The following is a 72089-nucleotide window of genomic DNA, read 5'->3' as shown; positions in this document are numbered from 1 at the left end:
TTATCATCACCGTACCTACTCTACTTTTATCGTCATGTACCTACTCTACTCTTATCGTCACCGTACCTGCTATACTCTTATCATCACCGTACCTACTCTACTTTTATCGTCATGTACCTACTCTACTCTTATCGTCACCGTACCTACTCTACTCTTATCGTCATTGTACCTACTCTACTCTTATCATCACCGCACCTACTCTACTCTTATCGTCACCGTACCTACTCTACTCTTATCATCACCGTACCTACTCTACCCTTATCGTCACCGTATCTACTCTGCTCTTATCATCACCGTACCTACTCTACTCTTATCGTCTCCGTACCTACTCTGCTCTTAACATCACCGTGCCTACTCTTGTCTTATCGTCACCGTACCTACTCTACTCTTATCGTCACCGTACCTACTCTACTCTTATCATCACCGCACCTACTCTACCCTTATCGTCACCGTAGCAACTCTGCTCTTATCATCACCGTACCTACTCTACTCTTATCGTCACCGTACCTACTCTACTCTTATCATCACCGTACCTACTCAACTCTTATCATCACCGTACCTACTCTACTCTTATCATCACCGTACCTACTCTACTCTTATCTTCACCGTATCTACTCTACTCTTATCGTCACCGTACCCACTCTACTTTTATCGTCACCGTACCTACTCTACTCTTATCATCACCGTATCTACTCTACTCTTATCGTCACCGTACCCACTCTACTTTTATCGTCACCGTACCCACTCTACTCTTATCTTTACCGTATCTACTCTACTCTTATGGTGACCGTACTTAATCTACTCTTATCGTCACCGTACCTACTCTACTCTTATCATCACCGTACCTACTCTACTCTTATCATCACCGTACCTACTCTACTCTTATCATCACCGTACTTACTCTACTCTTATCGTCACCGTACTTACTCTACTCTTATCGGCACCGTACCTACTCTACTCTCATCGTCACTATACCTACTCTACTCTTATCATCACCGTACCTACTCTACTCTTATCATCACCGTACCTACTCTACTCTTATAATCACCGTACCTACTCTACTCTTATCGTCACCGTACCTGCTCTGCTCATATCATCACCGTAACGACTCTACTCTTATCGTCACTGTACCTGCTCTACTCTTATCATCACCGTACCTAATCTACTCTTATTGTCATCGCACCTACTCTACTCTTATCGTCACCGTATCTACTCTACTCTTATCGTCAACGTACCTACTCTACTCTTATTATCACCGTACCCACTCTACTTTTATCATCACCGTACCTACTCTACTCTTATCGTTACCATGCCTACTCTACTCTTATCTTCACCGTATCTACTCTACTTTTACCGTCGCCGTACCTACTCTACTCTTATCGTTGCCGTTCCTACTCCACTCTTATCGTCACCGTACCTACCCTACTCTTATCTTTACCGTGTCTACTCTACTTTTATCGTCACCGTACCTACTCTACTCTTATCGTCACCGTACCAACTCTACTCTTATCATCACCATACCTACTCTACTCTTATCGTCACCGTACCTATACTACTCTTGTTATGCTCATTCCCTCACCTGCCTTCAGTAAAGCCAGCCTCTGGAGGTTAGGGACATTTACGGCACTCCAGATGTGAGCCTCGATTTGTGTTAGGTTCATATTGAGGATTTATGGAGGTAGATATTAACTGGGGCGCCGGCTGGTGGGCACACTTGGCAGAGCTAGTGGGCACACGTGTTGTCAGGAAGGATCATACATGCAGTAATATGTGTTGTCAGGAAGGATCATACATGCAGTAACATGTGTTGTCAGGAAGGATCATACATGCAGTAACATGTGTTGTCAGGAAGGATCATACATGCAGTAACATCTATTGTCAGGAAGGATCATACATGCAGTAACGTGTGTTGTCAGGATCATACATGCAGTAACATGTGTTGTCAGGAAATGTCATACATGCAGTAACATGTTGTCAGGAAGGGTCATACATGCAGTAACATCTATTGTCAGGAAGGATCATACATGCAGTAACATGTGTTGTCAGGAAGGATCATACATGCAGTAACATGTGTTGTCAGGAAGGATCATACATGCAGTAACATCTATTGTCAGGAAGGATCATACATGCAGTAACGTGTGTTGTCAGGATCATACATGCAGTAACATGTGTTGTCAGGAAATGTCATACATGCAGCAACATGTTGTCAGGAAGGGTCATACATGCAGTAACATCTATTGTCAGGAAGGATCATACATGCAGTAACATGTGTTGTCAGAAAGGGTCATACATGCAGTAACATGTTGTCAGGAAGGGTCATACATGCAGTAACATCTATTGTCAGGAAGGATCATACATGGAGTAACATGTGTCAGGATCATACATGCAGTAACATGTGTTGTCAGAAAGGGTCATACATGCAGTAACATGTTGTCAGGAAGGGTCATACATGCAGTAACATCTATTGTCAGGAAGGATCATACATGCAGTAACATGTGTCGTTAGGAAGGATCATACATGCAGTAACATGTGTTGTCAGGAAGGGTCATACATGCAGTAACATCTATTGTCAGGAAGGATCATACATGCAGTAACATGTGTTGTCAGGAAGGATCATACATGCAGTAACATCTATTGTCAGGAAGGATCATACATGCAGTAACATGTGTTGTCAGGAAGGATCATACATGCAGTAACATGTGTTGTCAGGAAGGATCATACATGCAGTAACATGTGTAGTCAGGAAGGGTCATACATGCAGTAACATGTTGTCAGGAGGGGTCATACATGCAGTAATATCTATTTTCAGGAAGGATCACACATGCAGTAACATGTTTTGTCAGGAAGGATCATACATGCAGTAACATGTGTTGTCAGAAAGGGTCATACATGCAGTAACATGTGTTGTCAGGAAGGATCATACATGCAGTAACATGTGTTGTCAGGAAGGATCATACATGCAGTAACATGTGTAGTCAGGAAGGGTCATACATGCAGTAACATGTTGTCAGGAAGGGTCATACATGCAGTCACATCTATTGTCAGGAAGGATCACACATGCAGTAACATGTTTTGTCAGGAAGGATCATACATGCAGTAACATGTGTTGTCAGAAAGGGTCATACATGCAGTAACATGTTGTCAGGAGGGGTCATACATGCAGTAATATCTATTTTCAGGAAGGATCATACATGAAGTAACATGTGTTGTCAGGATCATACATGCAGTAACATGTGTTGTCAGGAAAGGTCATACATACAGTAACTTGTTGTCAAGAAGGGTCATACATGCAGTAACATCTATTGTCAGGAAGGATCATACATGCAGTAACATGTGTCGTCAGGAAGGATCATACATGCAGTAACATGTGTTGTCAGGAAGGGTCATACATGCAGTAACATGTTGTTAGGAAGGGTCATACATACAGTAACATGTGTTATCAGGAAGGGTCATAAACGCAGTAACATGTGTTGTCAGGAAGGGTCATACATGCAGTAACATGTTGTCAGGAAGGGTCATACATACAGTAACATGTATTATCAAGAAGGGTCATACACGCAGTAACATGTGTTGTCAGGAAGGGTCATACATGCAGTAACGTGTGTTGTCAGGAAGGATCATACATGCAGTAACATGTGTTGTCAGGAAGGATCATACATGCAGTAACATTTGTTGTCAGGAAGGGTCATACATGCAGTAACATGTTGTCAGGAAGGATCATACATGCAGTAATATGTGTTGTCAGGAAGGATCATACATGCAGTAACATGTGTTGTCAGGAAGGGTCATACATGCAGTAACATGTGTTGTCAGGAAGGATCATACATGCAGTAACATGTGTTGTCAGGAAGGGTCATACATGCAGTAACATGTGTTGTCAGGAAGGATCATACATGCAGTAACATGTGTTGTCAGGAAGGATCATACATGCAATAACATGTGTTGTCAGGAAGGGTCATACATGCAGTAACATGTGTTGTCAGGAAGGATCATACATGCAGTAACATGTGTTGTCAGGAAGGATCATACATGCAGTAACATGTGTTGTCAGGAAGGATCATACATGCAGTAACATGTGTTGTCAGGAAGGATCATACATGCAGTAACATGTGTTGTCAGGAAGGATCATACATGCAGTAACAAGTGTTGTCAGGAAGGGTCATACATGCAGTAACAGTGTTGTCAGGATCATACATGCAGTAACATGTGTTGTCAGGAAGGATCATAATGCAGAACATGTTTGTCAGGATCATACATGATAACATGTGTTGTCAGGAAGGATCATACATGCAGTAACATTGTTTCAGGAAGGTCATACATGCAGTAACATGTGTTGTCAGGAAGGATCATACATGCAGTAAATGTGTTGTCAGGAAGGATCATACATGCAGTAACTAGTGTTGTCAGGAAGGATCATACATGCAGTAACATGTGTTGTCAGGAAGGATCATACATGCAGTAACATGTGTTGTCAGGAAGGATCATACATGCAGTAACATGTGTTGTCAGGAAGGATCATACATGCAGTAACATGTGTTGTCAGGAAGGATCATACATGCAGTAACATGTGTTGTCAGGAAGGACCATACATGCTGTAACATATGTTATCAGGAAGGATCATACATGCAGTAACATGTGTTGTCAGGAAGGATCATACATGCAGTAACATGTGTTGTCAGGACGGATAATACATGCAATAACAAGTGTTGTCAGGAAGGATCATACATGCAGTAACATGTGTTGTCAGGAAGGATCATACATGCAATAATATGTGTTGTCAGGGAGGATCATACATGCAGTAACATGTGTTGTCAGGAAGGATTATACATGCAGTAACATGTGTTTTCAGAAAGTGTCATACATGCAGTAACATGTGTTGTCAGGAAGAATCATACATGCAGTAACATGTGTTGTCAGGAAGGATCATACATGCAGTAACATGTGTTGTCAGGAAGGATCATACATGCAGTGACATGTGTTGTCTGAAAGGATCAAACATGCAGTAATATGTGTTGTCAGGAAGGATCATACATGCAGTAACATGTGTTGTCAGGAAGGATTATACATGCAGTAACATGTGTTGTCAGGAAGGATCATACATGCAGTAACATGTGTTGTCAGGAAGGATCATACATGCAGTAACATGTGTTGTCAGGAAGGATCATACATGCAGTAACATGTGTTGTCAGGAAGGATCATACATGCAGTAACATGTGTTGTCAGGAAGGATCATACATGCAGTAACATGTGTTGTCAGGAAGGATCATACATGCAGTAACATGTGTTGTCAGGAAGGATCATACATGCAGTAACATGTGTTTTCGGGAAGGATCATACATGCAGTAACATGTGTTGTCAGAAAGGATCATACATTCTATAATATGTGTTGTCAAGAAGGATCATACATGCAGTAACAAGTGTTGTCAGGAAGGATTATACATACAGTAACATATGTTGTCAGGAAGGATCATACATGCAGTAACATATGTTGTCAGGAAGGATCATACACGCAGTAACATGTGTTGTCAGGAAGGATCATATATGTAGTAACATGTGTTGTCAGGAAGAACTATACATGCAGTAACATCTGTTATCAGGAAGAATCATACATGCAGTAACATGTGTTTTCAGGAAGGATCATACATGCAGTAACATGTGTTGTCAGGAAGGATCATACATGCAGTAACATGTGTTATCAGGAAGGGTCAAACATGCAGTAACATGTGTTGTCAGGATCATACATGCAGTAACATGCGTTGTCAGGACGGATCATACATGCAATAACATGTGTTGTCAGGAAGGATCATACATGCAGTAACATGTGTTGTCAGGAAGGATCGTACATGCAATAATATGTGTTGTCAGGAAGGATCATACATGCAGTAACATGTGTTGTCAGGAAGGATTATACATGCAGTAACATGTGTTTTCAGAAAGTATCATACATGCAGTAACATGTGTTGTCAGGAAGAATCATACATGCAGTAACATATGTTGTCAGGAAGGATCATACATGCAGTAACATGTGTTGTCAGGAAGGATCATACATGCAGTAACATGTGTTGCCTGAAAGGTCAAACATGCAATAATGTGTTGTCAGGAAGGATCGTACATGCAGTAACATGTGTTGTCAGGAAGGATTATACATGCAGTAACATGTGTTGTGAGGAAGGATCATACATGCAGTAACATGTGTTGTCAGGAAAGGTCATACATGCAGTAACATGTTGTCAAGTAAGGGTCATACATGCAGTAACATCTATTGTCAGGAAGGATCATACATGCAGTAACATGTGATGTCAGGGAAGGATCATATATGCAGTAACATATGTTGTCAGGAAGGATCATACATGCAGTATCATGTGTTGTCAGGAAGAATCATACATGCAGTAACATCTGTTGTCAGGAAGGCTCATACATGCAGTAACATGTGTTGTCAGAAAGGATCATACATGCTATATGTGTTGTCAGGAAGGATCATACATGCAGTAACATGTGTTGTCAGTAAGGATTATACATACAGTAACATGTGTTGTCAGGAAGGATCATACATGCTATATGTGTTGTCAGGAAGGATTATACATGCAGTAACATGTGTTGTCAGGAAGAATCGTACATGCAGTAACATGTGTTGTCAGGAAGGATCATACATGCAGTAACATGTGTTGTCAGGAAGGATCATACATGCAGTAACATGTGTTTTCAGGAAGGATCATACATGCAGTAACATGTGTTGTCAGGAAGGATCATACATGCAGTAACATGTGTTGTCAGGAAGGATCATACATGCAGTAACATGTGTTGTCAGGAAGGATCATACATGCAGTAACATGTGTTGTCAGCAAGGATCATACATGCAGTAACATGTGTTGTCAGGAAGGATCATACATGCAGTAACATGTGTTGTCAGCAAGGATCATACATGCAGTAACATGTGTTGTCAGGAAGGATCATACATGCAGTAACATGTGTTGTCAGGAAGGATCATACATGCAGTAACATGCGTTGTCAGGAAGGATCATACATGCAGTAACATTTGTTGTCAGGAAGGATCATACATGCAGTAACATGTGTTGTCAGGAAGGATCATACATGCAGTAACATGTGTTGTCAGGAAGGATCATACATGCAGTAACATGTGTTGTCAGGAAGGATCATACATGCAGTAACATGTGTTGTCAGGAAGGATCATACATGCAGTAACATGTGTTGTCAGGAAGGATCATACATGTAGTAACATGCGTTGTCAGGAGGATCATACATGCAGTAATATGCGTTGTCAGGAAGGATCATACATGCAGTAACATGCGTTGTCAGGAAGGATCATACATGCAGTAACATGTGTTGTCAGGAAGGATCATACATGCAGTAACATGTGTTGTCGGGAGTGATCATACATGCAGTAACATGTGTTGTCAGCAAGGATCATACATGCAGTAACATGTGTCGTCAGGAAGGATCATACATGCAGTAACATGTGTTGTCAGGAAGGATCATACATGCAGTAACATGTGTTGTCAGGAAGGATCATACATGCAGTAACATGTGTTGTCAGGAAGGATCATACATGCAGTATCATGTGTTGTCAGGAAGGATCATACATGCAGTAACATGTGTTGTCAGGAAGGATCATACATGCAGTAACATGTGTTGTCAGGAAGGATCATACATGCAGTAACATGTGTTGTCAGGAAGGATCATACATGCAGTAACATGCGTTGTCAGGAAGGATCATACATGCAGTATCATGTGTTGTCAGCAAGGATCATACATGCAGTAACATGTGTTGTCAGCAAGGATCATACATGCAGTAACATGTGTTGTCAGGAAGGATCATACATGCAGTAACATGTGTTGTCAGGAAGGATCATACATGCAGTAACATGCGTTGTCAGGAAGGATCATACATGCAGTAACATGTGTTGTCAGGAAGGATCATACATGCAGTAACATGTGTTGTCAGGAAGGATCATACATGCAGTAACATGCGTTGTCAGGAAGGATCATACATGCAGTAACATGTGTTGTCAGGAAGGATCATACATGCAGTAACATGTGTTGTCAGGACGGATCATACATGCAGTAACATGCGTTGTCAGGAAGGATCATACATGCAGTAACATGTGTTGTCAGGAAGGATCATACATGCAGTAACATGTGTTGCCTCATGCTGAGGGCAAGGTGTGTTGACGGTCCACATCTGGCTAGGGGATCTGATCTTGTGTTACTGAAAGTAACTCGGTTGTTGGTGAGGGAAGCATTAGTCTTGGTGCTGGTGGTGGAGAGACACCGCTGGTGTTGGTAGTGGAACAATAGTGGTGTTAGTGATGGGATAGTGGGACACTGGTGGTGTTGGTAGGGCACTAGTGGTGGTGTTAGTGGTGGGATAGTGGGACACTGGTGGTGTTGGTAGGGCACTAGTGGTGGTGTTAGTGGTGGGATAGTGGGACACTGGTGGTGTTGGTAGGGCACTAGTGGTGGTGTTAGTGGTGGGATAGTGGGACACTGGTGGTGTTGGTAGGGCACTAGTGGTGGTGTTAGTGGTGGGATAGTGGGACACTGGTGGTGTGAGTGGGGCACTAGTGGTGGTGTTAGTGGTGGGATAGTGGGACACTGGTGGTGTTGGTAGGGCACTAGTGGTGGTGTTAGTGGTGGGATAGTGGGACACTGGTGGTGTTGGTAGGGCACTAGTGGTGGTGTTAGTGATGGGATAGTGGGACACTGGTGGTGTTGGTAGGGCACTAGTGGTGGTGTTAGTGGTGGGATAGTGGGACACTGGTGGTGTTGGTAGGGCACTAGTGGTGGTGTTAGTGGTGGGATAGTGGGACACTGGTGGTGTTGGTAGGGCACTAGTGGTGGTGTTAGTGGTGGGATAGTGGGACACTGGTGGTGTGAGTGGGGCACTAGTGGTGGTGTTAGTGGTGGGATAGTGGGACACTGGTGGTGTTGGTAGGGCACTAGTGGTGGTGTTAGTGGTGGGATAGTGGGACACTGGTGGTGTTGGTAGGGCACTAGTGGTGGTGTTAGTGGTGGGATAGTGGGACACTGGTGGTGTTGGTAGGGCACTAGTGGTGGTGTTAGTGATGGGATAGTGGGACACTGGTGGTGTTGGTAGGGCACTAGTGGTGGTGTTAGTGGTGGGATAGTGGGACACTGGTGGTGTTGGTAGGGCACTAGTGGTGGTGTTAGTGGTGGGATAGTGGGACACTGGTGGTGTTGGTAGGGCACTAGTGGTGGTGTTAGTGGTGGGATAGTGGGACACTGGTGGTGTTGGTAGGGCACTAGTGGTGGTGTTAGTGGTGGGATAGTGGGACACTGGTGGTGTGAGTGGGGCACTAGTGGTGTGTGTAGTGGTGGGATAGTGGGACACTGGTGGTGTTGGTAGGGCACTAGTGGTGGTGTTAGTGGTGGGATAGTGGGACACTGGTGGTGTTGGTAGGGCACTAGTGGTGGTGTTAGTGGTGGGATAGTGGGACACTGGTGGTGTTGGTAGGGCACTAGTGGTGGTGTTAGTGATGGGATAGTGGGACACTGGTGGTGTTGGTAGGGCACTAGTGGTGGTGTTAGTGGTGGGATAGTGGGACACTGGTGGTGTTGGTAGGGCACTAGTGGTGGTGTTAGTGGTGGGATAGTGGGACACTGGTGGTGTTGGTAGGGCACTAGTGGTGGTGTTAGTGGTGGGATAGTGGGACACTGGTGGTGTGAGTGGGGCACTTGTGGTGTCTCATCCTCAGCCACGTCCGTGTTGCTCAGCACAGTGGTGTTTGTGGCCATCAGTAGTCCCACGTCCGTGTTTCTAAGCACAACAGCTGTGTTTGGCCACAAGATGCCCACGTCCGTTTGCTGAAGCAGAGCCGTAGCCTGAGTCCTCATATATCTCCCTCCGCTCTGCCTTATTATTAAAGCTGGGCTGTTGAAACACCAGTGATCAACTGCTGAGGCAAGAACGAGGGAGGCCACACTCCTTCCTGACGCATGAAGAAAAGAACAAGGAGGTAAGGCTTGGGGGCTCTGTCTACTCCTGGGATAAGCAGGTAGGGCTTCGGGGCTCTGTCCACTCTTGGGATGAACGGGAAAGGTTTCTGGGCTCTGTCTACTCTTGGTATGAACGGGTAAGGTTTCGGGGCTCTGTCTACTCTTGGGATAAGCAAGTAAGGCTTCAAGGCTCTGGCTGCTCGTGGCAGAAGCAGATGAAGTCTCAGGGCCCTGGCCACTCATGGGGGATGCAGATAAAACTCCGGGGCTCTTGTCACTCAGGATAACAGGCTACTATGTTATGGTTATTCAAAGGAGAAGCATAAGAGGCTTCGGAACTCTGGTATTCAGGAGAGAAGCAGATTGGGCTTTGGGGCTCTTGATACCCAGGAGAGAAGCAGGTGATGCTCTGGCTACTCTGGAAAGAAGCAGGAGAGGATCCGGGGTTGTGGCTACTGAGGAAGAAGCAGATGAAGCTTCGGGGCTCTGGCTACTCAGAGGAGGAACACGTAAGGTTTAGGGGCCCTGGACACTCAGAAGACAAACTGGCGTGACGCTTCAGAAGAGAAGTAGATGATGCCCTAGGATAGTGGTTAATCAGGGCATAAACAGGTGAGACTTCAGGGTTCTGACTAGAGAAAAACAGTTGAAAATTTGGGGCTCTGGCTACTCAGGAGAGAAGCAGGTGAGGTTTTGGGGTTCTGGCTACACAAGAGGGAGGCAGGAGAAGCTTCTAGGCTCTGGATACTCAGGAGAGAAGCAGGTGAGGATTCGGGGTTCTGGCTACTCAGGAGAGAAGCAGGTGAGGTTTCGGGGCTCTGGCTCCTCAGAAAAGAACCAACTGGGGCTTCTGAGCTCAGGCTACTCAGGAGGGAAGCAGAATAAGCTTCGAGGCTTTGGCTATTTCAGGAAAGAAGCGGGATAGGCATCGGGGATCTGGCTACTCGGGAGAGAAGGAAGCGAGTCTTTGGGGCACTGGCTAATCAGAAGAGGAGCAGATGGGGCTTCGGGGCTCTGGCCATTGAGGAGAGAAGCAAGCGAGGCTATGGAGTTCTGGCTAACCAGGAGAGAAACAAGTGAGGCTTCTGGGCTCAAGCTACTCAGGAGAGAATTAGGCGAGGCTTCAGGGCTCTGGCTACTCAGGAGAGAAGTAGAAGAGGCTTCAGGGCTCTAGCTACCTAGGAGAGAAGTAAGTGAGGCTTCAGGGCTCTGGCCACTCAGGAGAGAAGCAGGTGAGGCTTCGGGGCTCTGGTTACACAAGAGAGAAGCAAGTGAAGCTTCGGGGCTCTAGCTACTCAGGAGAGAAGCATAGGAGGCTTCTGGGTTCTGCTACTCAGGAGAAGCAGGAGGGGCTTCAGGGCTCTAGCTACTCAGGTGAGAAGCAAGTGAGGCTTCAGGGCTCCGGCTACTCAGAAGAGAAGCAAGTGAAACTTCGGAGCTCTGGCTACTCAGGAGAGAAGCAGATGAGGCTTCAGGGTTCTGCTTCTTATGAGGGAAGCAGGAGAGGCTTCGGGGCTCTGGCTACTCAGGAAAGAATTAGGTAAGGCATCTGGGGCCTGGCTAATCAAGAGAGAACCAAGTGAGGTTTCGAAGCTCTGGCTACTCAGGAGAGAAGCAGGATAGACTTCGGGGCTTTGGCTATTCAGGAGAAGCATGTGAAGCTTCAGGGCTCATGTTATTCAAGAGAGAAGCAGGTGATACTTCGGGGCTCTGGCTACTCAGGAGAGAAGCAGATGAAGTTTCGGGGCTGTGGCTACTCAGTAGAAAAGCAGATAAGGCTTTAGGGTTCTGCTACTTAAGAGGGAAGCAGGAGAGGCTTCGGGGCTCTGGCTACTCAGGAGAGAATTAGGTGAGGCTTTTAGGGCCAGGTTAATCAGGAGAGAATCAAGTGAGGCTTCGAGGCTCTGGCTACTAAGGAGAGAAGCAGGATAGGCTTCGGGGAAATGGCTACTCAGAAGAGAAGTATGTGAGGCTTCAGGGCTCATGTTACTCAAGAGAGAAAGCGATGCTTCGGGGTTCTGGCTACTCAGGAGAAAAGCAAGTGAGGCTTCTGAGCTCAGGCTACTCAGGAGGGAAGCAGGATAGGTTTCGGAGCTCTGGCTACTCAAAAGAGAAGCAAGTGAGGCTTCGAGGCTATGGCTATCTCAGGAAAGAAGCAGATGAGGCTTCAGGGTTCTGGTTAAACTGAAGAGAAGAAAACGAGGCTTTGGGGCTCTGGCTACTAAGGAGAGAAGCAGGTGAGGCTTCTGGGCTCAGGCTACTCAGGAGGGAAACAGGATAGGTTTCGGGGCTCTGGCTACTCAGAAGAGAAACAAGTGAGGCTTCGGGGCTGTAGCTACTTAGGAGAGAAGCATGTGAGGCTTCGGAGCTCTAGTTCTTGAGGAGAGAAGCAAGTGAAGGTTCGTGGCTCGGGCTACTCAGGAGAGAATTAGGCGAGGTTTCGAGGCTCTGGCTACTCAGGAGAAGAGGAAGATGGGCTTCTGGGATCAGGCCACTCGGAAGAGAAGGAAGAGAGTCTTTGGGACTCTGGCTAATCAGAAGAGGGGTAGATGGGGCTTCGGGGCTCTGGCTATTTAGGAGAGAAGCAAGCGAGGCTTTGGAGCTCTGGCTACCCAGGAGAGAAACAAGTGAGGCTTCTCGGATCAGGCTACTCAGGAGAGAAGCAAGTGGGGCTTCGGGGCCCTGGCTACTCAGGAGAATTAGGTGAGGCTTCAGGGCTCTGGCTACTCAGGAGAGAAGGTGGAGAGGCTTCAGCGCTCTAGCTACCCAGGAGAGGAGCAAGTGAGGCTTCAGGGCTCTGGCTACTCAGGAGAGAAGCAAGTGAGGCTTCAGGGCTCTGGCTGCTCAGGAGAGAAGCAGGAGAGGATGCTTCAGCGCTCTAGCTACTCAGGAGAGAAGCAAGTGAGGCTTCAGGGCTCTGGCTACTCAGGAGAGAAGCAGGTGAGGGCTCGGGGCTCTGGCTACACAGAAGAGAAGCAAGTGAGGCTTCGGGGCTCTGGCTACACAGAAGAGAAGCAAGTGAGGCTTCGGGGCTCTGGCTACTCATGAGGGAAGCAGATGATTTTCTGAGTGCCGCTACTCATAAGAGAAGCAGGAAAAGCTTCAGGGCTCTAGTTACTCAGGTGAGAAGCAAGTGAGGCTTCAGGGCTCTGGCTACTCAGGAGAGAAGCAAATGAAACTTCGGGGCTTTGACTACTCAGGAGAGAAGCAGATGAAGCTTCAGGGTTCTGCTACTCAGGAATGAAGCAGGTGAGGCTTCGCGGGGCTCTGGCTACTCAGGAGATAAGCAAGTGAGGTTCCTGGGTTCAGACTACTCAGGAGAGAATCAGGAGAAGCTTTTGGGCTCATGCTATTCAGGAGAGAAGCAGGTAAGGCTTTGGAGCTCTGACTACTCTGGAGATAAGCAAGAGAGGCTTCTGAGTTCAGGCTACTCAGGAGAGAACCAGGATAGGCTTGGGGCTTTAGCTACTCGGGAGAGAAGCAGGAGAGGCTTTAGGTCTCTGGCTACTCAGAGGAGATGCAGGTGAGGCTTCGGGGCACTGGTTACTGAAGGGAGAAGCAGGTGTTGCTTCGGGGTGTTGGCTACTCAGGAGAGAAGTTCGTGAGGCTCCGGGCCTCCGGCTACTCAGGAGAGAAACAGGTGAAGCTTCGGGGTACTGTTTACTCAGGAGAAAAGCAGGAGAGGTTTCGAGGCTCTGGCTGCTCAGGAGAGAAGCAGGTAAAGCTCTGGGGTTGTGGCTACTCAGCAGAAAACAGATGAGGCTTCCGAACTCTGGCTACTCAAGAGAGAGGCATGTGAAACTTCTGGGCTGTGGCTACTCAGGAGAAAAGCAGGCCAAAGCTTTGGGCTTGGAAGCGGAGAAGGTGAAGCTCTGGGGCTTTGGCTACTCAGGAGAGAAGCAGGCGAGGCATCGGAGATCTGGCTACTCAGGAGAGAAGCAAGTGAGACTTCGGAGTTCCGGCCACTCATGAGACTAACAGGTGAAGCTTCGGGGCTCTGATTTCAGGAGCGAGGAAGGTGAAGCGTCAGGGCTCCAGTTACTCAAAGGAGAAGCAAAGCAGGCAAGGCTTCGAGGCTCTGACTAATCAAAAGAAGACGCAGGGGAAGTTATCTGGCAAAGTTACTCCGGAGAAAAGCAGGTTAGGCTTCAGGACTCTGGCTAATCAGGAGAGAAGCATGTGAGGCTTCGGGGCTCCGGCCACTCAGGAGAGGAGTAGATAAAATTTTGGGGCTCTGGCTACTCAGGAGAGGAGTAGATAGAGCTTTGTGGGCACCGGCCACTAAGGAGAGAAGTAGATAAAGCTTTAGGACCCTGGCCACTCAAGAGAGAAGCAGGGCAAGTTTCGAGGCTCTATTTACTCATGAAAGAAGCAGGAGAGGCTTCTGGGGCCTGGCTCTTCAAATGAGAAGCAGGAGAGGCTTTGGGGTTCTGGTTACTCAGGAGAGAAGCAGCTGAAGCTTCCGGGCTCTTGCTACTCAGGAGAGAAACAGAAGAGGCTTCGAGGCACTGGTTATTCAGGAGAGAAGCAGGTGAGGGTTCAGTGCTCAGGCTACTCAAGAGAGAAGCAAGTGAGCATTCGGGGCTCTGGCTACTCAGGAAAGAAGCAGGTGAGGTTTTGGGGCTACTCAGTAGAGAAGCAGGTGAAGCTTCGAGGTTCTGTTTACTCAGGAGAGAAGCAGAAGAGGCTTCGGGGCTCTGGCCCTTCAGGAGAGAAACAGCTGAAGCTTCCGGGCTCTTGCTACTCAGGAGAGACAGAAGAGGCTTCGAGTCTCTGGTTACTCAGGAGAGGGTTCAGGGCTCTGGCTACTCAGGAGAGAAGCAGGTGAGGCTTCCGGGCTATGGCTACTCAGGAGAGAAACAGCTGAGGCTTCTGGGTTCTTGCTGTTTAAGAGAGAAACAGAAGAGGCTTCGAGCCTCTAGTTACTCAGGAGAGAAGCATGTGAAGCTTCGAGGCTCTGGCTACTCAAAAGAGAATCTGGTGAAGCTTCGGAGCTCCGGCCACTCAGGAAAGAAGCAGGTGAAGCTTCTGGGTTCTGCTACTTAGAAGAGCAGTTGAAGCTTCGGAGCTCTGCTACTCAGGAGAGAAATAGATGAAGCTTCGGGGGTCTGCCTACTCAGCAGAGAAGCAGGTGAGGGTTGGGGGCTCTGGCTACTTAGGAGAAAAGCAAATAAAGCTTCAGGGCTCTGGTTACTCAAGAGATTAGCAGATGAGTCTTCGAGACTATAGCTAATCAGGAGAAAAGCAGGTGAGGGTTCGGCGTTCTGGCTACTCAGGGGAGTAGATGAAGTTTCGGGGCTCTGGCTACTCAGGAGAGAAGCAAGTGCAGCTTCACGGCTCTGGTTACTCAGGAGAAAGCAGTTGAGGATTTGAGGTTCTACCTACTCAGGAGAGATGCAAGTGAGGGTTCGGGGCTCTGGATACTCAAGAGAGAAGCAAGCGAGGCTTCGAGGCTCTAGCTACTCAGGAGAGAAGCAGGCGAGGGCACGGGGCTCATGCTACTCAGGAGAGAAGCAGGTGACGGTTCGGGGCTCTGGGTACTCAGGAGATAATTACATGAAGCCTCGGGGCTCTGTCTAGTCAGGAAAGAAACAGATGAAGCTTCTGGGTTCTGCTACTCTAGAGAAGTAGATGAAGCTTTGGGGCTCTGGCTACTCAGAAGCAGGTGAGGGTTCGGAGCTCTGGCTACTCAGGAGAGAAGCAGGTGAGGCATCGATGCTCTGGCTACTCAGGAGAAGCAGGTGAAGCTTTGGGGCTTTGGCTACTCAGGAGAGAAGCAGATGAAGCTTTAGGGCTCTGGCCACTTAGGCGAGAAGCAGTTGAGGGTTCCCGGCTCTGGCTACTTAAGAGAGAAGCAAGTGAAGCTTCGGGGCTCTGACTACTCAAGAGAGATGCAAGTGAGGCATTGATGCTCTGGCTACTCAGAAGCAGGTGAAGCTTCGGAGCTTTGGCTACTCAGGAAAGAAGCAGATAAAGCTTCGGGGCTCTGGCCACTCAGGAGAGAAGCAGTTGAGGGTTCCCGGCTCTGGCTACTCAGGAGAAGCAGGTGAAGCTTCGGGGCTTTGGCTACTCAGGAGAGAAGCATATGAAGCTTCGGGGCTTTGGCTACACAGGAGAGAAGCAGTAGAGAGCTCGGGGGTCTGGCTATTTTGGAGAGAAGCAGTTGAGGCTTCACAGCTCTGGCTACTCAATAGAATAGCAGAAGCTTCCGGGCTCTGGCTACTCAGGGCTCCGGTAATTAACCTGCAGTTGAGATCCTTTTATTTTGGTCAGTTAATTCCCCGGAAATTGATTTCATGTGGCGAGAGCCTACATAATTGGCAAAGGCCAAGTAATTTGAATCTCGTAAATATACAATTGTGAAGTAAATGACTAGGAAGCCTGGAGAAGGTGGTAACCATGCTCGGTCTTCTGTGATGTAGGTTGGTACCAGTTTAGGCCCACATGATAAGGCAGTGGGCTCAGATGGTGGTACCAGTGTACCACAGTGGGAGCAAGATGGTAGTACTAGTGTACCATAGTGGGGGCCAGATGGTAGTACCAGTGTGCCACAGTGGGAGCAAGATGGTAGTACTAGTGTACCATAGTGGGGCCCAGATGGTAGTACCAGTGTGCCACAGTGGGAGCAAGATAGTAGTACTAGTGTACCATAGTGGGGGCCAGATGGTAGTACCAGTGTACCACGGTGGGAGCAAGATGGTAGTACTAGTGTATCATAGTGGGGGCCAGATGGTAGTACCAGTGTGCCACAGTGGGAGCAAGATGGTAGTACTAGTGTACCATAGTGGGGCCCAGATGGTAGTACCAGTGTACCACAGTGGGAGCAAGATGGTAGTACTAGTGTACCATAGTGGGGCCCAGATGGTAGTACCAGTGTACCACAGTGGGAGCAAGATGGTAGTACTAGTGTACCATAGTGGGGCCTAGATGGTAGTACCAGTGTACCACAGTGGGAGCAAGATGGTAGTACTAGTGTACCATAGTGGGGCCCAGATGGTAGTACCAGTGTACCACAGTGGGAGCAAGATGGTAGTACTAGTGTACCATAGTGGGGGCCAGATGGTAGTACCAGTGTACCACGGTGGGAGCAAGATGGCAGTACTAGTGTACCATAGTGGGGGCCAGATGGTAGTTCCAGTGTACCACAGTGGGAGCAAGATGGTAGTACTAGTGTACCATAGTGGGGCTCAGATGGTAGTACCAGTGTACCACGGTGGGAGCAAGATGGCAGTACTAGTGTACCATAGTGGGGGCCAGATGGTAGTACCAGTGTACCACAGTGGGAGCAAGATGGTAGTGCTAGTGTACCATAGTGGGGCTCAGATGGTAGTACCAGTGTACCACGGTGGGAGCAAGATGGTAGTACTAGTGTACCATAGTGGGGGCCAGATGTTAGTACCAGTGTACCACAGTGAGAGCAAGATGGTAGTACTAGTGCACCATAGTGGGGGTCAGATGGTAGTACCAGTGTACCACGGTGGGAGCAAGATGGTAGTACTAGTGTACCATAGTGGGAGCCAGATGGTAGTACCAGTGTACCACAGTGGGAGCAAGATGGTAGTACTAGTGTACCATAGTGGGGCTCAGATGGTAGTACCAGTGTGCCACAGTGGGAGCAAGATGGGAGTACTAGTGTACCATAGTGGGGGCCAGATGGTAGTACCAGTGTACCACGGTGGTAGCAAGATGTTAGTACTAGTGTACCATAGTGGGAGCCAGATGGTAGGACCAGTGTACCACAGTGGGAGCAAGATAGTAGTACTAGTGTACCATAGTGGGGCTCAGATGGTAGTACCAGTGTACCACAGTGGGAGCAAGATGGTAGTACTAGTGTACCATAGTGGGGGCCAGATGGTAGTACCAGTGTACCACGGTGGGAGCAAGATGGTAGTACTAGTGTACCGTAGTGGGGGCCAGATGGTAGTACCAGTGTACCACAGTGGGAGCAAGATGGTAGTGCTAGTGTACCATAGTGGGGGCCAGATGGTAGTACCAGTGTACCACAGTGGGAGCAAGATGGTAGTACTAGTGTACCATAGTGGGGGCCAGATGGTAGTACCAGTGTACCATGGTGGGAGCAAGATGGTAGTACTAGTGTACCATAGTGGGGCCCAGATGGTAGTACCAGTGTACCACAGTGGGAGCAAGATGGTAGTACTAGTGTACCATAGTGGGGGCCAGATGGTAGTACCAGTGTACCACGGTGGGAGCAAGATGGTAGTACTAGTGTACCATAGTGGGGGCCAGATGGTAGTACCAGTGTACCACAGTGGGAGCAAGATGGTAGTACTAGTGTACCATAGTGGGGGCCAGATGGTAGTACCAGTGTACCACGGTGGGAGCAAGATGGTAGTACTAGTGTATCATAGTGGGGGCCAGATGGTAGTAACAGTGTGCCACAGTGGGAGCAAGATGGTAGTACTAGTGTAACATTGTGGGGCCCAGATGGTAGTACCAGTGTGCCACAGTGGGAGCAAGATGGTAGTACTAGTGTACCATAGTGGGGCCCAGATGGTAGTACCAGTGTGCCACAGTGGGAGCAAGATGGTAGTAGTAGTGTACCATAGTGGGGGCCAGATGGTAGTACCAGTGTACCACGGTGGGAGCAAGATGATAGTACTAGTGTGCCATAGTGGGGCCCAGATGGTAGTACCAGTGTACCACAGCGGGAGCAAGATGGTAGTACTAGTGTACCATAGTGGGGGCCAGATGGTAGTACCAGTGTACCACAGTGGGAGCAAGATGGTAGTACTAGTGTACCATAGTGGGGCTCAGATGGTAGTACCAGTGTACCACAGTGGGAGCAAGATGGTAGTACTAGTGTACCATAGTGGGGGCCAGATGGTAGTACCAGTGTACCACAGTGGGAGCAAGATGGTAGTACTAGTGTACCATAGTTGGGGCCAGATGGTAGTACTAGTGTACCACAGTGGGAGCAAGATGGTAGTACTAGTGTACCATAGTGGGGCCCAGATGGTAGTACCAGTGTGCCACAGAGGGAGCAAGATGGTAGTACTAGTGTACCATAGTGGGGCCCAGATGGTAGTACCAGTGTGCCACAGTGGGAGCAAGATGGTAGTACTAGTGTACCATAGTGGGGCTCAGATGGTAGTACCAGTGTGCCACAGTGGGAGCAAGATGGTAGTACTAGTGTACCATAGTGGGGTCCAGATGGTAGTACCAGTGTACCACAGTGGGAGCAAGATGGTAGTACTAGTGTACCATAGTGGGGCTCAGATGGTAGTACCAGTGTACCACGGTGGGAGCAAGATGGTAGTACTAGTGTGCCATAGTGGGGCCCAGATGGTTGTACCAGTGTACCACAGTGGGAGCAAGATGGTAGTACTAGTGTACCATAGTGGGGGCCAGATGGTAGTACCAGTGTACCACAGTGGGAGCAAGATGGTAGTACTAGTGTACCATAGTGGGGCCCAGATGGTAGTACCAGTGTACCACAGTGGGAGCAAGATGGTAGTACTAGTGTACCATATTGGGGGCCAGATGGTAGTACCAGTGTACCACAGTGGGAGCAAGATGGGCGTACTAGTGTACCATAGTGGGGGCCAGATGGTAGTACCAGTGTACCACAGTGGGAGCAAGATGGTAGTACTAGTGTACCATAGTGGGGCCCAGATGGTAGTACCAGTGTGCCACAGTGGGAGCAAGATGGTAGTACTAGTGTACCATAGTGGGGGACAGATGGTAGTACCAGTGTGCCACGGTGGGAGCAAGATGGTAGTACTAGTGTACCATAGTGGGGCTCAGATGGTAGTACCAGTGTGCCACAGTGGGAGCAAGATGGTAGTACTAGTGTACCATAGTGGGGCCCAGATGGTAGTACCAGTGTACCACAGTGGGAGCAAGATGGTAGTACTAGTGTACCATAGTGGGGCCCAGATGGTAGTACCAGTGTACCACGGTGGGATCAAGATGGTAGTACTAGTGTACCATAGTGGGGGCCAGATGGTAGTACCAGTGTACCACAGTGGGAGCAAGATGGTAGTACTAGTGTACCATAGTGGGGGCCAGATGGTAGTACCAGTGTGCCACAGTGGGAGCAAGATGGTAGTACTAGTGTACCATAGTGGGGCTCAGATGGTAGTACCAGTGTACCACAGTGGGAGCAAGATGGTAGTACTAGTGTACCATAGTGGGGGCCAGATGGTAGTACCAGTGTACCACAGGTGGGAGCAAGATGGTAGTACTAGTGTACCATAGTGGGGCCCAGATGGTAGTACCAGTGCACCACGGTGGGAGCAAGATGGTAGTACTAGTGTACCATAGTGGGGGCCAGATGGTAGTACCAGTGTACCACAGTGGGAGCAAGATGGTAGTACTAGTGTACCATAGTGGGGGCCAGATGGTAGTACCAGTGTACCACAGTGGGAGCAAGATGGTAGTACTAGTGTACCATAGTGGGGGCCAGATGGTAGTACCAGTGTACCACAGTGGGAGCAAGATGGTAGTACTAGTGTACCATAGTGGGGCTCAGATGGTAGTACCAGTGTACCACAGTGGGAGCAAGATGGTAGTACTAGTGTACCATAGTGGGGGCCAGATGGTAGTACCGGTGTACCACGGTGGGAGCAAGATGGTAGTACTAGTGTACCATAGTGGGGGCCAGATGGTAGTACCAGTGTACCACAGTGGGAGCAAGATGGTAGTACTAGTGTACCATAGTGGGGCCGAGATGGTAGTACCAGTGTACCACGGTGGGAGCAAGATGGTAGTACTAGTGTACCATAGTGGGGGGCCAGATGGTAGTACCAGTGTACCACAGTGGGAGGAAGATGGTAGTACTAGTGTACCATAGTGGGGCCCAGATGGTAGTACCAGTGTACCATGGTGGGAGCAAGATGGTAGTACTAGTGTACCATAGTGGGGGCCAGATGGTAGTACCAGTGTGCCACAGTTAGAGCAAGATGGTAGTACTATTGTACCATAGTGGGGCTCAGATGGTAGTACCAGTGTGCCACGGTGGGAGCAAGATGGTAGTACTAGTGTACCATAGTGGGGCCCAGATGGTAGTACCAGTGTACCACGGTGGGAGCAAGATGGTAGTACTAGTGTACCATAGCGGGGGCCAGATGGTAGTACCAGTGTACCACAGTGGGAGGAAGATGGTAGTACTAGTGTACCATAGTGGGGCCCAGATGGTAGTACCAGTGTACCATGGTGGGAGTAAGATGGTAGTACTAGTGTACCATAGTGGGGGCCAGATGGTAGTACCAGTGTGCCACAGTGGGAGCAAGATGGTAGTACTAGTGTACCATAGTGGGGCTCAGATGGTAGTACCAGTGTGCCACGGTGGGAGCAAGATGGTAGTACTAGTGTACCATAGTGGGGCCCAGATGGTAGTACCAGTGTACCATGGTGGGAGCAAGATGGTAGTACTAGTGTACCATAGTGGGGGCCAGATGGTAGTACCAGTGTGCCACAGTGGGAGCAAGATGGTAGTACTAGTGTACCATAGTGGGGCTCAGATGGTAGTACCAGTGTACCACGGTGGGAGCAAGATGGTAGTACTAGTGTACCATAGTGGGGCCCAGATGGTAGTACCAGTGTACCATGGTGGGAGCAAGATGGTAGTACTAGTGTACCATAGTGGGGACTAGATGGCAGTAACAACAATGTGCCAGAGTGGAGACTAGACAGTAGAACCAATGTCCTACAATGGGGCCCAAACGGTAGTCCCAGCACACCGCAATGGGGCCCACAGGATAATCTGAGTGCACCACAATGGGGCCCACACGGTAGTCCCAGTGCGCCACAATGGGGCCCACACGGTAATCTGAGTGCACCACAATGGGGCCCACTTGGTAATCTGAGTGCACCACAATGGGGCCCACACGGTAGTCCCAGTGCACCACATTGGGGCCCACCCGGTAATCCCAGTGCACCACATTGGGGCCCACAGAGTAGTCTCAGTGCACTACAATGGGTCCCACACGGTAGTCCCAGTGCACTACAATGAGGCCCACACAGTAGTCCAAGTGCACTACAATGGGGCTCACACGGTAGTCCCAGTGCACCACAATAGGGCCCACACGGTAATCCCAGAGCACCACAATGGGGCCCACACGGTAATCTGAGTGCATCACAATGGGGCCCACACGGCAGTCCCAGTGCACCACATTGGGGCTCACAGAGTAGTCTCAGTGCACTACAATGGGTCCCACACGGTAGTCCCAGTTCACCACAATTTAGCCCACGCAGTAGTCCCAGTGCACTACAATGGGGCTCACACGGTAGTCCCAGTGCACCACAATGGGTCCCACACGGTAGTCCCAGTGCATCACAATGGGGTCCAAACGGTAATCCCAGGGCACTACAATGGGGACCACACGGTAGTCCCAGTGCACCACAATGCGGCCCACACGGTAGTCCCAGTGTACTACAATGGGGCCCACACGGTAGTCACAGTGCACCACAACAGGGCTCACACGGTAGTCAAAGTGCACCACTATGGGGCACACGGCATTACTAGTGCACCACAATGGGGCCCACACGGAATCACAATGGAGTCCACACGGTAGTCCCAGTGCACCACAATGGGGCCCAAACGATAGTCGCAGTGCACCACAATGGCCCACAGAGTAGTCTCACTGCGCTACAATGGGTCCCACACAGCAATCCCAGTGCATCACAATGGGGCACACACAGTAGTCCCAGTGCACTACAATGGGGCTCACACGGTAGTCCCAGTGCACCACAGTGCGGACCACACGGTAGTCCCAATGCACTACAATGGGGCCCAAACGGTAGTGCCAGTACACCACAATAGGGCCCGCACGGTAGTCCCCGTGCAATACAATGGGGCCCACACTGTAGTCCCAGTGCATCACAATTTGGCCCAAACGGTAGTCCCAATGAACTACAATGGGGCCCACACAGTAGTCCCAGTGCACCACAATGGGGCCCACACAGTAGTCCCAGTGCACCACAATGGGGCCCACACAGTAGTCCCAGTGCACCACAATGGGGCCCACACAGTGGTCCCAGTGCACCACAATGGGGCCCACACAGAAGTCCCAGTGCACCACAATGGGGCCCACACAGTAGTCCCAGGGCACCACAATTCGGCTCACACGGCAGTCCCAGCGCACCACAATGGGGTACACACGATAGTCCCAGTGCACCACAATGGGGCCCACAGGGTAGTCCCAGTGCGCCACTATGGGGTCCCCGCGATAGTCCAGTGCACTACAATGGGGCCCAAACGGTAGTCCCAGTGCACCACAATGGGGCCCACACGGTAGTAACAGTGCACCACTATGAGTTTCACACGATAATCCCAGTGCACTACAATGGGGCATACACGTTAGTCCCAGTGCACCACAATGAGGACCACACTGTAGTTCCAGTGCACCACAATGGGGCCCACACGGTAGTCCTAGTGCAGCACAATGGGGTCAACAGAGTTGTCTCAGTGCCCTACAATGGTTCACACACGGTAGTTCCAGTGCACCACAATGGGGCCCACACAGTAGTCCCAGTGCACTATAATGGGGCCCACATGGTAGTCCCAGTGCACCACAATGGGCCCACACGGCAGTCCCAGTGCACCACAATCGGTCCCACACGGTAGTCTCAGTGCACCACAATGGGGCCCACACAGTAGTCCCAGTGCACTATAATGGGGCCCATATGGTAGTCCCAGTGCACCACAATGGAGCCCACACGGCTGTCCCAGTGCACCACAATGGGTCCCACACGGTAGTCTCATTGCACCACAATGGAACCCACACAGTAGTCCCAGTGCACTATAATGGGGCCCATATAGTAGTCCCAGTGCACCACAATAGAGCCCACACGGCAGTCCCAGTGCACCACAATGGGTCCCATACGGTAGTCTCAGTGCATCACAATGGTGTCCAAACGGTAATCCCAGTGCACCACAATGGGGCCCTTACGGTAGTTCCAGTGCACCACAGTGGGGCCCCACACGGTAGTTCAAGTGCACCACTATAGGGTGCACACGGTAGTGCCAGTGCGCTACAATGGGGCCCATAGGATAGTCCCAGTATAACACAATGGGGCCCACACGGTAGTCCCAGTGCATCACAATGGGGCCCATACGGTAGTTCCAGTGCACCACAGTGGGGCCCCACACGGTAGTTCAAGTGCACCACTATGGAGTGCACACGGTAGTGCCAGTGCACTACAATGGGGGCCATAGGGTAGTCCCAGTGTACCACAATGGGGCCCACACGGTAGTCCCAGTGCACCACAATGGGGCCCACACAGTAGTCCCAGTGCATCACAATGGGGACCACGCTGTAGTCCCAGTGCACTACAATGGGGCCCACACGGTAGTCCCAGTGCACCACAATGGGGCCCACACGGCAGTCCCAATGCACTACAATGGGGCCCACACGGCAGTCCCAGTGCTACACAATGGGGCCCACACGGTATTTCCAGTGCATCACAATGGGGCCCACACGGTAGTCCCAGTGCATCACAATGGGAACCACACGGTAGTCCCAGTGAACCACAATGGGGCCCGCACGGCAATTCCAGTGCAACACAATGGGGCCCACACGATAGTCCTAGTTTACCACATTGGGGCTCACACGGTAGTTCCAGTGCACCACAATGGGGCCCACACGGTAATGCCAGTGCACCACAATGGGGCCCGCAAGTAATTCCAGTGCAACAAAATGGGGCCTACACGATAGTCCCAGTGCACCTCATTAGGGCTCACACTGTAGTCCCAGTGCATCACAATGGGGCCCAAAGGGTGGTCCCAGTGCACCACAATGGTGCCCACACGGTAGTTCCAGTGCACCACAATGAGGTCCAAACGGTAGTACCAATGTCCCAAAATTCGGCCTACTCGGTAGTCCCAGTGCACCACAATGGGGCCCACAGGGTATTTCCAGTGCACCACAATGGGGCCCACAGGGTAGTTCCAGTGCACCACAATGGGGCCCACAGAGTAGTTACAGTGCACCACAATGGGGTCCACAGGGTATTCCCAGTGCACCACAATGGGGCCCACACGGTAGTCCTAGTGCACCACAATGGGGCCCACACGGTAGTCCCAGTGCACTACAGTGGGGCCCAGACGGAAGTACCAATAAGACAGTGGCTCACAATTGGTAGAAACAGTGTAGCACAGTAGTAACAAATGGCAGTATCAGTGTACCACTATGGGTAATGCAGGGAAGTACCAGAGTGGTGGCCATATGGTAGTACCAGTGAAGAATAATGGGGTATTAGTGTACCATATTGAGGCCAGCCTCTTTGTAGTACACCAGCAGCACTGCTGAGCCCACCACCCACCAGGTCAGGCTTTGCCTCTCTGTGTTACACTCTACTTCTCTTGCCCGATGTCATTTCCTCTTGTACACTGTTGATGTAGTCTCTCCTGTTACCGCCCATTGACGGGGTTTGTACTGTTACCGCCCATTGACGGGGTTTGTACTGTTACCTCCCATTGACGGGGTTTGTACTGTTACCTCCCATTGACGGGGTTTGTACTGTTACCTCCCATTGACGGGGTTTGTACTGTTACCTCCCATTGACGGGGTTTGTGCTGTTACCGCCCATTGACGGGGTTTGTACTGTTACCGCCCATTGACGGGGTTTGCACTGTTACCTCCCATTGACGGGGTCTGTCCTGTTACCTCCCATTGACGGGGTTTGTACTGTTACCTCCCATTGACGGAGTTTGTACTGTTACCGCCCATTGACGGGGTTTGTACTGTTACCTCCCATTGACGGGGTCTGTCCTGTTACCTCCCATTGACGGGGTTTGTACTCTTACCTCCCATTGACGGGGTTTTTTACTGTTACCTCCCATAGACGGGGTTTGTACTGTTACCTCCCATAGACGGGGTTTGTACTGTTACCTCCCATTGACGGGGTTTGTACTGTTACCTCCCATTGACGGGGTCTGTCCTGTTACCTCCCATTGACGGGGTTTGTACTGTTACCTCCCATTGACGGGGTCTGTCCTGTTACCTCCCATTGACGGGGTTTGTACTGTTACCTCCCATTGACGGGGTCTGTCCTGTTACCTCCCATTGACGGGGTTTGTACTGTTACCTCCCATTGACGGGGTTTGTACTGTTACCGCCCGTTGACGGGGTTTGTACTGTTACCGCTCATTGACGGGGTCTGTCCTGTTACCTCCCATTGACGGGGTCTGTCCTGTTACCTCCCATTGACGGGGCTTGTACTGTTACCTCCCATTGACGGGGTCTGTCCTGTTACCTCCCATTGACGGGGTTTGTACTGTTACCTCCCATTGACGGGGTCTGTCCTGTTACCGCCCATTGACGGGGTTTGTACTGTTACCTCCCATTGACGGGGCTTGTACTGTTACCTCCCATTGACGGGGTCTGTCCTGTTACCTCCCATTGACGGGGTTTGTACTGTTACCGCCCATTGACGGGGTTTGTACTGTTACCTCCCATTGACGGGGTCTGTCCTGTTACTGCCCATTGACGGGGTTTGTACTGTTACCGCCCATTGACGGGGTTTGTACTGTTACCGCCCATTGACGGGGTTTGTACTGTTACCGCCCATTGACGGGGTTTGTACTGTTACCTCCCATTGACGGGGTTTGTACTGTTGCCTCCCATTGACGGGGTCTGTCCTGTTACCGCCCATTGACGGGGTCTGTCCTGTTACCGCCCATTGACGGGGTTTGTACTGTTACCTCCCATTGACGGGGTTTGTACTGTTACCTCCCATTGACGGGGTCTGTCCTGTTACCTCCCATTGACGGGGTTTGTACTGTTACCTCCCATTGACGGGGTCTGTCCTGTTACCGCCCATTGACGGGGTCTGTCCTGTTACCGCCCATTGACGGGGTTTGTACTGTTGCCTCCCATTGACGGGGTCTGTCCTGTTACCGCCCATTGACGGGGTCTGTCCTGTTACCTCCCATTGACGGGGTTTGTACTGTTACCTCCCATTGACGGGGTTTGTACTCTTACCTCCCATTGACGGGGTTTTTTACTGTTACCTCCCATAGACGGGGTTTGTACTGTTACCTCCCATAGACGGGGTTTGTACTGTTACCTCCCATTGACGGGGTTTGTACTGTTACCTCCCATTGACGGGGTCTGTCCTGTTACCTCCCATTGACGGGGTTTGTACTGTTACCTCCCATTGACGGGGTCTGTCCTGTTACCGCCCATTGACGGGGTCTGTCCTGTTACCGCCCATTGACGGGGTCTGTCCTCTTAGAGACAGTTAACAGACCTGACCTATTGTAAACATAAGTCAAGTCTTGTGATAACGTCACCCATTGTATGGGGTAAGTGCTTGTGACACCCCACACCTGGTACCTTACCCCTCCCCACTGCCAGTGACCCCACACCTGCTGCCTCACTACTCTCCACTGTACCCCACACCTGCTACCTCACCCCTCCCCACAGCCAGTGACCCCACACCTGCTGCCTCACTACTCTCCACTGTACCCCACACCTGCTACCTCACCCATCCCCACTGCCAGTGACCCCACACCTGCTGCCTCACTACTCTCCACTGTACCCCACACCTGCTACCTCACCCATCCCCACTGCCAGTGACCCCACACCTGCTGCCTCACTACTCTCCACTGTACCCCACACCTGCTACCTCACCCCTCCCCACTGCCAGTGACCCCACACCTGCTGCCTCACTACTCTCCACTGTACCCCACACCTGCTACCTCAGCCCTGCCCACTGCCAGTGACCCCACACCTGCTGCCTCACTACTCTCCACTGTACCCCACACCTGCTACCTCAGCCCTCCCCACTGCCAGTGACCCCACACCTGCTGCCTCACTACTCTCCAGTGTACCCCACACCTGCTACCTCAGCCCTCCCCACTGCCAGTGACCCCACACCTGCTGCCTCACTACTCTCCACTGTACCCCACACCTGCTACCTCACCCCTCCCCACTGCCAGTGACCCCACACCTGCTGCCTCACTACTCTCCACTGTACCCCACACCTGCTACCTCAGCCCCTCCCCACTGCCAGTGACCCCACACCTGCTGCCTCACTACTCTCCACTGTACCCCACACCTGCTACCTCACCCTCCCCACTGCCAGTGACCCCACACCTGCTGCCTCACTACTCTCCACTGTACCCCACACCTGCTACCTCACCCTCCCCACTGCCAGTGACCCCACACCTGCTGCCTCACTACTCTCCACTGTACCCCACACCTGCTACCTCAGCCCTGCCCACTGCCAGTGACCCCACACCTGCTGCCTCACTACTCTCCACTGTACCCCACACCTGCTACCTCACCCCTCCCCACTGCCAGTGACCCCACACCTGCTGCCTCACTACTCTCCACTGTACCCCACACCTGCTACCTCACCCCTCCCCACTGCCAGTGACCCCACACCTGCTGCCTCACTACTCTCCACTGTACCCCACACCTGCTACCTCACCCCTCCCACTGCCAGTGACCCCACACCTGCTGCCTCACTACTCTCCAGTGTACCCCACACCTGCTGCCTCACTTACTCTCCACTGTACCCCACACCTGCTGCCTCACAACTCTCCACTGTACCCCACACCTGCTACTCACCCCTCCCCACTGCCAGTGACCCCACACCTCTGCCTCACTACTCTCCACTGTAACCCCACACCTGCTGCCTCACTTACTCTCCACTGTACCCCACACCTGCTGCCTCACTACTTTCCACTGTACCCCACACTGCTACCTCAGCCCTCCCCACTGCCAGTGACCCCACAACCTGCTGCCTCACTACTCCTCCACTGTACCCCACACCTGCTGCCTCACTACTTTCCACTGTACCCCACACCTGCTGCCTCACTACTTTCCACTGTACCCCACACTGCTACCTCAGCCCTCCCCACTGCCAGTGACCCCACACTGCTGCCTCACTACTCCTCCACTGTACCCCACACCTGCTGCCTCACTACTTTCCACTGTACCCCACACCTGCTACCTCAGCCCTGCCCACTGCCAGTGACCCCACACCTGCTGCCTCACTACTTTCCACTGTACCCCACACCTGCTACTCACCCCTCCCCACTGCCATGACCCCACACCTGCTGCTCACTACTCTCCACTGTAACCCCACACCTGCTGCCTCACTACTTTCCACTGTACCCCACACCTGCTGCCTCACTACTCTCCAGTGTACCCCACACCTGCTGCTCACTACTCTCCACTGTAACCCCACACCTGCTGCTCACTACTCTCCACTGTAACCCCACACCTGCTGCTCACTACTCTCCACTGTAACCCCACACCTGCTGCCTCACTACTTTCCACTGTACCCCACACCTGCTGCTCACTACTCTCCACTGTAACCCCACACCTGCTGCCTCACTACTCTCCAGTGTACCCCACACCTGCTGCCTCACTACTTTCCACTGTACCCCACACCTGCTGCCTCACTTACTCTCCACTGTACCCCACACTGCTACCTCACCCCTCCCCACAGCCAGTGACCCCACACCTGCTGCCTCACTTACTCTCCACTGTACCCCACACCTGCTGCCTCACTACTTTCCACTGTACCCCACACCTGCTGCCTCACTTACTCTCCACTGTACCCCACACCTGCTGCCTCACTACTTTCCACTGTACCCCACACCTGCTGCTCACTACTCTCCACTGTAACCCCACACCTGCTGCCTCACTTACTCTCCACTGTACCCCACACCTGCTGCTCACTACTCTCCACTGTAACCCCACACCTGCTGCTCACTACTCTCCACTGTAACCCCACACCTGCTACTCACCCCTCCCCACTGCCAGTGACCCCACACTGCTGCCTCACTACTCTCCACTGTAACCCCACACCTGCTGCCTCACTACTCTCCACTGTAACCCCACACCTGCTGCTCACTACTCTCCACTGTAACCCCACACCTGCTGCTCACTACTCTCCACTGTAACCCCACACCTGCTGCTCACTACTCTCCACTGTAACCCCACACCTGCTGCTCACTACTCTCCACTGTAACCCCACACCTGCTGCCTCACTACTCCTCCACTGTACCCCACACCTGCTGCTCACTACTCTCCACTGTACCCCACACCTGCTGCCTCACTTACTCTCCACTGTACCCCACACTGCTGCCTCACTACTCTCCACTGTAACCCCACACCTGCTGCCTCACTACTTTCCACTGTACCCCACACCTGCTGCTCACTACTCTCCACTGTAACCCCACACCTGCTACTCACCCCTCCCCACTGCCATGACCCCACACCTGCTGCTCACTACTCTCCACTGTAACCCCACACCTGCTGCTCACTACTCTCCACTGTAACCCCACACCTGCTGCTCACTACTCTCCACTGTAACCCCACACCTGCTGCCTCACTTACTCTCCACTGTACCCCACACCTGCTGCTCACTACTCTCCACTGTACCCCACACCTGCTGCCTCACTACTCCTCCACTGTACCCCACACCTGCTGCTCACTACTCTCCACTGTAACCCCACACCTGCTGCTCACTACTCTCCACTGTAACCCCACACCTGCTGCTCACTACTCTCCACTGTAACCCCACACCTGCTGCTCACTACTCTCCACTGTACCCCACACTGCTGCCTCACTACTTTCCACTGTACCCCACACCTGCTGCTCACTACTCTCCACTGTAACCCCACACCTGCTGCTCACTACTCTCCACTGTACCCCACACCTGCTGCTCACTACTCTCCACTGTAACCCCACACCTGCTGCTCACTACTCTCCACTGTAACCCCACACCTGCTGCTCACTACTCTCCACTGTAACCCCACACCTGCTGCTCACTACTCTCCACTGTAACCCCACACCTGCTGCTCACTACTCTCCACTGTAACCCCACACCTGCTGCTCACTACTCTCCACTGTAACCCCACACCTGCTGCCTCACTACTCCTCCACTGTACCCCACACCTGCTGCTCACTACTCTCCACTGTAACCCCACACCTGCTGCCTCACTTACTCTCCACTGTACCCCACACCTGCTGCCTCACTACTCTCCACTGTACCCCACACCTGCTGCTCACTACTCTCCACTGTAACCCCACACCTGCTGCCTCACTTACTCTCCACTGTACCCCACACCTGCTGCTCACTACTCTCCACTGTAACCCCACACCTGCTGCTCACTACTCTCCACTGTAACCCCACACCTGCTGCTCACTACTCTCCACTGTAACCCCACACCTGCTGCTCACTACTCTCCACTGTAACCCCACACCTGCTGCTCACTACTCTCCACTGTAACCCCACACCTGCTGCTCACTACTCTCCACTGTAACCCCACACCTGCTGCTCACTACTCTCCACTGTACCCCACACTGCTGCCTCACTACTCTCCACTGTAACCCCACACCTGCTGCCTCACTTACTCTCCACTGTACCCCACACCTGCTGCCTCACTTACTCTCATGCTGATACCATCCGACCCTATCATGCTCAAAACTATCCTACCTGTCATGCTGATACATTCATACCTGTCATGCTGATACTACGATACCTGTCATAATGATACTATCCTACCTGTCATGCTGATAGTATCATACCTGTCATGCTGATACTATCCTACCTGTCATGCTGATACAATCATACCTGTCATGCTGATACTACGATACCTGTCATAATGATACTATCCCACCTGTCATGCTGATAGTATCATACCTGTCATGCTGATACTATCCTACCTGTCATGCTGATACAATCATACCTGTCATGCTGATACGACGATACCTGTCATAATGATACTATCCTACCTGTCATGCTGATAGTATCATACCTGTCATGCTGATACTATCCTACCTGTCATGCTGATACAATCATACCTGTCATGCTGATACTACGATACCTGTCATAATGATACTATCCTACCTGTCATGCTGATAGTATCATACCTGTCATGCTGATACTATCCTACCTGTCATGCTGATATAATCATGCCTGTCATGCTGATACTACGATACCTGTCATAATGATACTATCCTACCTGTCATGCTGATACTATCCAACCTGTCATTATGATGATATTCTACCTGTCATGCTGATACTATCCTACCTGTCATGTTGATACTATCCAACTTGCCATGCTGATACTATCATACCAGTCATGCTGATACTATCATACCTGTCATGCTGATACTATCCTACCTGTCATGTTGATACTATCCAACTTGCCATGCTGATACTATCATACCTGTCATGCTGATACTATCATACCTGTCATGCTGATACCATCCTACCTATCATGCTGCTACTATCCTACCTGTCATGCTGATACCATCCTACCTATCATGCTGCTACTACCCTACCTGTCATACTGATACTACGATACCTGTCATGCTGATACTATCCTACCTGTCATGCTGATACTATCATACCTGTCATGCTGATTCCATCCTACCTATCATGCTGCTACTATCCTACCTGTCATGCTGATACTATCCAACTTGCCATGCTGATACTATCATACCTGTCATGCTGATACTATCCTACCTGTCATGCTGATACTATCCTACCTGTCATGCTGATACTATCATACCTGTCATGCTGATACTATCCTACCTGTCATGCTGATACTATCCTACCTGTCATGTTGATACTATCCAACTTGCCATGCTGTTACTATCATACCTGTCATGCTGATACCATCCTACCTATCATGCAGCTACTATCCTACCTGTCATGCTGTTACTATCATACCTGTCATGCTGATACTATGATACCTGTCATAATGATACTGTCCTACCTGTCATGCTGATACTATCCAACCTGTCATAATGATACTATCCTACCTGTCATGCTGCTACTATCCTACCTGTCATGCTGATACTATCCTACCTATCATGCTGCTACTATCCTACCTGTCATGCTGATACAATCATACCTGTCATGCTGATACTATGATACCTGTCATAATGATACTATCCTACCTGTCATACTGATACTACGATACCTGTCATGCTGATTCCATCCTACCTATCATGCTGCTACTATCCTACCTCTCATGCTGATACTATCATACCTGTCATGCTGATACTATGATACCTGTCATAATGATACTATCCTACCTGTCATGCTGATACTATCCAACCTGTCATAATGATACTATCCTATCTGTCATGCTGATACTATCCTACCTGTCATGCTGATAATATCCTACCTATCATGCTGCTACTATCATACCTGTCATACTGATACTACGATACCTGTCATGCTGATACTATCCTACCTGTCATGCTGATAGTATCATACCTGTCATGCTGATACTATCCTACCTATCATGCTGCTACTATCCTACCTGTCAAACTGATACTACGATACCTGTCATGCTGATACTATCCTACCTGTCATGCTGATAGTATCATACCTGTCATGCTGATACTATCCTACGTATCATGCTGCTACTATCCTACCTGTCATACTGATGCTATCCTACTTGTCATGCTGATACTATCCTACCTGTCATGCTGATACTATGATACCTGTAATAATGATACTGTCCTACCTGTCATGCTGATACCATCCTACCTGTCATGCTGATACTATCCAACCTGTCATAATGATATTATCCTACCTGTCATGCTGATACTATCCTACCTGTCATACTGATACTATCCTATCTGTCATATTGATACTATCCAACTTGCCATGCTGATACTATCCTACCTGTCATAATGATACTATCCTACCTGTCATGTTGATACTATCCTACGTGCCATGTGATACTATCATACCTGTAATGCTGATACCATCCTACCTATCATGCTGCTACTATCCTACCTGTCATGCTGATACTATCCTACCTGTCATGCTGATACTATCCAACCTGTCATGCTGATACTATCCTACCTGTCATGCTGATACTATCCTACCTGTCATGCTGATACTATCCTACCTGTCATGTTGATACTATCCTACCTGTCATGCTGATACTATCCTACCTGTCATGCTGATACTATCCTACATGTCATGCTTATACCATCCTACCTGTCATGCTGATGCTATCCTACCTGTCATGCTGATACTATCCTACATGTCATGCTTATACCATCCTACCTGTCATGCTGATACTGTCCTACCTGTCATACTGATACTATCCTACTTGTCATGCTGATACTATCCTACCTGTCATAATGATACTATTCTACCTGTCATGCTGATACTATGATACCTGTCATGTTGATACTATCCTACCTGTCATGCTGATACTATCCTACCTGTCATGCTGATACTATCCTACTTGTCATAATGATACTATCCTACCTGTCTTGCTGATACTATGATACCTGTCATGTTGATACTATCCTACCTGTCATGCTGATACTATCCTACCTGTCATGCTGATACTATCCTACCTGTCATGCTGATACTATCCTACCTGTCATAATGATACTATCCAACCTGTCATGCTGATACTATCCTACCTGTCATGCTGATACCATCCTACCTTTCATGCTGATACTATCCAACTTGTCATAATGATATTATTCTACCTGTCATGCTGATACTATCCTACCTGTCATACTGATAGTATCCTATCTGTCATGTTGATACTATCCAACTTGCCATGCTGATACTATCATACCTGTTATGCTGATACCATCCTACCTATCATGCTGCTACTATCCTACCTGTCATGCTGATACTGTCCTATCTGTCATGCTGATACTATCCTACCTGTCAGGCTGATACTATCCTACCTGTCATGCTGATACTATCCTACCTGTCATAATGATACTATTCTACCTGTCATGCTGCTACCATCCTACCTGTCATGCTGATACTGTCCTACCTGTCATAATGATGCTATCCTAGCTGTCATGCTGATACTATCCTACCTGTCATGCTGATACCATCCTACCTGTCATGCTGATACTATCCTACCTGTCATACTGATATCCTACCTGTCATGCTGATGCTCTCCTACCTGTCATGCTGATACTATCCTACCTGCCATGCTGATACTATCCTACCTGTCATGCTGATACTATCCTACCTGTCATGCTGATACTGTCCTACCTGTCATAATGATAATATCCAACCTGTCATGCTGATACTGTCCTACCTGTCATAATGATAATATCCAACCTGTCATGCTGATACTGTCCTACCTGTCATAATGATACTATCCAACCTGTCATGCTGATACTATCCTACTTGTCATAACGATACTATCCTACCTGTCATAATGATACTATCCTACCTGTCATGCTGATGCTCTCCTACCTGTCATACTGATACCATCCTACCTGTCATGCTGATACTGTCCTACCTGTCATAATGATACTATTCTACCTGTCATAATGATACTATCCTACCTGTCATGCTGATACTATCCTACCTGTCATAACGATACTATCCTACCTGTCATGCTGATACTATCCTACCTGTCATGCAGCATGACAGGTAGGATAGTATCAGCATGACATATATAATATCAGCATGGCGGGTGAATAGTATCAGAATGACAGGTAGGATAGTATCAGCATAACAGGTTGGATAGTATCATTATGACAGGTAGGACAGTATCAGCATGACAGGTAGGATGGTATCAGTATGACAGGTAGGAGAGCATCAGCATGACAGGTAGGATAGTATCATTATGACAGGTAGGATAGTATCAGCATGACAGGTAGGATAGTATCAGCATGACAGGTAGGATAGTATCATTATGACAGGTAGAATAGTATCAGCATGACAGGGAGGATAGTATCAGCATGACATGTAGGATAGTATCGTTATGACAAGTAGGATAGTATCAGCATGACAGGTTGGATAGTATCATTATGACAGGTAGGAGAGCATCAGCATGACTGGTTGGATATTATCATTATGACAGGTAGGATAGTATCATTATGACAGGTCGGAGAGCATCAGCATGACAGGTAGGATAGTATCATTATGACAGGTAGGACAGTATCAGCATGACAGGTAGGATATTATCATTATGACAGGTAGGATAGTATCAGCATGACAGGTTGGATATTATCATTATGACAGGTAGGACAGTATCAGCATGACAGGTTGGATATTATCATTATGACAGGTAGGACAGTATCAGCATGACAGGTTGGATATTATCATTATGACAGGAAGGATAGTATCAGCATGACAGGTTGGATATTATCATTATGACAGGTAGGACAGTAACAGCATGACAGGTTGGATATTATCATTATGACAGGTAGGACAGTATCAGCATGACAGGTTGGATATTATCATTATGACAGGTAGGACAGTAACAGCATGACAGGTTGGATATTATCATTATGACAGGTAGGACAGTATCAGCATGACAGGTTGGATATTATCATTATGACAGGTAGGACAGTATCAGCATGACAGGTAGGATAGTATCAGCATGACAGGTAGGATAGTATCAACATGACAGGTATGATAGTATCAGCATGACAGGTAGGACAGTATCAGCATGACAGGTTGGATATTATCATTATGACAGGTAGGACAGTATCAGCATGACAGGTAGGATAGTATCAGCATGACAGGTAGGATAGTATCAGCATGACAGGTAGGACAGTATCAGCATGACAGGTTGGATATTATCATTATGACAGGTAGGACAGTAACAGCATGACAGGTTGGATATTATCATTATGACAGGTAGGACAGTATCAGCATGACAGGTTGGATATTATCATTATGACAGGTAGGACAGTATCAGCATGACAGGTAGGATAGTATCAGCATGACAGGTAGGATAGTATCAGCATGACAGGTAGGATAGTATCAGTATGACAGGTAGGATAGTATCAGTATGACAGGTAGGATAGTATCAGCATGACAGGTAGGATAGTATCATTATGACAGGTCGGAGAGCATCAGCATGACAGGTAGGATAGTATCATTATGACAGGTAGGACAGTATCAGCATGACAGGTTGGATATTATCATTATGACAGGTAGGACAGTATCAGCATGACAGTTTGGATATTATCATTATGACAGGTAGGACAGTATCAGCATGACAGGTAGCATAGTATCAGCATGACAGGTTGGATAGTATCAGCATGACAGGTTGGATAGTATCAGCATGACAGGTAGGATAGAATCATTATGACAGGTAGGAGAGCATCAGCATGACAGGTAGGATAGTGTCAGTATGACAGGTAGGATAGTATCAGCATGACAGGTAGGATGGTATCAGCATGACAGGTAGGATAGTATCATTATGACAGGTAGGATAGTACCAGCATGACAGGTAGGACAGCATCAGCATGACAGGTAGGATAGTGTCAGTATGACAGGTAGGATAGTATCAGCATGACAGGTAGGACAATATCAGCATGAGAGGTATGATAGTATCAGCATGACAGGTAAGATAATATCAACATGACAGGTAGGATAGTATCAGCATGACAGGTAGGATAGTATCAGCACGACAGGCATGATAGTATCAGCATGACAGGTAGGATAATATCAGCATGACAGGTAGGATAGTATCAGCATGACAGGTAGGATAATAGCAGCATGACAGGTAGGATAGTATCGTTATGACAGGTAGGATAGCATCAGCATGACAGGTAGGATAGTATCATTATGACAGGTAGGAGAGCATCAGCATGACAGGTAGGATAGTGTCAGTATGACAGGTGGGATAGTATCACCATGACAGGTAGGACAATATCAGCATGACAGGTAGGATGGTATCAGCATGACAGGATGGATAGTATCATTATGACAGTTAGGATTGTATCAGCATGACATGTAGGATAGTATCAGCATGACAGGTATGATAGTATCAGCATGACAGGTAAGATAATATCAACATGACAGGTAGGATAGTATCAGCATGACAAGTAGGATAGTATCAGCATGATAGGTAGGATAGTAGCAGCATGACAGGTAGGATAATATCAGCATGACAGGTAGGATAGTATCAGCATGACAAGTAGGATAGTATCAGCATGACAGGTAGGATAGTATCAGCATGACAGGTATGATAGTATCAGCATGACAGGTAGGATAATATCAACATGACAGGTAGGATAGTATCAGCATGACAAGTAGGACAGTATCAGCATGATAGGTAGGATAGTATCAGCATGACAGGTATGATAGTATCAGCATGACAGGTAAGATAATATCAACTTGACAAGTAGGATAGTATCAGCATGACAGGTAGGATAGTATCAGCATGACAGGTATGATAGTATCAGCATGACAGGTAGGATAATATCAGCATTACAGGTAGGATAGTATCAGCATGACAGGTAGGATAGTATCAGTATGACAGGTAGGATAGTATCACCATGACAGGTAGGACAATATCAGCATGACAGGTAGGATGGTATCAGCATGACAGGAAGGATAGTATCATTATGACAGTTAGGATAGTATCAGCATGACATGTAGGATAGTATCAGCATGACAGGTATGATAGTATCAGCATGACAGGTAAGATAATGTCAACATGACAGGTAGGATAGTATCAGCATGACAAGTAGGATAGTATCAGCATGACAGGTAGGATAGTAGCAGCATGACAGGTAGGATAATATCAGCATGACAGGTAGGATAGTATCAGCATGACAAGTAGGATAGTATCAGCATGACAGGTAGGATAGTATCAGCATGACAGGTAGGATAGTTTCAGCATGACAGGTAGGATAATATCAGCATGATAGGTGTGTGTGTGTGTGTGTGTGTGTGTGTGTGTGTGTGTGTGTGTGTGTGTGTGTGTGTGTCTGTGTCTGTGTGTGTGTTTCCTTTTCCTGATGTTTCAGGTTCTGCCGCCCCACTTGACTGATTATATGTATTGTTTCTCATTTGCCCATGTATCTTCCTCAGGTCGAACAGGCTGAGGAAGACTAGTGTTAGGTCCTTCTTCCTCAGTACCAGCAGGTTGAGGAAGACTAGTGTTACGTCCTTCTTCCTCAGTACCAGCAGGTTGAGGAAGACTAGTGTTGTATTCTTCTTCCTCAGTACCAGCAGGTTGAGGAAGACTAGTGTTGTGTCCTTCTTCCTCAGTACCAGCAGGTTGAGGAAGACTAGTGTTAGGTCCTTCTTCCTCAGTACCAGCAGGTTGAGGAAGACTAGTGTTGTGTCCTTCTTCCTCAGTACCAGCAGGTTGAGGAAGATTAGTGTTAGGTCCTTTTTCCTCAGTACCAGCAGGTTGAGGAAGACTAGTGTTGTGTCCTTCTTCCTCAGTACCAGCAGGTTGAGGAAGACTAGTGTTAGGTCCTTCTTCCTCAGTACTAGCAGGTTGAGGAAGACTAGTGTTAGGTCCTTCTTCCTCAGTACCAGCAGGTTGAGGAAGACTAGTGTTGTGTCCTTCTTCCTCAGTACCAGCAGGTTGAGGAAGACTAGTGTTGTGTCCTTCTTCCTCAGTACCAGCAGGTTGAGGAAGACTAGTGTTGTGTCCTTCTTCCTCAGTACCAGCAGGTTGAGGAAGACTAGTGTTAGGTCCTTCTTCCTCAGTACCAGCAGGCTGAGGAAGACTAGTGTTGTGTCCTTCTTCCTCAGTACCAGCAGGTTGAGGAAGATTAGTGTTAGGTCCTTCTTCCTCAGTACCAGCAGGTTGAGGAAGACTAGTGTTAGGTCCTTCTTCCTCAGTACCAGCAGGTTGAGGAAGACTAGTGTTGTGTCCTTCTTCCTCAGTACCAGCAGGTTGAGGAAGACTAGTGTTAGGTCCTTCTTCCTCAGTACCAGCAGGTTGAGGAAGACTAGTGTTAGGTCCTTCTTCCTCAGTACCAGCAGGTTGAGGAAGACTAGTGTTGTGTCCTTCTTCCTCAGTACCAGCAGGTTGAGGAAGATTAGTGTTAGGTCCTTCTTCCTCAGTACCAGCAGGTTGAGGAAGACTAGTGTTGTGTCCTTCTTCCTCAGTACCAGCAGGTTGAGGAAGACTAGTGTTAGGTCCTTCTTCCTCAGTACCAGCAGGTTGAGGAAGACTAGTGTTAGGTCCTTCTTCCTCAGTACCAGCAGGTTGAGGAAGACTAGTGTTGTGTCCTTCTTCCTCAGTACCAGCAGGTTGAGGAAGACTAGTGTTAGGTCCTTCTTCCTCAGTACCAGCAGGTTGAGGAAGACTAGTGTTAGGTCCTTCTTCCTCAGTACCAGCAGGTTGAGGAAGACAAGTGTTGTGTCCTTCTTCCTCAGTACCAGCAGGTTGAGGAAGACTAGTGTTAGGTCCTTCTTCCTCAGTACCAGCAGGTTGAGGAAGACTAGTGTTGTGTCCTTCTTCCTCAGTACCAGCAGGTTGAGGAAGACTAGTGTTAGGTCCTTCTTCCTCAGTACCAGCAGGTTGAGGAAGACTAGTGTTAGGTCCTTCTTCCTCAGTACCAGCAGGTTGAGGAAGACTAGTGTTAGGTCCTTCTTCCTCAGTACCAGCAGGTTGAGGAAGATTAGTGTTGTGTCCTTCTTCCTCAGTACCAGCAGGTTGAGGAAGACTAGTGTTAGGTCCTTCTTCCTCAGTACCAGCAGGTTGAGGAAGACTAGTGTTGTGTCCTTCTTCCTCAGTACCAGCAGGTTGAGGAAGACTAGTGTTAGGTCCTTCTTCCTCAGTACCAGCAGGTTGAGGAAGACTAGTGTTAGGTCCTTCTTCCTCAGTACCAGCAGGTTGAGGAAGACTAGTGTTAGGTCCTTCTTCCTCAGTACCAGCAGGTTGAGGAAGACTAGTGTTGTGTCCTTCTTCCTCAGTACCAGCAGGTTGAGGAAGACTAGTGTTAGGTCCTTCTTCCTCAGTACCAGCAGGTTGAGGAAGACTAGTGTTAGGTCCTTCTTCCTCAGTACCAGCAGGTTGAGGAAGACTAGTGTTAGGTCCTTCTTCCTCAGTACCAGCAGGTTTAGTAGTGAGTTCTGTCTCACTAGTAATGCTCCGGGGTTAGTTCGTTGGTCCCTGAGCCCCAGTCTTCTAGTGTAAGCCAAGAGCTGTGCAAGTGACAACATACGTATGTCAAGTGGAAAGAATTAATTAAGTTGATGGGCAGGACACGATTGGCTCGGTGATTAGCTATTGAGCATCCCCGTGCGCACTTCCTGATTGGTTCAGCCTCACGGTGATGGATGTGACGTCACGAGAAGTCTGGACGTCTTTGTTAATGGTTCTGTGGCTGTTGTCTGGTAGCTGTGGGGAAGTGTGTTGTCTGGTAGCTGTTATTGATAGTGGTGTGGGTGTGGGGAAATGTGTTGTCTGGTAGCTGTTGTTGATAGTGGTGTGGGGAAGTGTGTTGTCTGGTAGCTGTTGTTGATAATGGTGTGGGTGTGGGGAAGTGTGTTGTCTGGTAGCTGTTGTTGATAGTGGTGTGGGGAAGTGTGTTGTCTGGTAGCTGTTGTTGATAGTGGTGTGGGTGTGGGGAAGTGTGTTGTCTGGTAGCTGTTGTTGATAGTGGTGTGGGTGTGGGGAAGTGTGTTGTCTGGTAGCTGTTGTTGATAGTGGTGTGGGTGTGGGGAAGTGTGTTGTCTGGTAGCTGTTGTTGATAGTGGTGTGGGTGTGGGGAAGTGTGTTGTCTGGTAGCTGTTGTTGATAGTGGTGTGGGGAAGTGTGTTGTCTGGTAGCTGTTGTTGATAGTGGTGTGGGTGTGGGGAAGTGTGTTGTCTGGTAGCTGTTGTTGATAGTGGTGTGGGTGTGGGGAAGTGTGTTGTCTGGTAGCTGTTGTTGATAGTGGTGTGGGTGTGGGGAAGTGTGTTGTCTGGTAGCTGTTGTTGATAGTGGTGTGGGGAAGTGTGTTGTCTGGTAGCTGTTGTTGATAGTGGTGTGGGTGTGGGAAGTGTGTTGTCTGGTAGCTGTTGTTGATAATGGTGTGGGTGTGGGGAAGTGTGTTGTCTGGTAGCTGTTGTTGATAGTGGTGTGGGTGTGAGGAAGTGTGTTGTCTGGTAGCTGTTGTTGATAGTGGTGTGGGTGTGGGGAAGTGTGTTGTCTGGTAGCTGTTGTTGATAGTGGTGTGGGTGTGGGGAAGTGTGTTGTCTGGTAGCTGTTGTTGATAGTGGTGTGGGTGTGGGGAAGTGTGTTGTCTGGTAGCTGTTGTTGATAGTGGTGTGGGGAAGTGTGTTGTCTGGTAGCTGTTGTTGATAGTGGTGTGGGTGTGGGGAAGTGTGTTGTCTGGTAGCTGTTGTTGATAGTGGTGTGGGGGAAGCGTGTTGTCTGGTAGCTGTTGTTGATAGTGGTGTGGGGAAGTGTGTTGTCTGGTAGCTGTTGTTGATAGTGGTGTGGGGAAGTGTGTTGTCTGGTAGCTGTTGTTGATAATGGTGTGGGTGTGGGGAAGTGTGTTGTCTGGTAGCTGTTGTTGATAGTGGTGTGGGGAAGTGTGTTGTCTGGTAGCTGTTGTTGATAGTGGTGTGGGGAAGTGTGTTGTCTGGTAGCTGTTGTTGATAATGGTGTGGGTGTGGGGAAGTGTGTTGTCTGGTAGCTGTTGTTGATAGTGGTGTGGGGAAGTCGTGTTGTCTGGTAGCTGTTGTTGATAGTGGTGTGGGTGTGGGAAGTGTGTTGTCTGGTAGCTGTTGTTGATAGTGGTGTGGTGTGTGGGAAGTGTGTTGTCTGGTAGCTGTTGTTTGATAGTGGTGTGTGGGGAAGTGTGTTGTCTGGTAGCTGTTGTTGATAGTGGTGTGGGTGTGGGGAAGTGTGTTGTCTGGTAGCTGTTGTTGATAGTGGTGTGGGTGTGGGGGAAGTGTGTTGTCTGGTAGCTGTTGTTGATAGTGGTGTGGGTGTGGGGAAGTCTGTTGTCTGGTAGCTGTTGTTGATAGTTGTGTGGGAAGTGTGTTGTCTGGTAGCTGTTGTTGATAGTGGTGTGGGTGTGGGGAAGTGTGTTGTCGGGTAGCTGTTGTTGATAGTGGTGTGGGTGTGGGAAGTGTGTTGTCTGGTAGCTGTTGTTGATAGTGGTGTGGGTGTGGGGAAGTGTGTTGTCTGGTAGCTGTTGTTGATAGTGGTGTGGGTGTGGGGAAGTGTGTTGTCTGGTAGCTGTTGTTGATAGTGGTGTGGGGAAGTGTGTTGTCTGGTAGCTGTTGTTGATAGTGTGTGGGTGGGAAGTGTGTTGTCTGGTAGCTGGTTGTTGATAGTGGTGTGGGTGTGGGGAAGTGTGTTGTCTGGTAGCTGTTGTTGATAGTGGTGTGGGTGTGGGGAAGTGTGTTGTCTGGTAGCTGTTGTTGATAGTGGTGTGGGTGTGGGAAGTGTGTTGTCTGGTAGCTGTTGTTGATAGTGGTGTGGGGAAGTGTGTTGTCTGGTAGCTGTTGTTGATAGTGGTGTGGGTGTGGGGAAGTGTGTTGTCTGGTAGCTGTTGTTGATAGTGGTGTGGGTGTGGGGAAGTGTGTTGTCTGGTAGCTGTTGTTGATAGTGGTGTGGGGAAGTGTGTTGTCTGGTAGCTGTTGTTGATAGTGGTGTGGGTGTGGGGAAGTGTGTTGTCTGGTAGCTGTTGTTGATAGTGGTGTGGGGAAGTGTGTTGTCTGGTAGCTGTTGTTGATAGTGGTGTGGGTGTGAGGAAGTGTGTTGTCTGGTAGCTGTTGTTGATAGTGGTGTGGGTGTGGGGAAGTGTGTTGTCTGGTAGCTGTTGTTGATAGTGGTGTGGGTGTGGGAAGTGTGTTGTCTGGTAGCTGTTGTTGATAGTGGTGTGGGGAAGTGTGTTGTCTGGTAGCTGTTGTTGATAGTGGTGTGGGTGTGGGAAGTGTGTTGTCTGGTAGCTGTTGTTGATAGTGGTGTGGGTGTGGGAAGTGTGTTGTCTGGTAGCTGTTGTTGATAGTGGTGTGGGTGTGGGGAAGTGTGTTGTCTGGTAGCTGTAGTTGATAGTGGTGTGGGTGTGGGGAAGTGTGTTGTCTGGTAGCTGTTGTTGATAGTGGTGTGGGTGTGAGGAAGTGTGTTGTCTGGTAGCTGTTGTTGATAGTGGTGTGGGTGTGGGGAAGTGTGTTGTCTGGTAGCTGTTGTTGATAGTGGTGTGGGTGTGGGGAGTGTGTTGTCTGGTAGCTGTTGTTGATAGTGGTGTGGGGAAGTGTGTTGTCTGGTAGCTGTTGTTGATAGTGGTGTGGTGTGGGGAAGTGTGTTGTCTGGTAGCTGTTGTTGATAGTGGTGTGGGTGTGGGGAAGTGTGTTGTCTGGTAGCTGTTGTTGATAGTGGTGTGGGTGTGGGGAAGTGTGTTGTCTGGTAGCTGTTGTTGATAGTGGTGTGGGGAAGTGTGTTGTCTGGTAGCTGTTGTTGATAGTGGTGTGGGGAAGTGTGTTGTCTGGTAGCTGTTGTTGATAGTGGTGTGGGGAAGTGTGTTGTCTGGTAGCTGTTGTTGATAGTGGTGTGGGTGTGGGGAAGTGTGTTGTCTGGTAGCTGTTGTTGATAGTGGTGTGGGGAAGTGTGTTGTCTGGTAGCTGTTGTTGATAGTGGTGTGGGTGTGGGGAAGTGTGTTGTCTGGTAGCTGTTGTTTATATTTGTGTGGGAAGTGTGTTGTCTGGTAGCTGTTGTTGATAGTGGTGTGGGTGTGGGGAAGTGTGTTGTCTGGTAGCTGTTGTTGATAGTGGTGTGGGTGTGGGGAAGTGTGTTGTCTGGTAGCTGTTGTTGATAGTTGTGTGGGGAAGTGTGTTGTCTGGTAGCTGTTGTTGATAGTGGTGTGGGGAAGTGTGTTGTCTGGTAGCTGTTGTTGATAGTGGTGTGGGTGTGGGGAAGTGTGTTGTCTGGTAGCTGTTGTTGATAGTGGTGTGGGTGTGGGGAAGTGTGTTGTCTGGTAGCTGTTGTTGATAGTGGTGGTGTGGGGAAGTGTGTTGTCTGGTAGCTGTTGTTGATAGTGGTGTGGGTGTGGGGAAGTGTGTTGTCTGGTAGCTGTTGTTGATAGTGGTGTGGGTGTGGGGAAGTGTGTTGTCTGGTAGCTGTTGTTGATAGTGGTGTGGGTGTGGGGAAGTGTGTTGTCTGGTAGCTGTTGTTGATAGTGGTGTGGGTGTGGGGAGTGTGTTGTCTGGTAGCTGTTGTTGATAGTGGTGTGGGTGTGGGAAGTGTGTTGTCTGGTAGCTGTTGTTGATAGTGGTGTGGGTGTGGGGAAGTGTGTTGTCTGGTAGCTGTTGTTGATAGTGGTGTGGGTGTGGGGAAGTGTGTTGTCTGGTAGCTGTTGTTGATAGTGGTGTGGGTGTGGGGAAGTGTGTTGTCTGGTAGCTGTTGTTGATAGTGGTGTGGTTGTGGGAAGTGTGTTGTCTGGTAGCTGTTGTTGATAGTGGTGTGGGTGTGGGGAAGTGTGTTGTCTGGTAGCTGTTGTTGATAGTGGTGTGGGTGTGGGGAAGTGTGTTGTCTGGTAGCTGTTGTTGATAGTGGTGTGGGTGTGGGGAAGTGTGTTGTCTGGTAGCTGTTGTTGATAGTGGTGTGGGTGAAGTGTGTTGTCTGGTAGCTGTTGTTGATAGTGGTGTGGGTGTGGGGAAGTGTGTTGTCTGGTAGCTGTTGTTGATAGTGGTGTGGTGGGGAAGTCTGTTGTCTGGTAGCTGTTGTTGATAGTGTGGGTGTGGGGAAGTGTGTTGTCTGGTAGCTGTTGTTGATAGTGGTGTGGGTGTGGGGAAGTCTGTTGTCTGGTAGCTGTTGTTGATAGTTGTGTGGGGAAGTGTGTTGTCTGGTAGCTGTTGTTGATAGTGGTGTGGGTGTGGGAAGTGTGTTGTCTGGTAGCTGTTGTTGATAGTGGTATGGGTGTGGGGAAATGTGTTGTCTGGTAGCTGTTGTTGATAGTGGTGTGGTGTGGGGAAGTGTGTTGTCTGGTAGCTGTTGTTGATAGTGGTGTGGGTGTGGGGAAGTGTGTTGTCTGGTAGCTGTTGTTGATAGTGGTGTGGGTGTGGGAAGTGTGTTGTCTGGTAGCTGTTGTTGATAGTGGTGTGGGTGTGGGAAGTGTGTTGTCTGGTAGCTGTTGTTGATAGTGGTGTGGGTGTGGGGAAGTGTGTTGTCTGGTAGCTGTTGTTGATAGTGTGGGGTGTGGGGAAGTGTGTTGTCTGGTAGCTGTTGTTGATAGTGGTGTGGGTGTGGGGAAGTGTGTTGTCTGGTAGCTGTTGTTGATAGTGGTGTGGGTGTGGGGAAGTGTGTTGTCTGGTAGCTGTTGTTGATAGTGGTGTGGGTGTGGGAAGTGTGTTGTCTGGTAGCTGTTGTTGATATTGGTGTGGGTGTGGGGAAGTGTGTTGTCTGGTAGCTGTTGTTGATAGTGGTGTGGGTGTGGGGAAGTGTGTTGTCTGGTAGCTGTTGTTGATAGTGGTGTGGGTGTGGGGAAGTGTGTTGTCTGGTAGCTGTTGTTGATAGTGGTGTGGGTGTGGGGAAGTGTGTTGTCTGGTAGCTGTTGTTGATAGTGGTGTGGGTGTAGAGAAGTGTGTTGTCTGGTAGCTGTTGTTGATAGTGGTGTGGGTGTGGGGAAGTCTGTTGTCTGGTAGCTGTTGTTGATAGTGGTGTGTGTGTGAGGAAGTGTGTTGTCTGGTAGCTGTTGTTGATAGTGGTGTGGGGAAGTGTGTTGTCTTGTAGCTGTTGTTGATAGTGGTGTGGGTGTGGGGAAGTGTGTTGTCTGGTAGCTGTTATTGATAGTGGTGTGGGCTGTGGGGAAGTGTGTTGTCTGGTAGCTGTTGTTGATAGTGGTGTGGGTGTGGGAAGTGTGTTGTCTGGTAGCTGTTGTTGATAGTGTGTGGGTGTGGGGAAGTGTGTTGTCTGGTAGCTGTTGTTGATAGTGGTGTGGGTGTAGAGAAGTGTGTTGTCTGGTAGCTGTTGTTGATAGTGGTGTGGGTGTGGGGAAGTGTGTTGTCTCGTAGCTGTTGTTGATATTGGTGTGGGTGTGGGGAAGTGTGTTGTCTGGTAGCTGTTGTTGATAGTGGTGTGGGAAAGTGTGTTGTCTGGTAGCTGTTGTTGATAGTGGTGTGGGTGTGGGGAAGTGTGTTGTCTGGTAGCTGTTGTTGATAGTGGTGTGGGTGTGGGGAATTGTGTTGTCTGGTAGCTGTTGTTGATAGTGGTGTGGGTGTGGGGAAGTGTGTTGTCTGGTAGCTGTTGTTGATAGTGGTGTGGGGAAGTGTGTTGTCTGGTAGCTGTTGTTGATAGTGGTGTGGGTGTGGGGAAGTGTGTTGTCTGGTAGCTGTTGTTGATAGTGGTGTGGGTGTGGGGAAGTGTGTTGTCTGGTAGCTGTTGTTGATAGTGGTGTGGGGAAGTGTGTTGTCTGGTAGCTGTTGTTGATAGTGGTGTGGGTGTAGAGAAGTGTGTTGTCTGGTAGCTGTTGTTGATAGTGGTGTGGGGAAGTGTGTTGTCTGGTAGCTGTTATTGATAGTGGATGGGTAACTTGTTAACGGGGGTATGGATGTTAGTAAAGTCTGTTGTCTGGTAGCTGATGGTATTAGAGGTGTGGATGGGGTAGTAGTGAAGCCCGGTAGCTGTTGCTGATGGCGTTGTAGATGGAGGAACAGTCTTTTATCTGTTAGCCAATGTTGATATCTGGAGGCAATGGTATTGTCTAGTATATATTCTTGATTGTAGTGTGGTTTGGGGCATTCCTGTTGCCTGGTAGCTCTTGTTAATGGTGTTGTGTGGTAGCTGTTGTTAATGGTTGGGTGGCTAGAGCCTGTTGTGTTCTCTGGTATCTATTGCTAATGATGGTATGGGTGGGTGGATATTTAGGCAGCTACCGCTAATGATGGTATGACTTAGTGGAGAGTGTGTCGTTTGGTAGGGAAATGGTTTTTTGGATGGCAGCATTCATGCCAAGTGCTTGGTAGTAGAAAATATCTGTGATTGGTTATTCTTACATCTTGGTACCACCTTCGGTAGAAGGTAAAAAGTATTAGTCATATTTGCTAACATAATACAAAGCTATTTTCTTGAAGACCATATTGTTGAGGATAGATCATATTGTAGACCATAATGTTAAGGACAGGACATATTATAGTCCATAATGTTGAGGACAGAACATACTGTAGCCCATTATGTTGAGAACAGAACTTATTGTGGACTATAATGTGAGGATAGGACAAATTATAGACCATAATGTTGAGGACAGAACATACTGTAGGCCACAACGTTGAAGACAAAACATATAGACCATAATGTTGAGGTCAACATATTGTAGACCATAGTGTTGAGGACAGGACATATTATAGACCATAAGATGCCGGACAGAACATATTTTAGACCATAATACTGAGGACAAAACATACTGAAGACCATATTTTAAGGACAGGACATGCTGTAGCCTATAATGTTGAGGATAGAATATTGTAGACCATAATGTTAAGGACAGGATATATCATAGACCCTAATTTTGAGGACAGGACGTATTAAATACCGTAATATTAAGGACAGAACATACTTAAGACCATATTTTTGAGGACAAGACATATTATAAACCATAATGTTGAGGACAGAACATAATGTAGACCATAATGTTGAGAACAGGATATATTAAAGACCATCAAGTTGAGAACAGAATACATTGTAGACCAAAATGTTGTGGACAGAACATACTGTAGGCCGCAATGTTCAGGACATGACATATTATAGACCATAACGTTGAGGACAGAACATACTGTAGACCATAATGTTGAGGACAGAACATATTACAGACCATAATATCAAGAACAGAACATATTGTAGACCATAATGTTGAGGAAAATATATTGTAAACCATAGTGTTAAGGACAGGACATATTATAGACCATAACGTTGAGGATGGGACATATCATAGACCATAATGTTGAAGACAGAACATATTATAGACCATAATGTTGAGGACAACATGTTTTAGACCATAATGTTGAGGGCAACAAATTGTAGACCATAATGCTGAGGACACCATATTGTAAATTATAGTGTTGAGGACAGGACAAATCATAGACCATAATGTCGAGGACAGGACACATTATAGATCATAATGTTGAGGGCAGAACATATTGTGGACCATAATGTTGAGGACAGAACATATTGTAGACATAAGGTTGAGAACATGACATAATATAGACCATAATGCAGAGGACAACATATCTTAAACCAAAGTGTTGAGGACACATCATATTATAGACCAAAATGTTGAGAACAGGATATATTATAGACCATAATGTTGAGGACAGAACATATTGTAGACCAAAATGTTGAGGACAGAACATGCTGTAGGCCATAATATTCAGGACATAACATAGTATAGACCATAACGTTGAGGACAGAACATAATGCAGACCGTAATGTTGAGGACAAAACTTATTGCAGGCCATAATGTTGAGGACAAAACAAACTGTAGAACATAATGTTGAGGACAGAAGATGTTTTTAACCATAATACTGAGAACAGATCATATTGTAGACCTCAGTGTTGAAGACAGGCTATATTATAGACCATTATGTTGAGGAGAGAACTTATTGTAAACCATAATGTTGAGGACAGAACATATTATAGACCATGATATTAAGGACAGAACATGCTGTAGATCATTATCTTGAGGACAAAACATATTGTAGAGCATAGTGTTATGGAAAGGACATATTACAGACCATAATGTTGAGGACAAATCATACTGTAGACCATGATGTTGAAGACAGAACATACTGTAGATCATAATGTTGAGGACAACATATTGTAAACCACAGTGTTAAGGGCAGGATATGTCTTAGACCATAATGTTGAGGACAGAACATATTGTAGACCATAATGTAGAGGACAACATTTTATGAAACATAGTGTTGAAGATAGGACATACTATGAACCATAATGTTGAGGACAGAACATAATGTAAACCACAATATTAAGAACAAGACATTATAGACTATAATGTTGCACACAGAACATACTGTAGACAATAATGTTGAAAACAGAATCATTATTGTAGACCATAATGGTGAGGACAGTGCATACTGTAGACCATAGTGTTGAGGACAAAACATGTGGAACATAATGTTGAGGATAGAACATGAGGGTAAACCATAATGTTGAGGACAGAACATATTGTAGACAGTTATGTTGAGGATAGAAAAGGGGACCTGTAGCTCCATGTAGCATTCACCAGAAGACCGGTAGGTCCCTGTAGCGTTCACCAGTAGACAGATAGCTCCCTGTAGCGTTCAATAGTAGACCGTAGCTCCCTGTAGGTTTCACCAATAGATTGGTGCTCCCTGTAGGGTTCACCAGTTGACCGGTAGCTCCCTGTAGCGCTCACCAGTAGACCGGTAACTCCCTGTAACGTTCACCAGTAGACAGATATCTCCCTGAAGTGTTCATCAGTAGACCGGTAGCTCTCTGAAGTGTTCATCAGTAGACAGGTAGCTCCCTGTAGCGCTCACCAGTAGACCGGTAACTCCCTGTAACGTTCACCAGTAGACAGGTAGCTCCCTGAAGTGTTCATCAGTAGACAGGTAGCTCCCTGTAACGTTCACCAGTAGACCGGTAACTCCCTGTAACGTTCACCAGTAGACAGGTAGCTCCCTGTAACGTTCACCAGTAGACCGGTAACTCCCTGTAACGTTCACCAGTAGACCGGTAGCTCCCTGTAACGTTCACCAGTAGACAGGTAGCTCCCTGAAGTGTTCATCAGTAGACAGGTAGCTCCCTGTAGCGTTCACCAGTAGACAGGTAGCTCCCTGAAGTGTTCATCAGTAGACAGGTAGCTCCCTGTAACGTTCACCAGTAGACAGGTAGCTCCCTGAAGTGTTCATCAGTAGACAGGTAGCTCCCTGTAGCGTTCACCAGTAGACAGGTAGCTCCCTGAAGTGTTCATCAGTAGACCGGTAACTCCCTGTAACGTTCACCAGTAGACAGGTAGCTCCCTGAAGTGTTCATCGGTAGACAGGTAGCTCCCTGTAGCGTTCACCAGTAGACCGGTAGCTCCCTGTAACATTCACCAGTAGACCGGTAGCTTCCTGTAACGTTCACCAGTAGACCGGTAACTCCCTGTAACGTTCACCAGTAGACAGGTAGCTCCCTGAAGTGTTCATCAGTAGACAGGTAGCTCCCTGTAGCGTTCACCAGTAGACCGGTAACTCCCTGTAACGTTCACCAGTAGACAGGTAGCTCCCTGAAGTGTTCATCAGTAGACAGGTAGCTCCCTGTAGCGTTCACCAGTAGACCGGTAACTCCCTGTAACGTTCACAAGTAGACAGGTAGCTCCTTGAAGTGTTCATCAGTAGACAGGTAGCTCCCTGAAGTGTTCATCAGTAGACAGGTAGCTCCCTGAAGTGTTCATCAGTAGACAGGTAGCTCCCTGAAGTGTTCATCAGTAGACAGGTAGCTCCCTGAAGTGTTCATCAGTAGACAGGTAGCTCCCTGTAACGTTCACCAGTAGACAGGTAGCTCCCTGAAGTCTTCATCAGTAGGCAGGTAGCTCCCTGAAGTGTTCATCAGTAGAAAGGTAGCCCCCTGAAGTGTTCATCAGTAGACAGGTAGCTCCCTGAAGTGTTCATCAGTAGACAGGTAGCTCTCTGTAGCGTTCACCAGTAGACAGGTAGCCCTGAAGTGTTCATCAATAGACAGGTAGCTCCCTGAAGTGTTCACCAGTAGACAAGTAGCTTCCTGTAGCGTTCACCAGTAGACAGGTAGCTCCCTGAAGTGTTCATCAGTAGACAGGTAGCTCCCTGAAGTGTTCATCAGTAGACAGGTAGCTCCCTGAAGTGTTCATCAGTAGACAGGTAGCTCCGTGAAGTGTTCATCAGTAGACAGGTAGCTCCCTAAAGTGTTCATCAGTAGACAGGTAGCTCCCTGAAGTGTTCATCAGTAGACAGGTAGCTCCCTGAAGTGTTCATCAGTAGACAGGTAGCTCCTTGAAGGGTTCATCAATAGACAGGTAGCTCCCTGAAGTGTTCACCAGTAGACAGGTAGCTCCCTGAAGTGTTCATCAGTAGACAGGTAGCTCCCTGTAGTGTTCAACAGTAGACAGGTAGCTCCCTGAAGTGTTCATCAGTAGACAGGTAGCTCCCTGAAGTGTTCATCAGTAGACAGGTAGCTCCCTGAAGTGTTCACCAGTAGACAGGTAGCTCCCTGAAGTGTTCATCAGTAGACAGGTAGCTCCCTGTAGTGTTCATCAGTAGACAGGTAGCTCCCTGAAGTGTTCATCAGTAGACAGGTAGCTCCCTGAAGTGTTCATCAGTAGACAGGTAGCTCCCTGAAGTGTTCGTCAGTAGACAGGTAGCTCCCTGAAGTGTTCATCAGTAGAGAGGTAGCTCCCTGAAGTGTTCATCAGTAGACAGGTAGCTCCCTGAAGTGTTCATCAGTAGACAGGTAGCTCCCTGAAATGTTCATCAGTAGACAGGTAGCTCCTGAAGTGTTCATCAGTAGACAGGTAGCTCCCTGAAGTGTTCATCAGTAGACAGGTAGCTCCCTGAAGTGTTTATCAGTAGACAGGTAGCTCCCTGAAGTGTTCATCAGTAGACAGGTAGCTCCCTGAAGTGTTTATCAGTAGACAGGTAGCTTCCTGAAGTGTTCATCAGTAGACAGGTAGCTCCCTGAAGTGTTCATCAGTAGACAGGTAGCTCCCTGAAGTGTTCATCAGTAGACAGGTAGCTCCCTGAAGTGTTCATCAGTAGACAGGTAGCTCCCTGTAGTGTTCATCAGTAGACTGATAGCTCCCTGAAGTGTTCATCAGTAGACAGGTAGCTCCCTGAAGTGTTCATCAGTAGACAGGTAGCTCCCTGAAGTGTTTATCAGTAGACAGGTAGCTCCCTGAAGTGTTCATCAGTAGACAGGTAGCTCCCTGTAGTGTTCATCAGTAGACAGGTAGCTCCCTGTAGTGTTCATCAGTAGACAGGTAGTTCCCTGTAGTGTTCATCAGTAGACAGGTAGCTCCCTGTAGTGTTCATCAGTAGAATGATAGCTCCCTGAAGTGTTCACCAATAGACAGGTAGCTCCCTGAAGTGTTCATCAGTAGACAGGTAGCTCCCTGTAGTGTTCATTAGTAGACAGGTAGCTCCCTGAAGTGTTCATCAGTAGACAGGTAGTTCCCTGAAGTGTTTATCAGTAGACAGGTAGCTCCCTAAAGTGTTCATCAGTAGACAGGTAGCTCCCTGAAGTGTTCATCAGTAGACAGGTAGCTCCCTGAAGTGTTTATCAGTAGACAGGTAGCTCCCTGAAGTGTTCATCAGTAGACAGGTAGCTCCCTGAAGTGTTCATCAGTAGACAGGTAGCTCCCTGAAGTGTTCATCAGTAGACAGGTAGCTCCCTGAAGTGTTCATCAGTAGACTGATAGCTCCCTGAAGTGTTCATCAGTAGACAGGTAGCTCCCTGAAGTGTTCATCAGTAGACAGGTAGCTCCCTGAAGTGTTTATCAGTAGACAGGTAGCTCCCTGAAGTGTTCATCAGTAGACAGGTAGCTCCCTGTAGTGTTCATCAGTAGACAGGTAGCTCCCTGTAGTGTTCATCAGTAGACAGGTAGTTCCCTGTAGTGTTCAACAGTAGACAGGTAGCTCCCTGTAGTGTTCATCAGTAGACTGATAGCTCCCTGAAGTGTTCACCAATAGACAGGTAGCTCCCTGAAGTGTTCATCAGTAGACAGGTAGCTCCCTGAAGTGTTCATCAGTAGACAGGTAGCTCCCTGAAGTGTTCATCAGTAGACAGGTAGCTCTCTGAAGTGTTTATCAGTAGACAGGTAGCTCCCTGAAGTGTTCATCAGTAGACAGGTAGCTCCCTGAAGTGTTCATCAGTAGACAGGTAGCTCCCTGAAGTGTTTATCAGTAGACAGGTAGCTCCCTGAAGTGTTCATCAGTAGACAGGTAGCTCCCTGTAGTGTTCATCAGTAGACAGGTAGCTCCCTGAAGTGTTCATCAGTAGACAGGTAGCTCCCTGAAGTGTTCATCAGTAGACAGGTAGCTCCCTGAAGTGTTCATCAGTAGACAGGTAGCTCCCTGAAGTGTTCATCAGTAGACAGGTAGCTCCCTGTAGTGTTCATCAGTAGACAGGTAGCTCCCTGAAGTGTTCATCAGTAGACAGGTAGCTCCCTGTAGTGTTCATCAGTAGACAGGTAGCTCCCTGAAGTGTTCATCAGTAGACAGGTAGCTCCCTGAAGTGTTCATCAGTAGACAGGTAGCTCCCTGAAGTGTTCATCAGTAGACAGGTAGCTCCCTGAAGTGTTCATCAGTAGACAGGTAGCTCCCTGTAGTGTTCATCAGTAGACAGGTAGCTCCCTGAAGTGTTCATCAGTAGACAGGTAGCTCCCTGTAGTGTTCAACAGTAGACAGGTAGCTCCCTGTAGTGTTCATCAGTAGACAGGTAGCTCCCTTTATATTCAAAGTAACACAGAGAAACCCTGCTGGTCCAGGTCTTTGCGCCATCAGGGTACGGGTGAGGGGCCCCAGATTACACTGGTGTCAAGCAGCCAATGTTGACATTCTGCTTCAACACGTAGACCTAAGTTCTCAGGTCGGATGGTGTGTCCACGACCAAAGCTGGAGGTGTGTATGTCCACGACCACAGCTGGAGGTGTGTATGTCCACGACCACAGCTGGAGGTGTGTATGTCCACGACCACAGCTGGAGGTGTGTATGTCCACGACCACAGCTGGAAGTGTATGTGACCACGACGACAGCTGGCGGTGTGTATGTACACGACCACAGCTGGAGGTGTATATATCCACGACCACAGCTGGAGGTGTGTATGTCCACGACCACAGCTGGAGGTGTATATATCCACGACCACAGCTGGAGGTGTGTATGTCCACGACCACAGCTGGAGGTGTGTATGTCCATGACCACAGCTGGAGGCGTGTATGTCCACGACCACAGCTGGAGGTGTGTATGTCCACGACCACAGCTGGAAGTGTATGTGACCACGACAACAGCTGGAGGTGTGTATGTCCACGACCACAGCTGGAGGTGTGTAAGTCCACGACCACAGCTGGAAGTGTATGTGACCACAACAACAGCTGGAGGTGTGTATGTCCACGACCACAGCTGGAGGTGTGTATGTCCACGACCACAGCTGGAGGTGTGTATGTCCACGACCACAGCTGGAGGTGTGTATGTCCACGACCACAGCTGGAGGTGTGTATGTCCATGACCACAGCTGGAGGTGTGTATGTCCACGACCACAGCTGGAGGTGTGTATGTCCACGACCACAGCTGGAGGTGTGTATGTCCATGACAACAGCTGGAGGTGTGTATGTCCACGACCACAGCTGGAGGTGTGTATGTCCACGACCACAGCTGGAGGTGTGTATGTCCACGACCACACGGGAGGTGTGTATGTCCACGACCACAGCTGGAGGTGTGTATGTCCACGAACACAGCTGGATGTGTATATGTCCACGACCACAGCTGGAGGTGTGTATGTCCACGACCACAGCTGGAGGCGTATATGTCCACGACCACAGCTGGAGGTGTGTATGTCCACGACCACAGCTGGAGGTGTGCATGTCCACGACCACAGCTGGAGGTGTATATGTCCAAAACACAGCTGGAGGTGTGTATGTCCACGACCACAGCTGGAGGTATATAGGTCCACGACTACAGCTGGAGGTGTGTATGTCCACGACCACAGCTGGAGGTGTATATGTCCACGACAAGAGCTTGAGTTGTGTATTTCCACGACCACAGCTGGAGGTGTGTAAGTCCACGACCACAGCTGGAAGTGTATGTGATCACGACAACAGCTGGAGGTGTGTATGTCCACGACCACAGCTGGAGGTGTGTATGTCCACGACCACAGCTGGAGGTGTATATGTCCACTACCACAGCTGGAGGTGTGTATGTCCACGACCACAGCTGGAGGTGTGTATGTCCACGACCACAGCTGGAGGTGTGTCCTCTACCAAAGTTGGAAGTGTGTATGTCCACGACTACAGCTGGAGGTGTGTATGTCCACGACCACAGCTGGAGGTGTGTATGTCCACGACCACAGCTAGAGGTGTGTATGTCCATGACCACAGCTGGAGGTGTTTATGTCAACGACCACAGCTGTAGCTGTGTATGTCCATGACCACAGCTGGAGTTGTGCATGTCCACGACCACAGCTGGAGTTGTGTGTGTCCACGACCACAGCAGGAGGTGTGTATGTCCACGACCACAGCTGGAGGTGTGTATGTCCATTACCACAGCTGGAGGTGTGTATGTCCACGACCACAGCTGGAAGTGTATGTGACCACGACAACAGCTGGAGGTATGTATGTCCACGACCACAGCTGAAGGTGTATATGTCCACGACCACAGCTGGAGGTGTGTATGTCCACGACCACAGCTGGAGGTGTGTATGTCCACGACCACAGGTGGAGTTGTGCATGTCCATGATCATCGCTGAAGGTGTGTCTACGACCACAGCTGGAGTTGTGTATGTCCAAGACCATCGCTTGAGGTGTGTATGTCCACTACCACCGCTGGAGAGTTGTGTATGTCCACGAGCACAGCTGGAGCTGTGTGTGTCCACGAGCACAGCTAGAGGTGTCGATGTCCAGGACCACAGCTGGAGGTGTGTATGTCCACGACCACAGCTGGAGCAGTGTATGTCCACGACCACTGCTGAAGTTATGTATGTCCACGAACATTTCTAGAAGTTGGTCCACAACCACAGCTGGAGTTTTGTATGTCCTCGACCACAGCTGGAGTTGTGTATGTCTACGACCATCGCTTTTGGTGTATGTGTCCACGACCACAGCTGGAGGTGTGTATGTGCACGACCATCGCTGGAGGTGTGTATGTCCACAACCACAGCTGGAGGTTTGTACGTCCACGAGGACAGCTGGACTTGTGTATGTCCACGACCACAGCCGGAGGTATGTATGTCCACGACCACAGCTGGAGGTGTATATGTCCACGACCACAGCTGGAGGTATGTATGTCAACGACAACAGCTGAAGTTGTGTATATCCATGACCAAAGCTGGAGGTGTGTATGTCCACGACTACAGCTGGAGGTGTATATGTCCACGACCACCACTGAAGGTGTGTATGTCCACGACCAAAGCTGGTGGTATGTATTTCCACGACCATCGTTGGAGGTGTGCATGTCCACGAGCATAGCTGGAGACGTGTATGTCCACGACCATCGCTGGAGGTATGTATGTCGACGACCATCGCTGGAGGTATATATATTACGACCATAGCTGGAGGTGTGTATGTCTAAGACCATTGCTGGAGGTATGTATGTCCACGACCACAGCTGGAGGTGTGCATGTCCACGAGCATAGCTGGAGGTGTGTACGTCCACGACCATCGCTGGAGGTATGTATGTCCACGACCATCGCTGGAAGTATGTATGTCCACGAGCATAGCTGGAGGTGTGTATGTCCACGACCATTGCTGGAGGTGTGTATGTCCACGACCACAGCTGGAGGTGTGCATGTCCACGAGCATATCTGGAGGTGTGTATGTCCACGACCATCGCTGGAGGCATATATGTTACGACCATAGCTGGAGGTGTGTATGTCCAAGACCATTGCTGGAGGTGTGTATGTCCACGACCACAGCTGGAGGTGTGCATGTCCACGAGCATAGCTGGAGGTGTGTATGTCCACGACCACAGCTGGAGGTGTGTATGTCCACGACCATCGCTGGAGGTATACATGTTACGACCATAGTTGGAGGTGTGTATGTCCAAGATCATCGCTGGAGGTATATATGTTACGACCATCGCTGGAGGTATTTATGTCCACGACCATCGCTGGAGGTATATATGTTACGACCATCGCTGGAGGTGTGTATGTCCAAGACCATTGCTGGAGGTGTGTATGTCCACGACCATCGCTGGAGGTATATATGTTACGAGTATAGCTGGAGGTGTGTATGTCCAAGATCATCGCTGGAGGTATATATGTTACGACCATCGCTGGAGGTATGTATGTCCACGACCATCGCTGGAGGTATATATGTTACGACCATCGCTGGAGGTGTGTATGTCCAAGACCATCGCTGGAGGTGTGTATGTCCACGACCATCGCTGGAGGTATATATGTTACGAGCATAGCTGGAGGTGTGTATGTCCAAGATCATCGCTGGAGGTATATATGTTACGACCATCGCTGGAGGTATGTATGTCCACGACCATCGCTGGAGGTATATATGTTACGACCATCGCTGGAGGTGTGTATGCCCACGACCACAGCTGGAGGTGTGTATGTCCAAGACCATCGCTGGAGGTATTTATGTCCACGACCATCGCCGGAGGTATATATGTTACGACTATCGCTGGAGGTGTGTATGTCCACGACCATAGCTGGAGGTGTGTATGTCCAAGACCATCGCTGGAGGTATTTATGTCCACGACCATCGCTGGAGGTATATATGTTACGACCATAGCTGAAGGTGTGTATATCCAAGACCATTGCTGGAGGTGTGTATGTCCACGACCACAGCTGGAGGTGTGCATGTCCACGAGCATAGCTGGAGGTGTGTATGTCCACGACCATCGCTGGAGGTATGTATGTCCACGACCATCGCTGGAGGTATATATGTTACGACCATAGCTGGAGGTGTATATGTCCACGACCATCGCTGGAGGTATATATGTTACGACCATCGCTGGAGGTGTGTATGTCCAAGACCATCGCTGGAGGTATGTATGTCCACGACCATCGCTGGAGGTATATATGTTACGACCATAGCTGGAGGTGTGTATGTCCAAGACCATTGCTGGAGGTGTGTATGTCCACGACCATCGCTGGAGGTGTATATGTCCACGACCACAGTTGGAGGTATATATGTTACGACCATCGCTGGAGGTGTGTATGTCCAAGACCATCGTTGGAGGTATGTATGTCCACGACCATCGCTGGAGGTATATATGTTACGACCATAGCTGGAGGTGTGTATGTCCACGACCATCGCTGGAGGTGTACATGTCCACGACCACAGTTGGAGGTATATATGTTACGACCATCGCTGGAGGTGTGTATGTCCAAGACCATCGCTGGAGGTATGTATGTCCACGACCACCGCTGGAGGTGTGTATGTCCACGATCACAGCTGGAGGTATGTATGTCCACGACCATCGCTGGAGGTGTGTATGTCCACGACCACAGCTGGAGGTGTGTATGTCCACGACCATCGCTGGAGGTGTGCATGTCCACGACCACAGCTGGAGGTGTGTATGTCCACGACCATCGCTGGAGAAATGTATGTCCACGACCATCGTTGGAGATGTATATATCCTCGACCACAGCGGGAGGTATGTATTTCCACGACCACAGCTGGAGTTGTGTATGTCCACGGCCATCGCTGGAGGTATATATTTGCACGACCATCGCTGGAGGTGTATATGTCCACGACCACAGCTGGATTTGTGTATATCCACGACCACAGCTGGATTTGTGTATGTCCACGACCACAGCTGAAAGTGTGTATGTACATGACCACAGCTGGAGTTGTGTATGTCCACGACCACAGCTGGAGTTGTATATGTCCAAGACCATTGCTGAAGGTGTATATGTCCACGACCATCGAAGAGATCTGTATGTTCACGACCATCGCTGGAGGTGTATATGTTCACTATCACCGCTGGCGGTGTAAACGTCCACGACCACAGCTGAGGTGTATATATCCCGACCACAACTGGAGGTATGTATGTCCACGACCACAGCTGGAGTTGTGTCTGTCCACGACCACAGCTGGAGTTGTGTCTGTCCACGACCACAGCTGGAGTTGTTTTTCTCCACGACCACAGCTGGAGGTGTGTATGTCCACGACCACAGCTGGAGTTGTGTCTGTCCACGACCACAGCGGGAGTTGTTTTTCTCCACGACCACAGCTGGAGGTGTGTATGTCCACGACCACAGCTGGAGATGTGTCTGTCCACGACCACAGCTGGAGTTGTATATGTCCACGATCACAGTTGGAGGTGTGTATGTCCACGACCACAGCTGGAGGTGTATATGTCCACGACCACAGCTGGAGATGTGTCTGTCCACGACCACAGCTGGAGTTGTATATGTCCACGATCACAGTTAGAGGTGTATATGTCCACGACCACAACTGGAAGTGTATATGTCCACTACCACAGCTGGAGGTGTGTATGTCCACGACCACAGCTGGAGTTGTGTCTGTCCACGACCACAGCGGGAGTTGTTTTTGTCCACGACCACAGCTGGAGGTGTGTATGTCCACGACCACAGCTGGAGATGTGTCTGTCCACGAACACAGCTGGAGGTATGTATGTCCACGACCACAGTTTGAGATGTGTATGTCCACGACCATCGCTGGAGGTGCGTATGTCCACGACCACGGCTGGAGTTATGTATGTATACGACCACCGCTGGAGGTGTATATGTCCCCGACCACAGCCGGAGTTGTGCATGTCCATGACCACAGCTGAAGGTGTGTGTGTGTGTCTGCGACCACAGCTGGAATTGTGTGTGTCCACGACCACAGCTGAAGGTGTGTGTGTGTCTGCGACCACAGCTGGAATTGTGTGTGTCCACGACCACAGCTGGAGGTGTATATATCCACGACCACAGCTGAAGGTGTGTATGTCCACGACCACAGCTGGAGGTGTATATATCCACGACCACAGCTGGAGGTGTATATATCCACGACCACAGCTGAAGGTGTGTATGTCCACGACCACAGCTGGAGGTGTGTATGTCCGCGACCGCAGCTGGAGGTGTGTATGTCCACGACTGCCGCTGGAGGTGTGTATGTCCACGACTACAGCTGGAGTTGTGTCTGTCCACGTCCACAGTTGGAGGTGATTTTGTCCACGGCCACAGCTGGAATTGTGTCTGTTCACGACCGCAGCTGGAGGTGTGTATGTCCACGACCATCGCTGGAGGCGTATATGTCCACGACCACAGCTGTAGGTGTGTATGTCCACGACCATCGCTGGAGGCGTATATGTCCACGACCACAGCTGTAGGTGTGTATGTCCACGACCATCGCTGGAGGTGTGTATGTCCACAACCACAGCTGGAGGTGTGTATGTCCACGACCATCGCTGGAGGCGTATATGTCCACGACCACAGCTGTAGGTGTGTATGTCCACGACCACTGCTGGAGGTATATATGTCCACGACCATCGCTGGAGGTGTGTATGTCCACGACCACAGCTGGAGGTGTGTATGTGCACGACAACAGCTGGATGTGTATATGTCCACGACCACAGCTGGAGGTGTGTATGTCCACGACCACAGCTGGATGTGTATATGTCCACGAGTACAGCTGGAGATATATATGTCCACGACCACAGCTGCAGGTATGTATGTCCACGACCACAGCTGCAGGTGTGCATGTCCACAACCACAGCTGAAGGCGTGTATGTCCACGACCACATGTGAAGGTGTGTCCACGACCACAGCTGGAAGTGTGTATGTTCACGACCAAAGCTGGTGGTATGTATTTCCACGACCATCGCTGGAGGTATGTATTTCCACGACCATCGCAGGAGATATGTATGTCCACGACCACACCTGGAGGTGTGTATGTCCACGACCACAGCTGGAGGTGTGTATGTCCACGACCACAGCTGGAGGTGTGTATGTCCACGACCATCGCTGGAGGTGTTTATGTTCACAACCACAGCTGGAGGTGTGTATGTCCACGACCATCGCTGGAGGTGTGTATGTCCACGACCACAGCTGTAGGTGTGTATGTCCACGACCACCGCTGGAGGTATATATGTCCACGACCATCGCTGGAGGTGTGTATGTCCACGACCACAGCTGGAGGTGTGTATGTCCACGACCACAGCTGGATGTGTATATGTCCACGACCACAGCTGGAGGTGTGTATGTCCACGACCACAGCTGGATGTGTATATGTCCACGAGTACAGCTGGAGATATATATGTCCACGACCACAGCTGCAGGTATGTATGTCCACGACCACAGCTGCAGGTGTGCATGTCCACAACCACAGCTGAGGGCGTGTATGTCCACGACCACATGTGAAGGTGTGTCCACGACCACAGCTGGAATTGTGTATGTTCACGACCAAAGCTGGTGGTATGTATTTCCACGACCATCGCTGGAGGTATGTATTTCCACGACCATCGCAGGAGATATGTATGTCCACGACCACACCTGGAGGTGTGTATGTCCACGCCCAAAGCCAGAGTTGTATATTTGCACGACCACATCTGGAGATATGTATGTCCAAGACTTCAGCTGGAGGTGTGTATGACCACGACCACAGCTGGAGGTGTGTATGTCTACAACCACAGCTAGAAATGTGCTAGAGAAGTGGTGGAAGGATAGGGTTGGGGAAGTAACGGTTGGGTGAGGCTGGGGAAGTAAGGGGAAGATAGAGATGGGGAAATAAGGAGAGAGTGCGTAAGGGGGACAGCTTAGTACAGTGAAGCCATACCAGCGTCTTAAGAAGCCGTCCAACACACATACATTGAAGTTTACTTAGAAATCTCCCTCCCTACCAGAACATGTACCACATAAACATATTGAAGTTTACTTAGAAATCTCTATCCTTACCAGCACATGTACCACATATACATATTGAAGTTTACTTAGAAATCTCCTTCCCTACCAGCACATGTACCACATATACATATTGAAGTTTACTTAGAAATCTCCTTCCCTGCCAGAAGATGTACCACATATACATATTGAAGTTTACTTAGAAATCTCCTTCCCTGCCAGCACATGTACTACACATACATATTGAATCTTACTTAGAACTCTCCTTCCCTACCAGCACATGTACCACATATACATATTGAAGTTTACTTAGAAATCTCCTTCCCTGCCAGAAGATGTACCACATATACATATTGAAGTTTACTTAGAAATCTCCTTCCCTACCAGCACATGTACTACACATACATATTGAATCTTACTTAGAACTCTCCTTCCCTACCAGCACATGTACCACATATACATATTGAATCTTACTTAGAACTCTCCTTCCCTACCAGCACATGTACCACATATACATATTGAAGTTTACTTAGAAATCTCCTTCCCTGCCAGAAGATGTACCACATATACATATTGAAGTTTACTTAGAACTCTCCTTCCCTACCAGCACATGTACTACACATACATACTGAACCTTACTTAGAACTCTCCTTCACTACCAGCACATGTACAACACATACATACTGAATCTCACTTAGAACTCTCCTTCACTACCAGCACATGTACTACACATACGTACTGAATCTCACTTAGAACTCTCCCTCCATACCAGCACACGTATTACAGCTCCACACACACACACACACACACACACACACACACACACACACACACACACACACACACACATACTCGACCATCGCACAGACCAGCACGATCATGACATAGACCAGTATGACCATCACAGAGGCCAGCATGACCATCACATAGACCTGCCTGACCATCACACAGACCTGCATGACCATCACACAGACCAGCACGACCGTCACACAGGCCGACACGACCATCACACAGACCAGCATGACCATCACACAGACCATCATGACCATCACACAGCCCAGCATGACCATCAAACAGACCAGCATGACCATCACACAGATCTGCATGACCATCACACAGACCATCATGACCATCACACAGACCTGCATGACCATCAGACAGACTAGCATGACCATCACACAGACCAGCATGACCATCACACAGACCATCATGACCATCACACAGCCCAGCATGACCATCAGACAGACTAGCATGACCATCACACAGCCCAGCATGACCATCAAACAGACCATCATGACCATCACACAGACCAGCATGACCATCACACAGACCATCATGACCATCACACAGACCTGCATGACCATCAGACAGACTAGCATGACCATCACACAGACCAGCATGACCATCACACAGACCATCATGACCATCACACAGCCCAGCATGACCATCACACAGACCTGCATGACCATCAGACAGACTAGCATGACCATCACACAGCCCAGCATGACCATCAGACAGACCTAGCATGACCATCACACAGCCCAGCATGACCATCACACAGACCATCATGACCATCACACAGACCAGCATGGCCATCACACAGACCATCATGACCATCACACAGACCATCATGACCATCACACAGACCTGCATGACCATCACACAGCCCAGCATGATCATCACACAGACCAGCATGACCATCACACAGCCCAGCATGACCATCACACAGACCATCATGACCATCACACAGACCATCATGACCATCACACAGACCTGCATGACCATCACACAGGCCAGCATGATCATCACACAGACCAGCATGACCATCACACAGACCAGCATGACCGTCACACAGATCATCATGACCATCACACAGCCCAGCATGACCATCAGACAGACCATCATGACCATCACACAGCCCAGCATGACCATCAGACAGACCATCATGACCATCAGACAGACCATCATGACCATCACACAGACCTGCATGACCATCACACAGCCCAGCATGACCATCACACAGACCATCATGACCATCACACAGACCAGCATGACCATCACACAGCCCAGCATGACCATCAGACAGACCATCATGACCATCATACAGACCATCATGACCATCACACAGACCAGCATGACCATCACACAGACCTGCATGACCATCAGACAGACCATCATGACCATCACACAGCCCAGCATGACCATCAGACAGACCATCATGACCATCACACAGACCAGCACGACCATCACACAGACCTGCATGACCATCACACAACCCAGCATGACCATCAGACAGACCATCATGACCATCAGACAGACCATCATGACCATCACACAGACCAGCATGACCATCACAGAGACCAGCATGACCATCGACACAGACCATCATGACCATCACACAGCCCAGCATGACCATCACACAGACCATCATGACCATCACACAGACCATCATGACCATCACACAGACCAGCATGACCATCACACAGACCAGCATGACCATCACACAGCCCAGCATGACCATCACACAGACCAGCATGACCGTCACACAGCCCAGCATGACCATACACAGACCATCATGACCATCAACGACCACAGACCATAACAACCATAGACCACACACGACCTCATACATCACAAGACATCATGACCATCAACACCACAGCCATCACAGACCATCAGACCACCACAGACATCAGACATCGACAGACCATCATGACCACACAGACCTCAGACCATAACAGACCGCATGACCATCACACGACACATGACAACACGACCACATCACTCCACACCATCAGACATACACGACCAGCACGACATCAACAGCCCAGCATGACCATACACATATGACCACAACAGACATTACACGACAGACACAGACCACACACAGCGCGACCATAACAACCATAGACCATCAACGACCATCAGACCTCAACAACCAGCGACCATAAAGACAGATGACCACACACAGACCATCAGACGCAAAGACCAGCATGACATCACACAGACCGCAACCATCAAAACCGTGACACCACAGACAATGACCATCACCGACTCAGACATAGACAGACCATCACCACACAGCACGACATCAACAGACCAAGACACACCGACTCAACGAGAGAACCAGCACAAAAACCAGCACACAACAGCCATCAACTCAGACGACCACAACGACCATCTCCAACGACACAGCAAATATGACAACAGACGACCACGACATCACTCCGCCGCACACGACACACGACACACCAGCATGACTCACGACAAGACCAGACCATCAGACTAACGACCTATACACCACCAGACCTCGACACGATACACGCCACAGACCTAACAACCAAGACCACACAGACAAGCCAAAGCACATCCATCAACGCCGACCACACGACAACAGTCCACGCCGCATGCCACAGCACAGACACAGACATCAGACACAAGACCATGCATCACGCCGAGCACATGCCTCAAGACCACAACAACACCAAGACATCTCACACACAGATAACCAAACACAAGACCTAGACCATACCACCAGCATGACCATCAACAGCCAGCATGACACACCAGCAGACCATCATCGACCATCACACGACCATCATGACCATCAACGTACCAGCATGACCATCCAAGCACCATCAAGACCATACGACCACAGCCATCAGACCATCAACAGACCAGTACTGACCATCAGCACAGACCATCATGACCTACAAGACCAGCATGACCATCAGACAGACAATACGACCATCAGCACAGACATCAGACATCATACGACCACAGACACGACCATCAGACCATCAGACGACCAGCATGACCATCAACTACAGACACCCAGACATCGACAGCATACCATCATGACCATCAGACACAGACCACATAGACCATCACACAGACCATCATGACCATCACACAGACCATCATGACATCCCGACAGACCCATCACGACCATCAGACAGACCATATGACCACCAGCAGACCAGCATGACATCACGACGACCACCAGCATGACCATCAACTACAGACCACAGCATGACCATCAGACAGACCAGCAGACTATAGCACATACCAGCACGACACACGACAGACCATCATGACATATACGACCACCAGCCACGACAGACATCATGACCATCAGCACGACCATCATGACGTACCATACACAGACCATGCATGACCATCAGACTACCATACGACCACCAGCACGACCACCAGCATTACCTTCAGACGTACCAGTACGACCAACAGCATGACCATCAGACGAACCAGCACGACCACCACACGACCATCAGACGTACCAGTACGACCACCAGCATGACCATCACACAGGACCACCGCATGACCATCAGACGACCAGCATGACTATAGACATACCAGACGACCATCACACAGACCATCAGACCATAGTACGACCATCCAGCACCATCAGACATACCAGTACGACCACATCACACAGACCATCAGAGTACCATACACACAGCTATGACCATCAGACGTACCAGTACGACCACACACAGACCAGCATTACCTTCAACGACAGACCAACATCATGAACCACCAGCATTACCTTCAGACGTACCAGTACGACCATCAGACGTACCAGTACGACCAACAGCACTACCTACTGACGTACCAGTACGACCTGATGGTTTCCGGGTAAGAATTTATCTCTTCGCTCGGGTAAACTTTAGAAGTCTGGTCGAGCGTGAAATTTGTAGAATCCTTTGTTGAGATGATTTTCTGCCATAATGGTTTGTAAAATATGATGTCTGGTCATGTGTGCATCTTGTAAGTCTCTCTCTTGTAATAAGTGGTAGTAAAGTACAGATGTAACAAGATCCTGACGTCACCATGTACACTGAAGGTCACGTAGGATGATGCTCTTGACCCATTTACAGTACATTCTGCCGGTCCTTGGTTCATCACACTGGTGCTACGTCAGACGACTGGGGAACCTCCAGGAACTTTGTACAGGTGCAAGACTGACGTCAGACGACTGGGGAACCTCCAGGAACTTTGTACAGGTGCAAGAGAGACGTCAGACGACTGGGGAACCTCCAGGAACTTTGTACAGGTGCAAGACTGACGTCAGACGACTGGGGAACCTCCAGGAACTTTGTACAGGTGCAAGAGAGACGTCAGACGACTGGGGAACCTCCAGGAACTTTGTACAGGTGCAAGAGAGACGTCAGACGACTGGGGAACCTCCAGGAACTTTGTACAGGTGCAAGAGAGACGTCAGACGACTGGGGAACCTCCAGGAACTTTGTACAGGTGCAAGAGAGACGTCAGACGACTGGGGAACCTCCAGGAACTTTGTACAGGTGCAAGACTGACGTCAGACGACTGGGGAACCTCCAGGAACTTTGTACAGGTGCAAGAGAGACGTCAGACGACTGGGGAACCTCCAGGAACTTTGTACAGGTGCAAGAGAGACGTCAGACGACTGGGGAACCTCCAGGAACTTTGTACAGGTGCAAGACTGACGTCAGACGACTGGGGAACCTCCAGGAACTTTGTACAGGTGCAAGAGAGACGTCAGACGACTGGGGAACCTCCAGGAACTTTGTACAGGTGCAAGACTGACGTCAGACGACTGGGGAACCTCCAGGAACTTTATACAGGTGCAAGAGAGACGTCAGACGACTGGGGAACCTCCAGAAACTTTGTACAGGTGCAAGAGAGACGTCAGACGACTGGGGAACCTCCAGGAACTTTGTACAGATGCAAGACTGACGTCAGACGACTGGGGAACCTCCAGGAACTTTGTACAGGTGCAATAGAGACGTCAGACGACTGGGGAACCTCCAGGAACTTTGTACAGGTGCAAGACTGACGTCAGACGACTGGGAAACCTCCAGGAACTTTGTACAGGTGCAATAGAGACGTCAGACGACTGGGGAACCTCCAGGAACTTTGTACAGGTGCAAGAGAGACGTCAGACGACTGGGGAACCTCCAGGAACTTTGTACAGGTGCAAGAGAGACGTCAGACGACTGGGGAACCTCCAGGAACTTTGTACAGGTGCAAGACTGACGTCAGACGACTGGGGAACCTCCAGGAACTTTGTACAGGTGCAAGAGAGACGTCAGACGACTGGGGAACCTCCAGGAACTTTGTACAGGTGCAAGAGAGACGTCAGACGACTGGGGAACCTCCAGGAACTTTGTACAGGTGCAAGAGAGACGTCAGACGACTGGGGAACCTCCAGGAACTTTGTACAGGTGCAAGACTGACGTCAGACGACTGGGGAACCTCCAGGAACTTTGTACAGGTGCAAGACTGACGTCAGACGACTGGGGAACCTCCAGGAACTTTGTACAGGTGCAAGACTGACGTCAGACGACTGGGGAACCTCCAGGAACTTTGTACAGGTGCAAGACTGACGTCAGACGACTGGGGAACCTCCAGGAACTTTGTACAGGTGCAAGAGAGACGTCAGACGACTGGGGAACCTCCAGGAACTTTGTACAGGTGCAAGACTGACGTCAGACGACTGGGGAACCTCCAGGAACTTTGTACAGGTGCAAGAGAGACGCCAGACGACTGGGGAACCTCCAGGAACTTTGTACAGGTGCAAGAGAGACGTCAGACGACTGGGGAACCTCCAGGAACTTTGTACAGATGCAAGACTGACGTCAGACGACTGGGGAACCTCCAGGAACTTTGTACAGGTGCAATAGAGACGTCAGACGACTGGGGAACCTCCAGGAACTTTGTACAGATGCAAGACTGACGTCAGACGACTGGGAAACCTCCAGGAACTTTGTACAGGTGCAATAGAGACGTCAGACGACTGGGGAACCTCCAGGAACTTTGTACAGGTGCAAGAGAGACGTCAGACGACTGGGGAACCTCCAGGAACTTTGTACAGGTGCAAGAGAGACGTCAGACGACTGGGGAACCTCCAGGAACTTTGTACAGGTGCAAGACTGACGTCAGACGACTGGGGAACCTCCAGGAACTTTGTACAGGTGCAAGAGAGACGTCAGACGACTGGGGAACCTCCAGGAACTTTGTACAGGTGCAAGAGAGACGTCAGACGACTGGGGAACCTCCAGGAACTTTGTACAGGTGCAAGAGAGACGTCAGACGACTGGGGAACCTCCAGGAACTTTGTACAGGTGCAAGACTGACGTCAGACGACTGGGGAACCTCCAGGAACTTTGTACAGGTGCAAGACTGACGTCAGACGACTGGGGAACCTCCAGGAACTTTGTACAGGTGCAAGAGAGACGTCAGACGACTGGGGAACCTCCAGGAACTTTGTACAGGTGCAAGACTGACGTCAGACGACTGGGGAACCTCCAGGAACTTTGTACAGGTGCAAGAGAGACGTCAGACGACTGGGGAACCTCCAGGAACTTTGTACAGGTGCAAGAGAGACGTCAGACGACTGGGGAACCTCCAGGAACTTTGTACAGGTGCAAGAGAGACGTCAGACGACTGGGGAACCTCCAGGAACTTTGTACAGGTGCAAGACTGACGTCAGACGACTGGGGAACCTCCAGGAACTTTGTACAGGTGCAAGAGAGACGTCAGACGACTGGGGAACCTCCAGGAACTTTGTACAGGTGCAAGAGAGACGTCAGACGACTGGGGAACCTCCAGGAACTTTGTACAGGTGCAAGACTGACGTCAGACGACTGGGGAACCTCCAGGAACTTTGTACAGGTGCAAGAGAGACGTCAGACGACTGGGGAACCTCCAGGAACTTTGTACAGGTGCAAGACTGACGTCAGACGACTGGGGAACCTCCAGGAACTTTGTACAGGTGCAAGAGAGACGTCAGACGACTGGGGAACCTCCAGGAACTTTGTACAGGTGCAAGAGAGACGTCAGACGACTGGGGAACCTCCAGGAACTTTGTACAGGTGCAAGAGAGACGTCAGACGACTGGGGAACCTCCAGGAACGTTCCTGGGATGCAGGGAGACGTCAGACGACTGGGGAACCTCCAGGAACTTTGTACAGGTGCAAGACTGACGTCAGACGACTGGGGAACCTCCAGGAACTTTGTACAGGTGCAAGAGAGACGTCAGACGACTGGGGAACCTCCAGGAACTTTGTACAGGTGCAAGACTGACGTCAGACGACTGGGGAACCTCCAGGAACTTTGTACAGGTGCAAGACTGACGTCAGACGACTGGGGAACCTCCAGGAACGTTCCTGGGATGCAGGGAGACGTCAGACGACTGGGGAACCTCCAGGAACGTTCCTGGGATGCAGGGAGACGTCAGACGACTGGGGAACCTCCAGGAACGTTCCTGGGATGCAGGGAGACGTCAGACAATCAAAGAGCATCTAGAAACCTCTAGAAACGTTCCTCTAGGGAGGGTCCTACGAACCTGTCAGCACCCTGGTGTACGTGGTATGAACGTGTCAGCTCCTTGGTGTACGTGGTATGGGCCTATTAGCACCCTGGTGTACGTGGTATGAGCCTGTCAGCATCCTGGTGTACGTAGTAAGAATCTGTCAGCACCATGGTGTACGTGGTATGAGCCTGTCAACACCATGGTGTACGAAGTAGGGAGAGTATGGACCCATGAGCACTCTGGTGTATGTGCTATAAACGTGTCAGCACCCTGGTGTGCGTAGTATGACTCTCCCAGCACCATGGTGTACGTGGTATGACTCTCCCAGCACCATGGTGTACGTAGTATGACCCTGTCAGCACCCTGGTGTACGTGGTATGAGCCTGTCAGCACCCTGGTGTACGTAGTATGAGCCTGTCCGCACACTGATGTACGTGGTATGAGCCTGTCAGCACCCTGGTGTACGTGGTATGACTCCCAGCACCATGGTGTACGAGGTATGGACCTAACAGCACCATGGTGTACGTGGTATGACTCTTCCAGCACAATGGTGTACGTGGTATGACCCTGTCAGCACCGTGGTGTACGTGGTATGAGCCTGTCAGCACCCTGGTGTACGTGGTATGAGCCTGTCAGCACACTGGTGTACGTGGTATGAGCCTGTCAGCACCCTGGTGTATGTGATATGAACCTGTCAGCACCCTGGTATGCGTGGTATGAACGTGTCTGCACTCTGATGTACGTGGTATGAACCTGTCAGCACCCTGGTGTACGTGGCATGAGCCTGTCAGCACCCTGGTGTACGTGGTATGAGCCTGTCAGCACACTGGTGTACGTGGTATGAGCCTGTCAGCACCCTGGTGTACGTGGTATGAACCTGTCAGCACCCTGGTGTACGTGGTATGAATCTGTCAGCACCCTGGTGTACGTGGTATGAACCTGTCAGCACCCTGGTGTACGTGGTATGAACCTGTCATCACTCTGGTGTACGTGGTATGAGCCTGTCAGCACCCTGGTGTACGTAGTAGGAACCTGTCAGCACCCTGGTGTACGTAGTAGGAACCTGTCAGCACCCTGGTGTACGTGGTATGATCCTGTCAGCACTCTGGTGTACGTGTTATGAGCCTGTCAGCACCCTGGTGTACGTAGTAGGAACCTGTCAGCACCCTGGTGTACGTGGTATGAATCTGTCAGCACTCTGGTGTACGTGTTATGAACCTGTCATCACTCTGGTGTACGTAGTAGGAACCTGTCAGCACCCTGGTGTACGTGGTATGAATCTGTCAGCACTCTGGTGTACGTGTTATGAACCTGTCATCACTCTGGTGTACGTAGTAGGAACCTGTCAGCACCCTGGTGTACGTGGTATGAATCTGTCAGCACTCTGGTGTACGTGTTATGAACATGTCATCACTCTGGTGTACGTGTTATGAACCTGTCAGCACCCTGATGTACGTAGTAGGAATCTGTCAGCACCCTAGTGTATGTGGTATGAATCTATCAGCACTCTGGTTTACGTGGTATGATCCTGTCAGCACTCTGGTGCACGTGGGATGAGCCTGTCAGCACCCTGGTGTACGTAGTAGGAATCTGTCAGCACCCTAGTGTATGTGGTATGAATCTATCAGCACTCTGGTGTACGTGGGATGATCCTGTCAGCAC

The sequence above is a fragment of the Panulirus ornatus genome, chromosome 14, assembly GCF_036320965.1.
Source record: "Panulirus ornatus isolate Po-2019 chromosome 14, ASM3632096v1, whole genome shotgun sequence".
In the NCBI taxonomy this organism is placed as follows: Eukaryota; Metazoa; Arthropoda; class Malacostraca; order Decapoda; family Palinuridae; genus Panulirus; species Panulirus ornatus.
The sequence above is the reverse complement of the archived record's forward strand: the minus strand, read 5'-3'. Positions refer to the sequence as shown.